The 72,089-nt window shown below is 37.8% G+C and overlaps 1 protein-coding gene across 4 annotated transcripts; it reads right to left on the reverse strand.

Annotated features, from left to right (window-relative positions):
* Nucleotides 1-1,582: 1,582 nt before the first annotated feature.
* On the reverse strand, nt 1,583-48,020 carry Ppm1a (protein phosphatase, Mg2+/Mn2+ dependent 1A). Of its 4 annotated transcripts, none has more exons than XM_063241115.1 (6): nt 47,819-48,020; nt 10,832-11,685; nt 9,579-9,696; nt 5,379-5,487; nt 3,604-3,661; nt 1,583-2,491 (listed from the first exon to the last, which is right to left on the reverse strand). In XM_063241115.1, the coding sequence occupies exons 1-6, from the start codon at nt 47,952-47,954 to the stop codon at nt 2,462-2,464; spliced, it is 1,305 nt and encodes a 434-aa protein (XP_063097185.1). In that variant the 5' UTR covers nt 47,955-48,020; the 3' UTR covers nt 1,583-2,461. The 4 variants fall into 4 exon arrangements, with proteins under 4 accessions (XP_063097185.1, XP_063097188.1, XP_063097186.1 ...); XM_063241118.1 differs by lacking the exon at nt 47,819-48,020 and adding an exon at nt 45,246-45,381; XM_063241116.1 differs by lacking the exon at nt 47,819-48,020 and adding an exon at nt 44,892-45,076.
* Between the last annotated feature and the right edge of the window lie 24,069 nt (nt 48,021-72,089).

Genomic DNA, 72,089 nt, shown 5'->3' on the forward strand with positions numbered 1-72,089 from the left:
GGGTTTGTTTTCCACCATGATCACTGCCCCTGCAGACTAGGCACTTGCACAGTCTGCTGTTACAATGTGTGCCTCCTGTTTTTCTAATAAAAAATATATTTCATATGGCAGTGCCGACACATGGGAAAGATTTAATTTTGTTAGGTCACAGTTTTTTTTCACTTCCATTCTTAATTTTAGTACTAACAATTATAACAGTAATGTTTTAATTTCCTCTTTGTTTAAAGATTCTCCAAAAAGTGCTCTAACTAATGCTGTTGATGTTTTGAAATATAGCTTTCCATCACATATTTCACTTAAGAATATATTTTGCATCCCAAAAGCTACCACAATTCAGCTCAAGGTTTCGCAATTTCTGGAACTAAATTAAAAAGGTAAGGAAACACCTTGTTGTGACACAGACTTAGCTTCAGTACTAGCACGTCTGGTAATCAATTTATACTAGAAGCACTAGTATTCGCTAAATGCATATTTAAATGCTTGTAAAGCTGTAACTTAGAACATTATATTTTGCACTCTACCACAGATTTAAGACATTAAGCATTTATTGTAAATTAAGTATGGAATTGGTTCTGTAATTCCCAACTGTTATGAATTTCTAAATATAAATAGCACTTCAGTTTTTCTTCATGCTGAATTAAAATATAAATTAAATACAGTAAGTTACATTTAATCACCTCACAAATAAGAGGGATAATGTATGTAATTATTTAAATTCAAGACATTTCACATTAGTTCTCCTACAATTCCCCTAAATTTACATTAGTTTTAAGGCTATATATGTACAAATATGTGTATTTCTAAGTTAGGGAGAAAACAAATGTAACAAAATGGATTATACTAGCTTTTATACAAGTTTTAATTTTGTATCTAATATTGTATTTTAATGTTACATTTTAGTAGTTTCGAGTGGGAAATCAGTCTATTAACTGATTTAATTACACAGTGATAAATACAATAGTCAACCTAAAGAGACAAAAACACAAAAGCGCACAGAACAGTAGTCTTTTCAGTGTGACAGTTTGTAAAACTTACTTTCACATGCTTCATCAGAGGAATTTAAGCCTAAATTAAATTAGGTATTTTTATATCTACAATTCCTTAAGTTCTGAAATTTATTTTTAAAGGCCAACAGCTAAATAGTATCAACATGCTATGTTTCAAATCACAAATACATCTTAATCACTTGGATTATAAAGACACGGGCCAATTAAAAGTCACACACACACACACACACACACACACACACACTCACAAACATACATACATACCTACCATAGTGTTAGACTGTCAAACTCCGACAAATGTTTTAATTAAACACTAGGCAAATTCAAGCTGATGCACATCTTTATGAAAAGTAAGCAGCCTGAAAGAAACTTATTTAAAAACAAACAAACAAATTCAAGAACAACAGAGACATCAATCTTAGAGTCTAATGGAAACAGTTCCATCCATGTCTTCAGAAACAATACTGTCCAATTAGAGAGACTGGCATCTTTCTCTATGAGAAAATATCTCATTTACAATGGCATGGTGTTTTAAAAGGCCGGGGTAAAAGAGGAATTACACATACATAATTAAATTTCTTGTTTGTTAAATCAAGCTTTATTGATAAAATGGAATTCAGAATATTTTACTAGGAACAGCAGCAGGCCCAGCCAATCATGATAGCAAAAACGTGGCAGTTTCCTACTTTATATAGGAAAGCTGCTGCTTATCAATTAGTAATTAAATGTAAGGACTTGTAAAAGAAGTGCAAAGAATCAGGCATTTTAGCCCCAAGATCGCTCTTCATATGAATATACTGTATTACCTGCAATACTCGTGGCAACATGGAGACAACATCCTGAAAGACAGTGAAGTGAGGTGACGTGAAGCGAAGCCAATGGCTGGACCAACCGTGCCAATCCTCTAACAAGAACACGAAGGCAGCTTTCCACAGCTCCTTGAAGGTTCAGCTTTGTAAGGTTTTGAAATTATTCTCCGTCATCACAAGTATGTTTGAGCATCTAGCTGAAGTGGCTGCTGCTCTCCCTGTCCCAACCTCAAGTCCAAATACAACATGACTTGGAAGGTCTATATATCTGTTGCATCACACAAGTCAAACATTTCTTGTATCTGTGATAGTGATTTTAAAGCAGTTCATAATTAAATATGAGCATTTTGTACAAGGACAAGTACACTTTACAAAAAAAAAATCATACAACAAAAGTTGCTGGAGTCTGATTTACAACATGAATTATGGTTTGAAATCATGTTTATATAAGTCTCAAATTTACAAAAAGAAAACAAAAATCAGTTCTGGGCTAGCTGTTGCACTGCTGAAGTTCTCTGGTTGATCACTCTCACCCAAGTCATATCCCCTTCCTTAAAGTTGAGGGTGGATGTTAAAAGGTTCAACAAAGTTGAGCTGTACTCTCCTTTGGAGGTGAAGGTAAACTCCACGGTTAGATGAGCAGTTTTACCACATATCATCAGTTGATGTAGAGTCCTTTATAAAAGGGAACAAAAAACAATGAACTAAATTGAAGCTTAAAGATGCTGAGATATGCTACTTTCTGGATAATACAAAGAAAGATGAAGCTTGTGCAGATGAAATATCAGTACTGAATTTGTTTAAATAATTATTAACCACTTGTTCTTGAAAAGTATTTGGAATGCGTTTACTGGGAGGTTGACTAAATGTAAATATGACACTGCATTCACAAAGTTACTAAAAGCTTTTTGCTTTGACAAAAACCAACCTGTTTTGGTTTTGGTTGATTGGTTGGTTACCATTTCTAGAAAATTACTGCATATGAAATTATAACCTTAAATGAGTTTTCAGCAAGCTTCATAAGGCAATATATAAACTATTTTAGAGCTATACCCAAGTGATTTTTAGTTACCATAGCTTTTCTATAAATATATCACACTATAACTGAAATCCAAGAGGAAATATAATTGATAAATATGGCATTGCAATGTTTTAATTTTAGTTTTTTTTTAAGACAGGGTCTCACTATGTAGTTCAGGCTGGCCTTGAACTCACTATGTTTCCCAGGCTGGTCTTGAATTTGCAATGATCCTCCTGTCTGAGCTTCCCAAGTGCTGGATTACAGATATGTGCCAACATGCCTGGCTACTGATGTTTAATTATAGAAATAGAATTCCTTAATATTTAAATGAAGTATACATTTCAAGATTCCTGACAAAGGTACTTCCAGTCCTAGAAACTTATTAGTGAAGATGAACATTCTGAAGTTCTGTTGTGACTCTAAAAAACTCAGAATAATTCAAGACTATGAGCACACATGTCATTCCCAACTATAAAAAGTTTTGGTAGAGGCAAACCTTCTGAAGCTGACTGTAGAGGCTTAAAAACTCCAGAATAATCCAAAGAAACTTTCTTCTTTTTTGAAAGTGGCCAGTCACCACGATTATGTCCTCAAATCATTAGAATTGTGGAGCAGGCAGAGACCAGAGCAAGTCGAGTTTCAGAACAATTGAGCAGGAGTATGTGTAAGAGAGTGGGTACAATGACAGCTCTGCAAACCCAGATATGAAGGGTATGCATTTGGAGGAAAGGGAAGGGAAAGCAGGAGGAGATAAAATGCTACTTACAGTGTCATCATTTTTGTAAGGATTCAGTCTATTGTAAACAGCTTCAATTACATTCCGCCTAAATTTTAAAAAAATACAGAAAATTAATTCTTCAGTAACTACAAATTACTTAATAACTCATGGCCTGGTGTTTCATTAGTTTTAGGGATAATCTTACATTCAGAATCATTAGAATTGGTTAACAAATGAGCTTCACTTTAAGGTATATTTGTCCTAGTATTAAAGTAAAAGTGAATTTACTCTACTGGAGCACTCCATCAATGTAGTTAATCACAGACTGAAAGTTACAATTTAAATAACAAAATTACAAAAACCTATATGGTCTACAGAACCAGCTTAAGGACAACCGAAACATATTATCAGAAGTAACTTCAACATCTATTGTAATAAAATAATTTATATATTTATACTGTTTCTGCTTTAATGCCCCTTTTAAAATTACAGAAATAGAATTCTTTAATATTTAAATGAAATACACATTTCAAGATTCCTGACAATGGTATTTCCAGCCCTAAAAACTTACTAGTAAAGATAAACATTCTGAAGTTTTACTGTGGGTCCTTAAAAAACTCAGAATTGAAATATTACAATGTTTACAATCCCTATGGCAAGTCTAGGAAATAACTTTTTTTTTGGTACCAGGGATCAAACTCATGACCTTTTATTTGCCAGGCAGGCGCTTAGGCTACTGAGCTAAATCCCTGACCCTAGGAGACAACTACTGAATAAAATTTTGTTTAAAAATCTCTAGTGGTCTTTATAAGTATAGCCTACCAACTTCCAGAATTAATCTGAATAAACTTTGACAGTTATATGTCACATGGAAGAAGTTTCCAAAAACTAAATGCTAAATTTCTATAACCACTACTCAGTCAAAGAATTACAGAGTATGACGGTATCTGAAACAAAGACTCTGTCTACTGTGTAGAATCAAGGAATTAAATCAGAAATGTATTTGTAGCCAAGCATGGCAGTGACACCTGTAATCCCAGCCCTGTAGAAGGCTGAGGCAGAAAGATCACAAGTTGATGCCGAGTCTAAGCAATTATTAAGAACCTTTATCAAAACAAAAAGTAAACAAAGGCTGAGAATGTAACTTGGTGCAAAGGCCTGGACTCTATCTTTACTACTGTGTGTGCACACACATGTACATAGCTATATTACATATATAGTAAAACTGCTTGAATTCTCTAATCTACACTAGTAAGTACAGATGTATGTTTAATATTGACCACAAATTAGCCTCCTCTATCTACTAAGGTGCAAAGGTCACAGAGAAGATCTGGAAATTCATTCTCCTTTGTTCCCTGACACCAAAGACAAATCCAACCTGTAATCAACAACTAGAACACTGGGGAAATCAGAGACGGCAAAATACTCCAAATGCAGGTTGGCTGTTAAGTTATCCAGGGACTGACAAAATTAAATTAGAATCCTCCTACTAACAGACTTCGTAGTGCCATGTAATTTAGTTTTAAAAATTCTTTTACTCTTTCATCTCATTTATTCTACAAAGAAATCAACTTCACCTGAAACTTCTACTAAAGACAATCTTCAGTATAATTAGTTATACAATTGTATTCTGGTATCTAAACAAGTACTATATATCCCAATACTAAAAAGTAAAACACAAAAACCAGGGACACTGCAGGTTAAGTATTTTGAAAACAGGTAACTACAGTATCACTTTAGATATTAGGTAAGTAAATGTGGTGACTGGACACTTCACATTTCACATACTGACAGAAAGCCTTAGTGTGCAGAATGTAACTTACTTGCTTGCCAGTTCACCCCCTGGTGGGAGGCTGGGGATGTTCTCACTCGCTAACGTGCGCATCACATGGACTAAGTCTGGGACGCCTTCCCCCTGCTTCTTTATGATTTCTGGGAATCAGAAGTACTTTTTTTGTAAGTGTTATCCATATTTAATATTTTAAAAACTGAAACAAAGATAACTTAGGTTTTTAAAATGGCATTTACCACATCTGAGATTCCCTAAACTAGTAGCATTTAGAAAAAATATGACTACAATGAAAGTCCACAAAGGGTTGCGTGAAAAGACACAGAAGACTACAAGGAATGACAACAATCAAGATAAAAATGTGAACAGAAAAAATAGTTCATGTTAAATTGAGATGTTACATAATCAGGGACACGTATACAAATGAAGATATCCTTAAGAGGCCAACTAGTTACTTCTGAAGAGATTAACTACTCCCTTAGACTGGATACATGTGCCAAATACATTGCACAAGTTTTAAAAAATAATTTTTTTAAACCATCAGGACTTGGGGAAAAAAAGCTTCAATACATGGGAATTTACTGATTATATACTAACCCAAATAATTTTACATGTATATATTTATATTTGAAAATTGAATCTTAACTAGCATGCACAGAGTACATTATATACTTGGATATCATTCTTAGCTCATTTTTCTCTAAAATCTTTAAACAATATATAAACACCACCATTTCCTTCATTAATTATATGAGCAAAGTCTTAAATTTCATGATGAAAAATTTAAAAAGCAGAAAAATTTGATGAAGTCCTATAATATCTCAGTAAGAAATGAGTATAGTGATATGATCTGAAGTGTTATTATACAAATACACTGTTATTTACCTCACAGAATAGCAAACATGGCAAATAATGAACCTTACAAAGAGTCTTAAAACTAGCAGAAATCTTTGAAGTTGTATCACACATTATGCTACATTCAAATTGAAGCCAGGAGTATTTGTAAGTTATATTGTTTGTTTTGTTTAATTTTTCAAAGTTTATATAAGAAATTTTATTATCTTTGTCATCACGGGGGTAAGAAATTATAACTCTATCTCTCAATTTGCAAATACCTTAGAAAATATCAGTGCTGATTAGTATCTTTCATCTGTGGATTAAGCCTCAAGATACAAATTCATTATTAGAGGAACATATAAAAAGACAGACACTGCTACACACAAAGTATGTGGTTTTTTTTGGGGGGGGGTGACACTGGGGGTTGAACCCGGGTCCTTGCTCACGTGAAGTAAATGCTGTGCTACTAGGTTATGCCCCCAGCACTTTTAAAAATTTTAAATTGAGCCAGACTCTTGCTAAGTTGCCAGGCTGGCCTCAAACTTATAATCCTTCTGCTTCAGCTTTCCAAGTAGCTGGGACTTCAAGGGGGCACAACCACACCAGGCCTCATAAAGTTTCTTAAAATGACTAAAAAGTGTCCTTTTAAAATAAAGGCCAAATTTTGCCATTGATAATATTTTTCTTTTTAAAAACCAGTTTAAATCTGAACAAAAAGCAAGGATCTCAGATTTGGTTTGCCAAATTCCTTTATTGTATAATCTTTAACATCTAGTATATTTATTCTACATGACTCTAATGCTGGAAATCTACTATACAAAAATAAAGGGATTTGATATTTACCTAAACTACACAATTTCACAATCTAAAACTGTAATACACTTAACATACAGTCTCTACTAAGCCAATACAATTATTTGGATAGATAACTAGATACAATCAAAATGAACACTGATGATAAATTCAACCAATATGATTTTAGGTCTAAAAATACATTACCTTGGATCATCTATATTTGATGTGTTAAAATTTAAGTTATGATGTTTGAACTGTGAAGAAAATTATAGGAAAACAAATTCTTTTTTAAAAATAACGAAAGGTTTAAAAACAGTGATTTCCTATCCATCCAGGGGAATGCATTTAAACTATCTAAACATTAATGCTATGCTACCCTTGATTTTTTTTCCTTGAAAAGAAATAAAATTTAAGAAATATTTACTTGCATTTGGACTATACATTTAATTAGAATTGTAAAAAGACTGATTTTATAAAAAACTATATTTATAGAATTATCAGTGTTTAACAAACACATTCTGCATTTGTCTTTCCCAATCAAGTTTGAGGAATTCTATCAGTTATCTCCAAATCAGCAACTTTAAAGCTCTGGAAGTTCATAGCAAATACTTTTAAAATATGTATAATAGTCTTAAAATTGGCTTAGAAGAACCACTAATTTAACGGTAGTTTGGTTAAACAACCTGAATCTCTTCACACCCCAATCAAGGACATAAAAGGGCACACATGACAGGAGAAAGGAGAGCTCAGAAAGCTTTGTCTTTTTTTATGTTGTGGACAGAGAAACCCAAAACGTTGAAAGCAGACAAAAATAAGGTTTAGTAGGTCACATAAATTTAGTCAAGGCAAGTCCTTAATAGAATGAAAAAGGGATTTGGTTCCTGTTTTGGAAGTGGATGCAATTTTCCCCCCTTATGACATACAGCATGTTTACAATAGTTACATTCTTTAAATAGCAGCAGTTTTTAATTAATGTAATTATTTGCTCTCTAGCTGTAGTCTCACCACATCCAAGGAAAGAACAACATATTTAATTTATGACACATAATCTCCAACTGAATGGTACAAATATAACAGGTCAACATATCAGAAATACTGAGTATTATTAATGTAAACTCTATCCAGGCAGCAACTACTTGCTTGAGAAATAAAAATATTGTAACAAAAATATGTAAAATAAGTATTTCACAATCCCATCAAAAACTTAAGAGTGCACTCTTAAAAGCAGCAACACATTTCTAATATATGAGTCTGTTTGATAGTAAAAGCATTAATTATTTTCTTTAAGCTAATAAGAAAACATACTCAAGTTACTCTAAAGTGCAAAGGCATTAAATACCAACTTATCCCATACATATTATTCTTATGACTTCACATTACTACACTAGTGGTTTAAACCAATGACTTTGTAACATTCTAACCTTTTAACTATATTATCTATAAGTAGTTTATATTGAAATGATTAAAAATAAAAGTTTCAAGACCCTTAAGCAGTAAAAAATACACACTGCCTAGTACGACCAATGAAGGACAATACTTAACTAGTACAAACACATACTAGACATAACCCGATCAGGTGATAGAGGGCAATAAAAACAAAATAATTCTAAAATATGAAAACCAATCACAATTCTAATATTCTATTAATCAGGACTGATACCAAACAGTAAAAAAGGAGAAAACAAAGTTAAGATGCGTGCCTATTTTAATAATGCAGATACAGCGGAAAGTTATGTCAATGCTTGTATCTATTAAATGTTTTTAATGTGCACAGGAATGACATTAGGATCCCAGAGTGCAGTTTTTATATTGTGTGGCAAGTTTTTACTTAAAGTAACTATAGTCTATGTGCTTACTGTACATATATGCAGTGAACTGACATTCTCTGGGGAAAAAATGTTTATATCAAGTTAATAGCTGCATGAAAGATCACTTCAATTTTTTCAACTATTTACAGGCTACAAAGCACTTTTTGATTTATTTTAGAATAATCTGTAGAGGTACGAGAAATATACTCCTAGAATTCCAAATTTATTTCTTGATTTTATTGAGTAGTTATGGTTCTGCTAGTAGAGAACTACAGTACTATATCTTCCATTTACCTTGTTTAGTACTATATCTTCCATTTACCTTGTTTATGGCTTAGGCAAAAAGCTGTGCAAATTTTAAATTTTAAAATTTTAAAAGCTGTGGCATATGAAAACTGTTAATAACCAGATTGTGACCTCCAAATTAACAAGGAAAAAAAATCTGAAAATTAAATATACACACTTTTTCACAGAAAGATGGTATAATTAAACCATAAATTATTTTTTGGTACTCATGTCAGTGAATTTGTCACGAATTTTTGAGTCTTTTTTTTAAAACAAAAATACTCTGATTTAGCGGTCTGAACTAGCTGTTATTTCTTACATAACTATGATAGGACAACTGCATACTTATATCTACCTGGCCACTACAGAATGCCCTTCCCCACTTTTGTACCCTAAACACTAGACATTAAAGTCACATAAGCAACTAAAAGCTAAATAAAATGTGTAAATGTGGTTCTGTTGACGGTTTTTCCTTAACAAAGCTACTTATTTTTTGTTAAATGATCCACCTTCTACTCTGCATTCCAGGTACTTGTCCAGCTCTGCCTCCTTCTTCACTGCTTCTGGAGATACTTTGGGTGCATTAGGAAAACAGATCAAAATCACACTCATGTTGTCTCGACTTCCCTGGGAAGAAAAAAGTTTGAGAAAATATTTTGGTTTCCTTTGTGCTTTTCAACACCTTGAAAACATTTAAAGCTATGCCACACATATTTACAGGTGGCCTACTTAATTTGATGCCACACCTAATACAAGTATATACACATTTATACTCCATATGACATGGTAGAAAATACTAGTGGTATTCTTTATAATTAGAGTTTGTCATGTGGTTATAGCTGACAAATTTACATTTAAAATAAATTATAAATTGTAATATATCAATATATAAAATGTATAGAAATAACTATTTGCATAATAAACATAAATATTATATACAATGTGGCAAATGTTAAGGTAGTCACTGTTTAAAACACAATACAAGGCAGAAGAGATTAAATAGAACCCAAGTCATAGTTTACTAATATTTGAATCTCACAATTCTAAAAAAAATTTAACTGACACTTAATTTTCAAGTTTTTAGAATAATATGAACAAATAGATGCTATTTTCATGCACACTAAAAGACAAAGAACATACATGCTTTAAATCATCAATTTCCCAAAATTCAGACACTGACAGCGCGCATGCATTAGCAAGTCATTACTTGTGCTTTTTTGTCTTGTTCTTTGAGACATGGTCAGGCTATAGTGCAGGCTGGCCTTGAACTCACAGCATAGCCTCCTGCCTCAGCCTCGCAAGTGTTGGGATTACAGGAGTGTGCCACTAAGCCTAGATACTTGTGCCTTTTAAAAACATGTGTTTTAAATTGAACTGGCTATGCGCATATAGGCTATTGTATTGATTTTTACTTCTGCAAGGTAAAAAAAAAAAAAATCAAATATATACCCTCATATAGTTTTATAAAATCAGTATTTGTTTAAAAAGTTCCAAGTGAGTATACTGACAAAATATAGCAGAGTATGGTAAAACAAACAAGGAACCTAAGTCAAGGACTTGGATTTTCTAGTCTTAAGTGCTGCTGAAGTTGTATAATCCTATAGAAATCAGTTATAACTTCTCTAAAAAGGAAAGCAGCATGTATTGAGTATATATGACACATTAGACAAGGCTATATGTTACTTGCTTTAAGATGATTAAATGAGCAACAATTAATACGACACAAAAACCAGTTTATGTTTTTAAAAAAAAGTCTAGCTACCTTATACAAACAGGTGTCAACTACTTCATTGCAAACTTTCTCAAGATCATCAGTGACTTCAAGCCTGGATCTTACAAAATCACAGAGCTCTTCGTTTCCCATAACATCCCAGATACCATCACATGCAAGAATAATAAATTGATCGTCTTCTTCAGATCTCTCGATATCATGGACTTCAGGCTCTGGTGAGACAAGCTGCTCTGTAGGACCTTTTCCATGGACACATTTGTAATCAAAATCCCCAAGGGCCCTGGATACAGCTAGAGAGCCATTCACACGCTGAATCATTACAGAGCCACCTGCATTCTGAATTCTTTCTTTTTCCAGCGGATTACTTGGTTTGTGATCTTGTGTGAAGAAGTGAACTTTCCTGTTCCTACACAGCAGACCTCTTGAGTCTCCACAGTTAATGAAGTAAGTATGCTGAGGAGAAATCAGGACCCCCACAGCTGTTGACCCACTTCTGTCTGCACCGTGTTTCTTCTCTGACATAACTCTCATGTGTTCATCAATCTCCAGAAAACCTGTTCTGATTCCATTCTTTACATTTTCTACAGAAGGTGCTCCTGAAGACCCTTTAAAATCCTGGTTATTGGTGATGTGATCTAACAAATGCTCACAGCAGTATTTGGCAACCTGAGAACCAGCATGCCCATCGTACACAGCAAAGAAAGACCACGTTTCAAGTCCACTTGGTAAACCAATCACAGCCGTATGTGCATCCTCCATTTCAACTCGCCAGCCTTGCATGCTGCTTAGCCCATATCGCAACCCATTACCCTGCCCCTGGGCATTATGCTTTTCCATCTTTGGTTTGTCTAAAAATGCTCCCATTATGTCTTGATCCTCTAGGTCTGCAAAAAAAGAAAAGCAGGAAAAGTGTCAGTAATTGTCTTAAAAATGAAATTTTCAATAATCTTTTTAGAGTAAAGGAGATCAGAGGAGGTTTTAAATAAGAGTTTATAACTCTTACAAAGAATTTAACATTGATATGCTGCTGACTTGGAATCTGGAGATTAACAAACAACTGGTAGGAAAGACCAATCAAGCACAGCTCAAAATGGGCAACAGGCAGAGAACGACGGCAATGGGATCAAGAACTGACCTGACATTAAAGTACAATCGCTTACAGTGAACAAAGACCTAACAGTGGCCATCAACTTGTATGAGCCAAACAAAGCATTTAAGAACATGAACATGTGTAATCAGAACTCAGCTGTGTGTATTATCAACCAAGAAAAACTAAATGAATCTATAGGTTGCACAAAAGTCTATTATTTCAAGTATCTTAGGTAAACATTTAGGAATTTACAAAGTTTAATTCAAAACTATCTAGTTTCATTACTATTGTATCTACCCTCTTAAAGAGCAAAAAATGATGTACTCACAGTGGTCCAAATTTTCATGTGCCTTCCTTTAGGCCTTTGCTCATGTGTTTCCTTAACTGGAATTCCTTGTCTTTCCTCTCTACTTACAGAAAAAAAAAAAAACCAAAACAATCTATGCCCATCCTTAAAAGTCTAATTCAAATGCTACCTCTTCCATGAGATTTTCCAGTGTTTGATTAAAGTCAGTAAGTTATTAAATTATTGTAAGTGATTCTGCTTTAATTTTCAAGTTGCAAACAATTACACATACAAATGACAAAGCTTATTATTTACAGATATAACAAAACTAACCTGTTTATCTGTTAATCCAATGGTAACGACATGCACTATTATTATTATGCTCTGCGACCAGTAAGTGTAATAAATTATTATTATTATTATTATTATTATTATTATTATTATTATTTGGTACTGGGAATCCAACTTACGGTCTCATGCTTGCCAGGCAAGTACTGTGTCCTTGAACTATATCCTCAGCCTAGTAGGTGCAGTTATAAAGAAAACTGAAAGGTCTAGTGACAGTGTTCTGATAAGCCCGAAAACTCAGCTAAACATAATCCTTTTCTAATATTTCAGTTTACTCCCTTGTCTGGAATGGATCCAGAGAGACAAGATACTTGGTACTGAGGTATCATGCGTAGGTTATCATTGCATAACAGCTTAAGAATGTAGAGAACTGGGGTATAAGCAATCAAATGAGCCATACTAAATTAATGGCAATCTGAAAGGAGGACAGAATAATAAGCACAGAATGGAGGTAAAGAAGAGATGGACAGCAGGAGACAAGAGCAGGGAAAGTCCTTAGCTCAATCAGTAGGCAGTTTTTAAACCAGAAAGACTGAAGATGCTGGTAATGTTAAGCTCAGAAAGGAAAGGGAAGAAAACACCTTTATGAAGGAAAGAAAAATGTCTGTTTTCCCAGCAACCTTTCCCCCTTTTCTGCTGAGGGCCAAAATAATACACAGGCGAAGACAACCGTCTGACTGTTGTAGCAGGAGTTGCCTATTCCTCTGCCCCTCAACGTTCTCCAAATGGAAGGCAAATAATCAAACTAGCCATCAATCATCTGGTATGGTAGCATTTACCAGATTACTTTTCTGATACTGAGTTCATACATTAGTGGAAGAATATTCTAACTGGAGAAAGGATAATGTAATGATGGAATCCTATTAGCAGACATGCTTAAGAATTCTAAATCACTCTGGTATTTATAAACATTAACTCAAGTAATCTCATTGACAACTTTCTAAGGTGAATACTAATATTAATTAAAATGTATAAAGAACCTTAGCCAACATTAAAGCATTTAGTGTCAATTCAACCAGCAATTAAAAGGAATATCAGAACTCTATTACAAATCTGCTTAACTCTAAAGCACCATTAACCGCTTTGCCAATGGCTCTCAGCTCATGACCATGCCGTAGTATTATGTGAGAATGGAACCTACACATTGGTGCATTTAAATTTTCACATGTGACTAGAGGAGCAGCAAGGGTGCACAGCATGAGGGCAGTGAGATGAGAGATAAGGTCAAAGGTGCAAACAATAAGAAAGAGATGAAGGATAAAGGCCAAAGATAAAAGGAGCTCAAAGCTAGATCAATCAAGACCATTGTATTAGGCTATAGAATCACATCTTAGGCTAGAAATGACAAGGAGAAATTTCACAAGAATAAAGTTCCTTCTTAGGAAAAAAAAAAGTGGAACTCAGAAACAAATATATTTAACAAACCAACAAGCGAGAACAGGAATGACAAATCTTTCGCCTTTGACAATTTCTTACATCATGTCCTAAAGAATACAACTTATGTCATTAGACCAAGCTAGGTTTACCTTCTAGTTCTACTTAACAACGCTCCAGTTATAATTGTGCCACTGCTTCTCTGAATCTCTCCATCTGTAAGAAGCTGACAAGGTTGCAGGGTTCTTATAAGATTAAATGAATTCACTACATATAGTAGCAAGCACAGTGTAAATGTAATACGGATGTTATTACTACTTCTTATGCTATTTATTTTCTGCCACAAGAAGTTAATCATAATAATGTTTCTTCTTGGTTATCAGCTTTGACTACTCTAAGTTCAAAATTTCTAATTTTTTTTTTTTAAAGTACTGGGTGTTGAACCCAGAGACTCACATGTCCTAGACAAACACTCTACCACTGATCCACACCTCCAATCCTGCACAATACACTTTAAAACATTTTCAATATTTCACTAATAAATACTGGAAGGTGAATTTAAAACAAAATGCATGTCTTGTGCATGTGGCAAAATCAAGAGCTGGTAATAATAAAGAGAAAAGGAAATTCCCCTATACTGCTAAATACAGAAGCACAAGCAGTGACGTTGATGATGCACATCAGCAACAACTCAGCAGTTTCACTCATAATTATGCATCTCAGAGTAACTGCAGATGCTGAGGTGATGAAATCAACTTGGTAAGCTTTATGTGGACTTTTCTCCCCTAAAGATAGAATAAAATGCACTGCAGGTGGCAAAAGACAATGTTTAATGTGGTGTCTTTCAGAAACTTTTCCAGCTGGGTATAGTGACATTAACTGTAATATCACTTGGCACCTGGCAGGCTGAAGCAAGAAGACTGCAAGTCTGAAGCCAGCCTGAACTAGTGGGATCCTATCTCAAAGAACCAAACTAAAGCAAAATAAAAGTGCCATCTGCCCAAGGCGATGTGGGTAATGATCTTTTTGAAGAAGTGTAGTAACATTAACACTCTAACTGCTCATTAGAAAGTAGAATTGATAATGATAATAGATGATAAATATCAGAATATAACATATCAGAATATAACATAACAGATAAATAATGGGATACTATTTAGCAAAACAGACCTAACTATATCAACACAGACATTTTTCAAGAACAACACAAGGCAATATGCTGAATAATACAGCAAAATTAGAGTTAAAATACATAAAAACAAGGTCAGGCAGAATACCCATCAGGTTCAGAACAGCCACAACCTGCCTGAGGGCAGATATTTTGGTTTAATTCACTGGTATGTCCTCTACACTTAGATCAGAGCTTAGCCCATGGGAAGAAGCTTGGTTATGACTAGTTTCTCTCTGAGAACAGAACAGCTCAGGAAAAGGTACAAAAGAAGGACTTGACTTTATCTGTAACCAATGGCTTCTCGATTTAGAAGCAAAACACAAACTTTAGGAATCTGCCTTACAGTTTTTTCTGTGCTTCATCTAATTGAACTCCTTTAAGTTACTTTTACTAAAAAAATCACCAAAGTAAATAAAGTCAAAGAAGAAAAGGAAATTTAAAAAATTGTCTGAAAGCACATTAAGAGTCTCTTAAAGCATATTCATGTCTAGATGAGACACCCTGGATTCTTCATTTCTTCTAGAGCTCAATACCTTACCTCTGAGTAACTAGGGATAAAGTGCTTACAGGCTTAGTACTTATCACCTAACGTTTATGGGGTGACTACTACTGTCCAAACACTTTCTTAAATTTCATAGGTAGCATTCACTGTTTAATCTTCACATTAATCCCAGAAGACAGGTGCTACTATATTGGAATTCTTTTTCCCTAAATGAAGGAACAGAGCTGCAATAAGACTAAGCTCCATACTGAGGGTCAAGAGCAACTTGCTTCATTCGTGTAGAAACCCCCTTAGCTAGGATGGAGGGTAGGGAGTACTACGCTTAGATACCCGATGCCTCTACTCTAGCGTCCCTCATCTTCTGTATAATGGGCTGCTTGATGCTTACCTCTCAACATTGGTGTAAAGTATAAATGAGGTAATGACTGGAAAGTAGCCACACAGAACCCCGGAAAAATGAGGCACTCAGGAAATGGAAACTGATCAATTATATTTCTAATTCTGAACTCACCTAGTAGGGATCTTAATCTCCTTTTTATAAACAAGCCCAGGAAGTTATTTTCCAGATATGCATATGAAAGTACAGTGTGCCCAACTGTTTGAAGATAAAAAAGGCAATTAAGAAATCAATCTTCTTGGGTTCTGAGTAATTTGTAGGGTGCTGGTGAAGCAGCTGACTATAAGCTACATAAATACAGCAGCTGGTTATGTAAATATAATACCAGAAAGTTATTTACTTATTCTGAATACTATGTTTACACAGACCTCCTGCTTAAGTGGAGTACTATTAAGTGTCTTAGTCAAATTATCTAATTGGCACATCTCTATAAATAGCCCCAAAGGGATTCATCTGCACATGAGAATCTGTTAGCCTCAGGTGTCAAGCACTAGGCAAGCACTTTTACCAGTCCCTGCCCTAGTCTTACAGCTACTTCAGTACCTGCTGGGTCTCATCGCAATATAGTAAAAGTATTACCAGCTGAGCTGGTACTATAATAATAGGACTGAATTGATCTTAGCTATCATCAGAAAATTTATTGAACATTTTGTGTCATGTATTTATTGATTGATTCCCCTCCACACACAGGGTCTTTATGTATATGCAGTTCAAGTTGGTCTTGAACTCACTATATAGCCCAGGCTGGCCTCCCAATTTGCAGCAATCCTCCTGCCTCAGCTTCCCAAATGCTGGGATTACAAGGGAGCTACCACTGCCCAACCTTGTGTCTCTGAAGACCACACTAATCCCTAGCTGAAAAATTCTAAGACTGGGATAAAAAGTCAATCATTCAGATTTGTCTGCTGCCTTTTTTTTTTTTTAAAGACAGGGTTTCACTAGGCAATTTAGACTGACCTTAAACTTAGTTTGTAGCTCAGGGTGGCCTCAAATTCGATCCTCCTGCCTCAGCCTCCCAAGTGCTGGGATTACAGGCATAAAGAAAAGCATCTTTAACTGGTATGCTCCACTGCCTTTTTTTTTTTTTTTTTAAACAAAGCTGATTAACAATTGTAGCCATCTTAAAGATAGTCATTTGGTTTCATTCATTCTAAATTACCACACAATTTTTTTAAAAAACTCAAAACTGAACTCTACATTTTTCTTTTTAACTATGGACATATAATCTAATCAAGAACCTCTCCAGGATCCATAAACAGAATGAAGTATGGATACATGTAAGCAATATGGAGAAAATTGTATTCTCTTAGTAACTGATAGAATTACTGTTACAACAAGCCCTGCTTTTCTAAGACATACTTCTTTAACAGATACTTAATTAAGGTAAAAGACGGTAAGGTTCAAACAATACACTCCAATAATAAAAGATCACTGCCAAACAGTTAGTCCTACCAAAGCAAATGCTGGTAACCAGAGAACTGCTGACAGCACTGCAGTAGAGTTAATTATAAAGCATAGCGGAAGTAGACCTACAAAAGATAAGAACCTAAGCCTGAAGGGAAAGCCAAAGGGAAAAATACATAAAGCAAGAGAGACCTGAAGCACTGTGGTCTAAAAGCACAGGCAACACTGGAAGAAGCGGCTTGCAGTGGGATATGTAAACTGACTAGGGCACACTAGACACTGTTCACTCATGATTACATATGAGTGGATTTTGTTCTCCAAGTTGAGATCAGTTGACTTCTAGAATGTACATTAAGCAATTTTTGGGATTCAGTGAAGAAACACATACTGCTTGCAGGCATATCTTTGTAAAGGAGAATTTAGGCTTCCAAAGCACTTTTAACTTGCCAGGCCATGTGACACAGAAGTAAATTTATCTATTGTAATAGAAGACAACTATTTCAAGGTTATCTTATGATAATGAGAAAAAAGCATTAAAAAACTACAGCAAACTTTTTTAATAAGGCATAGTCCAAACTTTTTTAATACGGGATAGTCTTTGGATATTTTTTTCCCTGCTATTTGGAGTATGAAATTTTTCACTGACAATTGTTTTAAAATAATTATATATTATATTCATATATTTGATTTTGGTAACCTGTGTAGAAACGATCTACCTAAGCCTGTTTTACAAATGAGAAAATGCAGAAACGTAGAATTTCCCCAAGGTTACAAAGCTGGTTCAACTGAAAACAGGACCTGGAACTCTGAATTTGCGCTCCAGTTTTATGACACATGGTATCCTGTGTGCGAGCAAATGAAGTAACAACAGAAGCTTTTAAATGGGCTTTTAAAGACAACATACGAAGTCAGAAACACTGCCAAAGAAAAAAGCTGAGACTTTCTCCAAGATTTCCTTCCTCTGCTTTCCAAAGACAAATGGCCTAGGAGGGAGAGGGGAGAGGGGAGTAGAGATGGTAGAGGGTGAGGGGAAAGAGGGACAGAAAACTGTAATTTGTGGCAAAGCCAATTCAGGCATTAAGTATAAAAAATAGGAAAACATTAGATAGATAGATAGATAGATAGATAGATAGATAAACTTAAAAGTAAAAAAGATACTTTTTGCTCTAAAAAAGGATCTAAAGGGTGAGAATAATTCATGGTGCAACGCTAGGATTACACGTATGTAATTACTAAATCAGCCCACTGCTTGGTTGGGCATTGCCCGAATTCCAGTAGCCTAGACAGAGTATAAAAGGGGCATAAAGACTCTGTTAAGGTCTCTTGCTCCTTTGCTGCCTTCTGCCTGCTCTTAATGTTTTTCCTCGGCAATGCCTGCCTGCCTGCCACATCACCGTCTTGGAGCCAGTTGACTAGGGACTGAAACCTCTATAAACAGTGAGTCAAATAAATCCTTTTCCCCTTTAACTTTGAGTGTTGGTTATTTTGCTCAGCAATGAGAAAAGTAACTAAGACACTCACCAAGGAGAACAGAAATCAAAAACTTCTTTGACATCTTTCTGTGTCTTATTAGCCCTTTATCAAGTCCCATAGACTGTATTTCCTATTTTCACACCTGTCCACTTTTTTCCTGTTGCACTCTGGTCTCCAGAGGACCATTAATTCTCTGCAAAACACCACTGTATTTTGTTCCTTTACATGCATTTTGGCATCACTGCACACTGCTCCCATCTGAAAAGGTTTTGATGGCTTTCCATGTCTCAGCGAGAAAGAACTGCTTGATGACTCAAATGAAGGCCCTAAGGAGTCAGGAGCCTGTTTCCCTCCCTCAAGCCTCATCTCACTTCATTCCATCCTTCCACACTGTCTCTACACCAAATTATACAATACTCACCACCCTTCCTCAAAATATATACACAAATGCTCCTTCTACTTAAAAAGCGACTCCTTCATTTCCTAGCTAATTCCTATGCATTCTTCAGGTATCAAGCATCAGTTCTTCAGGAAAGCCTCCTTTCTCTGAATTGCCTAGGCCAATTCCCTTAGCACAGAGCACATCGTAGACATCTGCTGAATAAATGAACTGAAAGAACCAGGTAAAAATAATAAAAATTCAGCAAAAGGGAGAAGTTATATACATCTATATAAAAAACTTTCTAATGGCGAGAAAAGAGGCTACAATTTTTAAAAATCCCTCAGCTGAAATATTTTTAAGCCTATAAAGCTCACTGAATTGATTATTAAAAACCCATTCCTAGTTGTTTACAACTATAGAAATTCAAGGAATTAAAAATGTAACATTCTCTACAGAATTTTCACTAAGGAGTATCAAATTGGTATTTGACCCCTCAAATATAAAACTTAATCCTAAACAACAGAAAATAAACAAAGTTCTAAGAATAAGTTCATCAACCTAGAATTACATAATCCCCCAAACTATTTTCATGTGTGTGCAGGGAGTATTTTAAGGCACACAAGGACCCAAGGCATACACTTACACCTTACTTAAGACAAAAGCAGTCAAGCAAACATCTACTCATTATGTTCTAAAACTGTTTTATTTCTAAAAGACTTTATCAGTTTAATATTTATAGAAAAAGTAATAAGTTCTTAAAAAATAATACAACTGGAAAAAATTATAAAGAAATAACTTAAAAAAGTGCTCCAGTATCTAATTTAATAATAGGGAGACCAAAAACCAATCTCCATCCCAAGAAGTGAAGCTCCAGGAATAGCTAATTAGGTAATAGGTAAACACCATTAGTAAATTACTGTTTTCTAAAATCATGCTGATAAATTCTCTACTAAAGTCTTATTTCTTAATACCATGATGAAGGTTTTGAGGCAAGACTAATTTATTACAAAAAGATCAATTTAAAAACAATGCAACTACAAACTAGGGCTGTAAGCTAATGGAGTCTGGCCTCACACATGCTGTCACTCTCCCTAACCACCTGCATTCTCCAGAGTCCCGACACTCCAGCCCATTTCATCTATTGTTCCAACACAGCCTCTGAGTCTGCGTCATTGGGTATGGAGGACAACACCTGTGATCCTAAGAAATAGCATACAACCTACCAGGCTTTAATCCAGTTATTGCCTAATGTGGTTTACATTTGTGGTAGGCTAATAATGGCTTCCAAAGATCAGGTCTTAATCCTGTGTGTAAATGCTACCTCATTTGAAAAAAAAAAGTCTCTGTAGATGTAATTAAACTAAGAATTACGATAGAATCTTGGAATAATCAGAGGCCTATAAATGCAATCCTACTTCCTTAGAAGAAAGGCAGAGAAGACCTGATACATCACAGAGAGATGTGATGAAGTTGGTCTTGAAGGCTGGAAGGACATGACTGAAAACCACCAAGGGTGGAAAAAAGGAACAGATGCATTCTCTCCTAAAGCCTCTGGAGTGAGTACACTGCTGCTGACCTTTGGACTTTGGCCCAGTGAAACTGACTGTGGACTTACCCGGCCTCCAGAGCTGTAAGAGAAAACAGTTAACTCTCCATTGTTTTAAGTCACTAAATCTGTGGTCACATCATACCATGGAACTATATAATACTCAATAGTCAAGTATTCCCGCTTGGAAAGAAAAATCTCAAACTAGTACAGATGGAAATCTGCAGGACATTCAATAAGCATCAGGAGAAAAACTAATAGAAACAAACTTTCTTACCTATAACAAGCTAACAAGACCAGGTTCTCATCACCTCTCTCAATAAACTGAGTATCATAATTAAAATAATAATTCCACATAGTTCAGCCCAGCAGTTTAAATTTCAAGAGGAACATACAAATGGTATTCAGACACCTTGAGAGTCAACAAATAATCTTAGTCACACTATTTTTGGGCAAACAACAGAGAAAATTGGTACCCTTTAAATAGAAAACAGAAACAAAATTCACAAAACCCAAACAAGCTCTGAAATAAAAACTACTTTTAAGTTATAATCAAGACCATGTCAGTCTGATTTACCCTAGAGAAGAAAAGAAAATTAACAATTTACACAAAAGAAAAATTTTAAAACCTTGTTTGTGTAACAAAGATGAAAAATGAGAAACTGGAACATAACAAGTATTAACAGAGCTAAGAAAAGACATTTAAGAGATTTAAAAAATCAAGACAATTTTTTAAATGACATGAGATGCAACAATGAGTGAAGACTCTGTAGCCAACAGTCTACAGGAAGTCAAAACGAAGTCCTGGGTGCACCAAAGCACACAAACAAATGTGAGCTGACTGGAGAAAAGCATATGAATAATGCAGATTCACCAGCTTAACCAGTACACTGCCAAAAAAAAATCAAATAATGAAAGAGAAATTCGGAAGAAAGCAAAAAATTAACTGAAGGAAAGTAAGTATTAAATTTGAAGACCATAACATATTCCAGTAGACCAAATAAGAAAGAGAGACAGAAACCTAAATCAGGGTGGCCTCAGACTTAGTAACATCAGGTGATAGCCTATAATGAAGTAATGGCCTACAAATGTTGTGGGTAAAGAAATTTATTCGAAAAATTTTATTACTACTAAAGTTGCCACTTTTATATGAAAGTAACAGAAAGACAAACATGCTAACCCATGCCCCATTGCTGAAAAACCTAGACATATTCATGCAATCAAGAGAGCAGTCAAAACAAGAAACTAAAAGAAAAACTAAAGAAAATGAAATGATACAGATCACATTACCTGATGTTAATGCAAAAATGAAAGAAAAACCTCAAACATCTAGAACCTGCTTAAAGTATGCTCCTAAACTGCTTCACATTGAGTTTATTTCTATAATTGAAGAATATGTAAAAATAATGAGAAAAGGTTACTATCAGAGTTTGTGAGACATGATGAAATCATTTATGTGTGTGTGTATGTATATGTAAATCTATATACATATATTTTGGGGGGGAGTCATGGTCTCACTCTATACTTCAGGTTGGCCTTGAATTCACTCAGTAGCCAACTCTAGCCTCCAGCTCATGGTGATCTTCCTGCCTTCTCAGTGCTGGGATTAGAAGCATGTGCTACCACACCCAGCTCATATTTTGTTTTTTAAAAATAGTATGTTAGTAAAAAACAAAAACAAAACATGAAACACAAAAAACCCAAACATTGGTGCAGTGACACAAACCTGTAATCCTAGCCACTTGAAAAGCGGAGGCAAGGAGGATGGCAAGTTTGAGGCCAGCCTGGGCAACTTAGTGAAATTCTATCTCAAAGTGAAAAGTCAAAAGGAATGGGATGCAGCTCAGTGATACAGTGCACCTGTGTTCAATCCCCAGCACCATGGGGAAAAAGCAAAAGCAAAAACCAAGACACGAAATGTTCAACAAACGCACACACAAGAAATGCTATAGGATTAATGCTATAGGGTTATAATAGGTTAAGGCAAGAGAGTTATAGATGAAAAAATGAAAAGAAGAGGTAACCCACTGGCTAAAGTAGTTGAGGAAAAGATTACTCAAAATTAGAAACCAAACAGGGTATACACATATATCTCACCGGCAGAATTTATGTTAATGATACATACTATAGAATTGTACTAATAAATTTAAAAGCATGAAAGCTTAACACAGTTTTTGGAAAACACATTAATTCTTTTTTCCTCAAAGAAGTTCAGAACAAAGACCAGGAGCTGGAACAAGATAAGAAAATTATTAAAGAGCTGTCTTCTCAGAAAACTTCAGACTTCATAAAACACAAAAAAACTTTTAAAAAGGCTCAAGAACCATTCCAGGTTAAAAGACACTAAAGCCAAGTGGAATGTGCATCTGTGGACTGGCATGAGTGGGGTGTGCAGTGAAGGGGTAAAACAGAAAGCTGCAGTAAAGATCATTACTGGGACAGCTGATGAAAGCCAGCTGGGGACATGAGTTCATCATATTATTGGACAGATGTTAAATTTCCTAAACTGGATGAGAAAGTGTCCTAATTCTTAAAGGACACACATTTATATATTTGAGTCAAGGGCCATGACGTCCATAATCTTAAATGGTTCAGCAAAACTAAAAAGTTATAAAATGTGTGTATGTGCAGATGCCTGTGCTTGTGTACACTGAGAGGATCACATGCAGACACATGGAAGAAAAAAGTTAAGACAAATGTGGCAAATAGTGATAAACTGATCATTTAGTTAAGTATGGGGCTTTTTGTATTCTTTTTGAGAATTTTTTTATGTTCAATTGCTTTCAAAGTAAAACAATTAAAAATAAAACTACACTTAGGTAAGAAAATGTCAAAACTGAGATTTTCTAAACCCGAAAGGTACATACATACTGTGTAACTCTCATTACGTAAGAGTTCACAGAAAAACAAACTTCTCATTTCTTTTTACTTTAATCCTAATAAACTGACAAAGACAGCACAAAAAATAAAACTGTGGTCCAAATGTGCTCATTAACCCAAAAGCAAAAAAATCTTAAGTAAAATCTATATTACAAATCACCAAGTAGGGGTCTCTTTAGCAGCATTAACTATGAGCCAACATTAGGCAGCTTATTAATATATCATCTCTTTACAAGTCCAAAGAAAAGCTCATGATCATGTCACATGGTAAAAGAGATTGGTCAAATTCATTCTTTCCTTAATATGCTAATTCATGCCTCCTGGCAAAAAGGATGTATTGTGATTAGTGCAAGTCACAGTAAAAAAAGGACAAGGGTTTCTACTCTTTTCTCTGTAATTTAGCAATGTCTCAAAATAGTGAGTTTAAGATAAATAAATAGATGCAAAGTTATGAGAGAGATCAAATTACTATTGGGAGCTAAACACATGATGACAAACTCAAACATACCAACCACACTTACTTAAGCCCGTAATCACAAAACTTGGGAGACTGGGGCAGGAGGATCTTAAGTCTGAGGCCAGCCTGAGCTATGTAGTAAGTTCAAGGCTGGGGTAGACTCCATAGCACAATCTTGTCTCAAAAAACCCAACAAACCTAAACAAGCAACAACGCATAGGGAAAAAGGGGCAAAAAATTGTAAGACTACATAAAATCATGTGAGAAAACTATGAGTAAGCATTTAGAAAAGTAAAAGAATCACGCATGGCAGTGTGCAGCCTTAATCCCAGCCTTCTAATGGGCTGAGACAGGAGAACCATGAGTTCTAGATCAGCCTGGACAACTCAATGAGACCATCTCAACGGGAGGGACAGGGCGACTGGAAATGCAGCTCAGTGGAAGTGAGGGTCTTGGATCAATCTCCAGTGTCTCTTTAAATTTTTATTTTAGGAAAGAAAAACACAGATGAACAGATAGAAAAAAGACAGAGAAGGAAGAAAAGCAAGAGACAGAAGAGAGAAAATGAAGACAAAATAGCAATTAAAAGTAAATAAGTAACGAACATTCAGGATTTTTAAGAAGAGGGCTTTTAAATAAAAACTCCTTTCTGTGAAAGATTGACTATTATAAAGACAGTTATCATGCTCCCTTTAATATTAGATACATTTGAAAAACCCTCGATGAAATATTCCAAAGTACATATGAGAGACTACGTCAACAGATAAGGCAAACTTTATTTTAAATTGTCTCTTAAGGAGGCAAAGGCGATGTACAGGAAATTATTAGCAGAGCACGACTAAGGCTTCCAAAGCAGTAGTGCGAACAGAGATTCATCAACTGGTGTTGCTGATGAACTCTGCCTCACACCTTAAAAAAGATGCCACAAATTAAGGGTTTACGTTAGAAATACTAGTAATAAATCCATACCAGTATATCTGGGTAAGTATTCATGTGTTCTTAAGGCAGGGAAGAACTTTCTAAGGATGCCAGTAATGGTACAAGGCAAAAGACTGAATCCAGAGAAAGTGACTCAAGGTGAGTGAAAACTTCTACTCTGTAAAACAAAGTTTATAAAGCTGAAAGACAAGCATCTCTAAAGGTCTGCAATACAGAGCTCACTTTCCTAAGATGGTAAAAGATCCATAACAAAAATGAACACTTCAAAGGAAAAGGAATGTGCTAAGAACATTAAAAAGTAATTCAATGAATAAAATAATAAAGTGGCTAATAAATGGAGCAATGATCAACCTTACTAGCTGTAATAATTATTTTTTACCATTGTCTCAAAGGTAATTTATGACCACTGTTGGTACAGAAGTAAAGATACGCTTCCCATAAATAGAAGAGTTGTTATCTTTCTGAGGGATATGTGAGTAACAGGAACAGCAACCCACACAGGTTAGCTTTAAAGTAGTTTAAAAGACTTGGACATCTCTGAACAGTGTGACACTGTTGTGGGTCTGAGCACAGGGCCCATTAAATATGTAGCTGTCATGTCAATTTCCTGGCTAAGGTAGTAGCAGAGTGTTTATAATACACAATTTGTGGTCAATCTGTATTTAAATAATTGGACTAAGTGGTTAATATCAGTATTTCCAGTACTCAAGAGAATCAGAAAAGCAAAATAATGGTACCTGAATCTACACAGGAGAGCTTAATATTCTTTAACAAATGCTTCTCAGATCTCATGTTTTCTAAACACACATCAATCATAGCAAAATTTAAATTTCTAAATCTTATTTTAGTTAGAGATGGAAGTTTTCTTATAGCATCTATTACTCTTGCAGTTTACAGAAACAGTATCTCTAGACTGTCCCTTTAGGACTAGAAACATCTCCTAAATTCCTCTGATTCAATATATTTCAGCAAAACTCCATCCTGAAGGTTTCCTAATTACATCTACAAATTTTTCTCCATCTGTAATACAGATTCAGATATAAAAGTTATAAAGATTTATGTAGAGGAAATCTTTTATAAAGGAATTCTTATTAAAATGTTTTGTAAACAGTTTCATTACTAATAAACATTACAGCAGGTAACAATCTTATTAAATAATAAGTTTCAAAGGCAGCTATTTTAAAAACAACAAGAGGCATTATGGTAGCCATTGCTGATTTCTTATTATCTTGTTTTGAAATCATGTATCACACTTTTGTTTTGCTGTTTTATTCTCTTTAAAATAAAAATAAATAAATCTCAATTGTTCCAAAGAAAATATAACGTATACTTTGCTTCTTAAAAAATTATATACACAAGATTTTAGACATAAAAAACCAAACATAAGGCTTTTAAAAACACTAACAAGTCAAATACAGGTATTAACAGCTTCCAATAGTTAACAGCTTCCTTCCTCAAGATTTCATTTGTTTACTACAAGATTTTACTGACTTCTTGTGTGACTTTCTGACATTCTTGGGACATTTTTATTGCCTGCTCCTAAACATTCACTAAAAATAGCTACTTTGAAGAAAATGATGCGACTTTATGGTAGTCACTGTTGATTTTCTATTGGCTTTGTTTTGTTTTGAAGTCCTGTATTGCTTGTACTGTTCTGATTTGCTGTATTTTTTTGCTTTTACTGCCTTTAAAATTAAAAAAAAAAAAAAAGATGATCTAACCAGAAAGTCTTGTTATGGTTTGTATGTCAATGTCCCCTAACAGCTTCATGTGGTCAGGGGGTGGGGATGGGGTGGCTTTTGAAGGTGGCTGCATCTAATGTTTGTGATCGGTTCTTTTGTCTAGGACTGGGATTGGCAGTATGAATGCTGCATCCGCCCAGGGGCAGGGAGCCACCATGCAATACGAGGGAGGGAAGGAGGCACACTCTTCTCTTACTGTACCTGTCATGAACAGCTGCTCCTTAGCACACTACTCTGCCTTGAACCTGCTGAACATGGACTGAAACCTCCAAAACTCTAAGCTAAATAAACATTTCTTTCATTTTGGGCATCAAGTATTTTGTCCCAGTAACAAGAAAAAAGTAGCCTCTTATGTATGAAATGAAGCAGTTTTTCCATGAACTCCATCTCTCTACAGGAGAGACCTCTAGGGAAGCCTATGGGTAAGGATGGAACCGAGAATGGGACTCTCCCTATCTGGGAAAACCCAGGAAAATGGTGACACCTAGTCCTCTGGTGACTGACCTGAAAAATAATCCAAAGGCTCCATGTGTTTCCCAACCTGTGCTGACTCCCACCTTAAGACCTTGGGTCCTAAAGAGAACACATTACAGTTCAGCTCCAAAGCTTTTACACCAAGAAAGAAAGTATCTCAAGGGTGCTAAATCTCATCAAAAAAAGAGTTAGGTATCTTTCGTGTTTTATTGGATAAGTAATTAAAATTCAGAATTCACGGCTAAAATTTTAAATTTCAACTAACTATCTTATCTTCCATCATATACTGCCTTTGCCTTGTGTTTCTTTGCTTGAGGCTTTTTCTCTCTCAAACATCTTACAAGTTTTATTCAGTTGCCCACATTAGTATCCCGGAAATCCAAACACTCCTTATTACTCTTGTTCTTGCCAATATGTCCCTCCTCAGCCTGAGCAATTTTTTCTATTTTTCCTTCTTAATTTTAATTCTTTCTCATTCTTGGAATTGGTAGGAGAGTAAGATGGTAGGCTCTTTCAGCAAGGCAGTTGAAAAGGAAAATGTATTTCTACCAGTGTGAGTCTGAAAGGCTGAGGAGAAATGGTCACTACATGGCATGATGTATGTATGTATCTACATATATGTGTGTGTGTGCGCGTGTGCATGCGCACACACACACACCATTTTAGGGCAAGCTCACGGGCTGCAGTGAACCACAGGGAATGTACCAAGGGAGGATGAGGACCAGTGGAACTTACTCTTCATAGCTGTAACAGTAGTGACAAGTTGATTCTTGACTTAAATTTGGCTATAATTTCTCCATTACTGAATATTTTCCCTGGTTGACAAGAAGTCATTATTTAAACTGTAAAACACTAGCTGGGTGTGATAGCACATACCTGTAATTCCAGCACTCAGGAAACTGAGGGAGAAAGATTACAAACTAAAGATTGGCCAGGAATTCATTGCAACACTTCTTTAAAATTTTTATTTATCTATTTTTGAAGCAGAGTCTCACTATGTATAACCTGAGAGGGAGAAGAATAGGCTTTATCCTCGGGGTTGTTAAAATTCCTCAAGACTAAATTATGGTAAAGCTGGGTGTAATGGTGCATATTTGTAATACCAGCACTCTGGAGACTGAGGAAGGACTGCTGTGAGTTTGAGGCCAGTCTGAGCTACAAAGTGAGTTGAAGGCCAGCCTGCACTGTAATGTGAGACCCTGTCTCAAACTAAACTAATAAACTAAACTACTAAACAAATAAGTAAACTGTGGTAAAGCTAGGCATAGCACAGCACATCTGTGGATCCAGTTACTTAGGAGGCTGAGACAGGAAGATTTAAGTTTGATACCAGAACCTATCTCAAAAGAAAATTTAAGAAAGGATGGGGCTATAGCTCAGTGGTAGAGTGTTTGCCTCATATGCACAAGCCCTGGGTTTAATCTTGAGTACTGATAGAAACTAAAAGGGGAGAGGGTGACTTTTATGACATGTAAATTACAAAGCTTCATAAAATACTGGCGCAGGTTTTTTGTGGTTTTTCTATGAATTCATAGAATTGAATTACATAGAATATGAATTACAGAGAATTGAGACAAGAGACAGGGCCTGTCAAGGCAACTGGATAAGTGGACCCGTCAATTATAGAGACCTGGGGCTGGGGATTTAGCTCAGTGGCATAAGCGCCTGCCTTGCAAACAGGCAGTCGTGAGTTCAATCCCTGGTACCGATAGAAAGCAAAAAGACCAAAAAAAAAAAAATATATATATATATATAGAGACCTAAGACACGTGCACCAAACCCTACACCTGGGATCAATTAGAAAATGCTATCTTCAGTTCTTCTGGCAGGCAATCCAGCAGGTTTTTGACAGGACAGCAAAGATCTGAAATCAGAGTGGGTGATACAAAGGACAGCAGCCATCAACCTTTTTGTCACTGTGCTGCTGCTTTTCACAGTGGTCTGTTTTCATCCTGTGGAGACTACTTTTTTCCCCATCTAGTTAGCTCAAGCACATTTCTTTTCCTATCTTCAATCAATGTAAAATCTTGCTGTCATTTGCATGTATCTTTACCAATTCTTGAATTAGAACAGGAATCTGGAAAGACTCTCTAGAAGGGAGTCAATAGTACCTGGAACTCTGATAACACTAGTATTAAAAATGACTATGGAGGGCTGGGGATTTAGCTCAGCGACACAAGTGCCTGCCTGGCAAGCACAAGGTCCTGCGTTTGATCCTGGGCATCAAAAACAAAACAAACATTTGACTATGGAATCTAAATGTATATAGACTAATACAGAAAATATTTGTTAATGTCAAAGGTTAAAAAGTTACTTGGAAATTTTTCAGCTGCCAAATTTTCCTTCATCTTATAGCCTCAACTAAATATTTACTTTTTTGATTAAATATTTAACTTACCCTCTATCCAAGCAACTAAACTTCAGTGAAACAATTTTAATGTGAAACAGTCAAAACAAACAGGATATAGCTCTTCTGTGTAAGAGAGCACCTTTAGCCCAAAATTAAGAAAAATAGTCTTTACCATATCAGGTAAAAATTTACAAGTACAGAAACCATGGCTTGTACAAATACTAGTGACAATTTCAATTTTGCAAAGTGCACCTAAGACAGAATCTTGCTACTTGTGATGCTTCTTTCACTGTTTCATGATTTCTTATCGACATCATCTGTGTATGTTCTATGAGCTGAATTACTACTGCATAAGGTAACTGTTTCTAATTTCTACAAAGATGTATTCTGCATAATAAAGTAAATTCTGTAAGTATACTGTATCTGCATAATAAAGTTCTGTAAGTATACTGTTTAACTGCCTGAAAAATAAGCTAAATTTAGCTGGAGGGCTTTGGTGACTGTAAAAGAGACTGACCTATTTTCACAATTATAGTACAAGCAAAACTCTGAAGATTTCCATGGCATAGCACTATTTCATCTTTAAAGTTTTCCAAGAAAGTCCTACTATCTGCAATCTCAACTGCTAACTAATTCTAATTTATGGTTTTCAGTGACTTGTCCACAAATTCGGAACTAAATCCTTAGTTCACTATTTTTAATCTTTGTATATTTGGGGATTCAGATTAAGACTGACCCAGAAAACAACACAAACATCCTTAGCCAATCCATTCTTTTTTCTCTTCTTAAATAAACAAAACTACTTGTGCAGAACATTTTTGAGTATTTGCTGATAACCTTGCATTTGTATGCTGAAAAAAGGAGGAAAGTACTAACACGTCAGCCCATAAAGTGTGACTTAAGATGTTCTGTGCATTGGATGATGGATGCTGGGGAAGAGGGGAAAACAAAAAAATTTTAAAGTGTAATTTTTTTAAAAATTTAGTAGCTTAAAAATTATGTCCAGAGCTGGTGGTACACATCTGTAATGTCAACCCTTGGGAGGCCAAAGCAGGAGGACTGCTGAAAATTTGAGGCCAGCCTGGCCTACATAGCAAGTTCAAGTCTAGTCTAAATTACAAAGTGAGTCCCAGCCTCAAAACAAAACATAGCCAATACTTAAACAGTCTCATTTCAGGCCAAAGGGAACGTCTCAAGTTTCTACCACCACTTTCCTTGTCTCAGGAAACAATCTACCGTTAGCTGCAAGCCTATAGAATCATTTATTTTCCTTACAAATTACCTTTCACTTCAGATTTAAGATTTATATGGGACGAGACTACGTCTTTGATGCTTAGGAGTTAGCATGTGACAATGAATGTGTGGGACAAATGAATGACAATCATCATTCTGACTTCTTGCCCATCAACACTGAATCTTTTCTATACAAAAATAGGTATTCTCATAAAAACTAACTGCCAACTGCCAACAACTACCATTTCCATTTAGGTATTCTTTAGATACATAGTTTTGGTTTTTGTTTTATACCTTCAGAAACATTTGTGACAGGTTTTTAGTGAGAAAATATTGCAGACATCAGGCATGTTAACATATGCCTGTAACCCCACCACTAAAGGAAGCTGAGACAAGAGGATTCCAAATTCACACCTACTCTACGCCACTTACCAACCTAGCAAAACCCTGACTCAAAATTAATTATTTTTAAAATGGAGGTAGGGCTGGAGACACAGAACATGTAAAGGCCCTGGGTTCATTCCCCAGTAGCAGGGGGAAAGTGTGCACAGAAAAGCAAATCATCAGCTTATTCATCCAAGACTTCATAGTCAGATTTATGTTCATTAATAACTTCATTCTGTGTGGTGCTGGGGATTGAACATAGGGCCTCGTGCACAGTAGGCAATCTCCTTACCAACTCAGGTGTATCCCATCCTTCATTTATGACTTGAAACACTTTCTCAACATCGATACACACACATCTCCGTTAGGGAAAGATGCCATATAAAATACAATGTAAATGATAAAGAGAAAACATATATAGTCATGATCAGAGGTTAGATAACCATATTACTTTTATTCTTGTTAATGGTGTAACAGACAATTTCCCTGAGCTATTTATTTATTCATCTGTTCAGTTATTGAACATTCATGGATAGGTTAATTTTCTTAAGTTTCTTCTATGTGAAAAGCAATATTTAAGATAATTTAAGACAGAAAGAGGAGTTAACTTTTGGGAGCACAGGAATCTGTCTCTTACGTTACTAGACAAGAATGTCTAACCTAGTTTTGCAGTTCTGCTACAAAAAAAGAATCCCAATTGCACCGAGCTCTTTATTTTCCTGACTTTAGCATAGCAGTCAACATCACTAGGCAGCTGACTAGTTGCTGATGCACTTAAGATACCATGAAGCATTTTTCTAGACAGAGAAATGAAGGTGACAGAAAAGGAATACAACAGGGGAAGCTACAGGTTGACTGCAGAAAAAACGCTGCCACTTTTAACAGCCACTTGACATCCATAACAGTTTAAAGACTCTTAATAATAATATTCTATGGCTTTAAAAAAATGAAGATTTTATTTACTCTCAACATTCTGAAGCATGATGGCATATTGAAAGGTAAGTTTTGAGATTCTGTTTAAAAAACAAAACACACAGCATTGTTTAGCTTTTATCATTAATATTTCCACTGTTAAATTTTTGTACCAAAGGCAGGCAAGCTTTATTGTCTATAAATGGAACATCCAATGTAATAAAATTTCCTACCATTTACACTAAAGAGAAAGGAAGTAGGGGTAAGACTACAGGATAATAAGAGCTGGTAACAAATCATGCTTTTATTCTTGTTAATGGTGTAACAGACAATTCTTAAATCACCAGTCTTTTTTTTTTGATGCCAGGGTTGAACCCAGGTCTTTCTTATTGAGGTATATCATCAGCCCTCTTTATTTTTTTTATATTGGACAGGATGTCTCTAAGCTGCTAAAATGTCCAGGCTGGGCTTGAACTTGGGATCTTCTTGCCTCAGCTTCCCAGAGAACTGGGATTAAAGTGCACCACCATGTCTATCAAGTGACATATTCTTTAAATAAAGCATAACTCAAAAAAAAAGTTTATCTACATCCTTGCCTAAAACAAGTCCTGTAGAATAGTATCAAGTAACAGCCTAAATTTAAACTGGATTATATATACATAACATATGCCTTCCCATTGTTTGGTGAATTTCTGGTTTACATTCAATTTTTTCATGTGTTTGTCAGAAAATAAGGAGACATTACAAATATTAAACAGTCTTACATTGCATAGCTATTTAAAATGAATAAAAGGTCTTCAAGGAATTTATTTTCAATAAACTTAACATGGAGATTTTCACTTACAGTATAATCTCTAATGCAAGCCCAATTAGGAAGCTTGTGTTTAAAGGCTATTTTCTAGGGTTGGGAGAGTACAACTCAGCAGTGGAATGTGTTTATCATGAGCGCCAGCACCAAGAAATAAAATAAAAAAACCAAAACATATTTGCTTAAACTCATTAAAAAATTTCATGGACCAATCAATGAAATTAACTTGTAACAGTGGGTTCCAAAGTAGTGACCGTGCTGGCCAGGTGAGTGGTACATACCTCTAATCTCAGCCACTCAGGTAAAACAGGAAGATCCAAATTCAAAGTTGGGGCAGCATGGTGAGACCTCACCTTAGAGAATAAAAAGAGGGTGCTTACTTCAGCAGCACATGCACTACAACTGGAACAAAGCAGAGAAGATGGCCCAAGGTAATGATGACACACAAATTCACAAAGTGGTCCACTATTTTTTTCAACAAATAAACTGTCGTAGTATACAAAGAGAACCAACAAAAGGGGGAAGTATAACTTCAAGGACTATCATACAGAAGTATTGTAAGATTGAATTTGTGGATACTGTAATACCCAAAAGTAATTCTTTTGGCAAAACATAGACAAGATTCTCACAAGCTCTCCTCATTCTCTAGTCTCCAACCTGCAGTACTCTTCGCCCTAAAAAAGGGAGGAGAAAAAAGGAAACAAACCAAAAGTTCACAGCAATTATATTAAGTATCCCGCAGTGTATTTCAGAGAAATAGGTAAAATATTAGACAAACCAGAACAGTTCAAATTTTGAACAGCAGAATCAACAAGGATATGGAATCCTTGAAAAGATGTCAACAGAAATGCCTCAAATAAAAAACTATGGAATTCATACAATGCAGAAAGGATGAATATGAAAACAGAGTATATGGTACTTTAAGACAAAATAGTGAATTACGACAGAGTTCAAAGAAGCCAAAAAAGAAAGAGAACAAAAGAAGACTTTAGCTTCTAGATGATGACAAGGCGACCAATCCAAGGCTAACTGGAGTCAGAGAAAAACTAGACGATGGCACAGATGGATTCCCTAACATACCTACACTAATCATAGAAGAAAATTTTCCAAACAAAAGAGTTCATAGTACAAGTAAGTGATGTTTATAGGACACCAAACGATGATGAAAGGAGACGTTTGCCAAGGAACATCCTTATTAAACACACAAATATTCAGAAAGAAAAAATCCAGAATTTTAAAGGCAGCCAGAGAAAAACAAACAAGAAACAAATAACAAACAAAAAATCACATATACAAGTAAACCAATCAGAATTACAGCAGACTTTTCAGTACAAACTCTGAAGGCCAGAAGAGCTTGGAGTTTAAACCCTAAAGGCAAATAACTTCCAATATAGATTAATTTACCCAGCAAAGCTATCCTTCAAAATAGATGGAGAAACAAGCTATTTCCATGAAAAAGACCAGCTCAGAAGACTTATGAGTGCTAAAACAACTAAGAAAAAACATACTCAAGAATATTCTAGACAGAAGCAAGGAATTTGACACACCTAAAAAGAGGGGAAACTAGTGGGCTCAAAGAAGAATCTGCCAACAGATAAAGAAGGCAGTGATAGTAAATAACCAACAACTTTCGTAATATCTCTCAGTACTATCTCCACTGTAAACAGCCTCAACTCTGCAATCAAAGGACAAGACTGATAGACTATGTCAAAAACAAAACAAAAAAACAGAATCCAACAATCTGCTGCATTTAAGAAACAAATCTGATCCAAAAAGATATTCACAGATTAAAAATTAAAGGATGGAAAAGAGCATTTCATGTACCAGCACTCTAAAAGCAAATGGGTAGCAATTCTACTATATGTCGAACTTCAGGTTAAAATTGGTTACAGCCAGGCGTGGTGATGTATTTGTATAATTCCAGCAGTTGGGAGGCTGAGGCAGGAGGATCACTGCCAAGTTCAAGGCCAGCTTGGGCTACATAATAAGTTCAAGATTTGCCTAAACTAAATGGGGAGACTGTCTCAAAAAACAAAAGAAATATACAAACAAAAAACTTCAACCTAATTGAAGAGACAGCGGTCACTGCATAGGAACAATCCAACAAGAAAAGAGAACACTTAAACAGTAAGTACTGGAGCATCTATCATCATAAAACAAAAACTGCTGAAATTAAAAGATCAAATAAACACAACCACAGTAGGGGACTTTAAAACTCCACTCTCTCAGACTGACTAACTGAACAAACAAATCCATAAAGAAATCGCAGATCTTTCTGACACATCTCCTTGAACACATAGATTTAATATATGCAGAGTATTCCATCCCTCTGCAACAGTGTATATTCTTTTCAGCAGCACATGGTACTTTCTCCAAAACGGACCACATACTATGCCACAAAGCCTGTTTCTATAAATCTAAAAGAACTGAAATTACTCCATGAATCAGACACTGCAATGAAAATAAAAATCAACAAAAGAAATTTCAGAAAAATATTAAAGAATAATTTTTAAAATTTCTGGAAATTAGTGACAATAACAAAACCTCTGGGACACCATGAAAGCAGTCCTAAAAGGAAAATTCACCACTCAGTACTCATATTAGGAAAACAGAGCAAGTCTAAATAAGTAACCCTATGAGAAATCTTAAGATACTTGAAAAATAACAAAAGATCCAGGTTCAAACTGAAATTGAGAAGAAAATTATAAAGATGACTGCAGAAATCAATTAAATTGAGATAAAAATACTGCTAAAAAATTGACAAATTAAAGAACTGGTTCTTTGAAAGAATATATAAAATAGGTAGGTCCTTAGCCAAATACATAGAGAGAGAGAGAAAAATACATCAGTGGAATTAGAAATGAAAGAGGTTAAATCATAACAGACATGGTTAAAATTCTGAAGATAATAACTACTTTGAAAAATTACATTTCAACAAGTTAACAAATTTTGAAGAAACTGACAATTTCTAGGCACATGTAAGCTACCGAAACTAACCTAAAAAGACATAAATATGCTTAACAACCCAATAACAAACACTTACGTTGATACAGTAATAATCTACCAAATTAGAAAAAGCCTAGGACCTGATGAATTCACTGCTAAATTCTACAAAACCTTTACAAGCTCTTTAAAGAAAACTGAAAGGATGCAGCCCTCCCAAACTCATTTATGGAAGCCAGTTATCACCCTGATTCCCAAAACCTGACAAAGACCTAACTTAAAATACAAAATGATAGACCGATCTCTTCAATGAACATAGATGCAAGAATCTTCAACAAGATACCAGCAAAGAGAATGCAGCATATTATCAATAAGATAATATAACATAATCAAGAAGGTTTTATGCAAGGATGGTTCAACATACATAAGTCAATAAATGTAATATATCACATGAACAGGTACAAGACAAAAAACCCACCATACCAATAAATGAAGAAAAGGCTTTCAACAAAATCCAACAAGAAAAGAGAACACTGATAACCATATAAACACTAAGTACTGGAGCATCTATCATCATAAAACAAAAACTGCTGAAATTAAAAGATTAAATAAACACAACCACAGTAGGGGACTTTAAAACTCCACTTTCTCCGACAGACCAACTAAACAAACAAATCCATACTGCAGACCTTTCTGACACACCCCTTGAACACATGGATTTAATATAAGCAGAGTGTTCCACCCCTCTGCACAGTGTCTATCAGCAGCACATGGGACTTTCTCCATGCCCTTTCATGACTAAAATCCTGAGGAAAACAGGTATAGAAAGACATACCTGAGTATCATAAAGACTATTGACGACAAACCAATATCCAGGATCATACTAAATGGAGAAAAAAAGAAAAGCACTGCCCCTGAAATCAGGAACAAGACAAGGATGTCCACTATGGCTGCTTCTTCCATCATAGTACGTAAAACACTAGCCTGAGCAAAAGAAAGTAACAAAAGGGATACATATAAGAAAGGAACAATTCAAATTGTCATTATTTGCAGATGATGTGATACTCTACATAGAAGACCTTCAGAGAACTCCACCAAAAAACTCCACCAATAGCACACTTCAGCAAAGTAGCAGTATGCAAACTCAACACATAAAAATCACTAGTATTTGTACACTAATACTGAATAGGAAAGGAAATTAGGAAAATGCCATTCACAGAAGTTTAAAGAAAAATGAAATATTTAGGAATTAACCTAATCAAGGAAGTGAAAGACCTCCACAAAGAAAACTATGGCACTCTGGAGGACACTGAAGACGACATCAGAAAATGGAAAGATGTCCCTTGCTCCTGGAAAGGTAGAATCAATAGTCAAAACGGCCATATTTCCAAAAATACTATACAGATTCAATGCAGTCCCAATCAAAGTACCAACAACGAACTTTACAGATGTACAGAAAACAATCTTAAAACTCATTATCGAGTCAGAACAGCAAAAGTAATTTTGAGTATCAAGAGGAAAGCAAGCAGCATAGCAATACTTGACTTCAAGCTATACTACAAAGCAACAGTAATTAAAAATGGTACCGGATACATGGATCAATGGAACAGAACTGAGAATATAGAAACCGCCCCAGACTTATTCAACTATTTGATTTTTGACAAAGGAACCAAAAACATATTGGAGGAAAGTCTATTTAACAGTTTGTGTGTTGGGAAAACTGGTTACGTGTTTGTGGAAGAGTGAAAATGGACCCTTGTTTCTCCCCATATACTAAACTAAAATCAAAATAGATCAAAGATCTAAACAGTAACAAGAAAATTAAACCTACTGAAACATTTGAAGACACAGGTGCAGGAAAGGATATCCTAAAAAGAACATTAATCACATTAAGAAGTAACAACAAAAATACAGACTAAAAACTTGTATAGCCAAAAAAAAAAAAAAAAAAAAAAAACCATCAATCAGTAGAGAGAAGGGACAACCTACAGAATGGTAGTAAATTTTGCCTGCTACTCCTCAGAAAACTAATATCCTCTATATACAAAGAACACAAAAAAATTAAGCTTCTAAAATTAAAGACCAGTCAAGAAATGAAGACACTTCACAGAGGAATACTGATGGTCAACAAATATATGAAGAAGCCTTCAGCATTCCATCTTACTCCAGAAAGAATGGCAATCACCAGGAAAGTAAGTGACAAATGCTGGCAGGCTGGGATGAAAAAGGAACTTTCCCCTCCCTTGCTGGTGGGAACACAAGCCAGAACCATTATGGAACTCAAGATTTCTCCAAGAACTGAATTTAGAAATTCTGTATGACCCAGCTATCCCTCTTCTAAGTATCTTCCCCAAAAAGTTTAAGTCATCATACTATAGGATACGTGCATGCTAGTGTTCATAGTAGCACAAGTCATGACAGCCAAAACCTGGAAGCAGCCTGTACACCCATCAACACATGACTAGATAAAGAAAATATGGTATTTCTATATAATGGAATACTACTTGGATATAAAGAATGATAAATTTGTAGGAAAATGAATGCACCTGGAAAATATAATGTTGAGTGAAACCAGACACACAAGCTTAAATGCTACCTAGTATTTCTCATTTGAGTGGGGGCAAAGTATAAACAAAGAAAATGATTAAAGGATGGATAGAAAGGGACATATGAACAGATCTCTTGCAACAAAGAAGTGGCCTAAGGGAAGAGTGTAAAGGGTGAGGTGGAGGGAGAGGAGAAACAAGAATAAAAGTGTGCTATCTATGTACAAAAACCTAATAGCCCCAGTTAATATACACTATATACCATAATGTGAGCTTAGACAAATAATATCAGCGAGTATGGAGAAGGGGCTAGGGAAGCCACAGGGGGAGGAGCAGGAAGCCGGAGCAAAGGGGAAGGGAATTTAAAAAAGAAACAAGCTGCAATATACACATGTAATCACTCCCCAAAATGACTGAAACTGCATGAACTACAAATATGTACTAATTTAAAAAAATTGGAAGAGGGAGGTACTTCATGGTAAGCACACTACACACACACACACACAAATCAGCCGTTAAGACAAAACTGTATAGCTTGCAAAACTAATGTAGCATAGCCACATCTTAGATAATTCTGTAGTATAACTGCAGGGAAAACTTTTAAAGTTTATATGACATGGTAATGTACTTTTTAAACCTGGTATATGGTGCCACCTCAGATCCCTACTTCATCACAAGATTTGCTCTCTGGATAACAGAACTGCAGTCAAATCCTTTGTACTTTTCTGAACCATTACAACTACTGATAGATTTGTAGTGATAGCAGTACAACTATGACCCATGTATGTAATTATTTTGGAAAGTCCAAGGACATGTATTTAGTTTCTGTTTTCAACTTAAAACTTCGGGCAAATAACTGCTGTCTCTATTTCGTTTGGTAAGATGCAAGTAACAATATTACAATATTTAACTCACAGGGGAGTGAACATTTAATAAGATAACTGAAAATTTCTAACAATAGTTCCTGGCATATATATGCTGGCTGTTACTAGCTAATGTCAAGGCTAGAAAAACATGAGGGGCTCACAAAGAATCAAATATAAACAGATCTAAACAGTCACTGACTGACCATAAGAATTTACTTATTAAAAAATCTAATGAAGGAAATTTTATCATGTATTCCAAAAAGAGTACCAAAATACTTTAATATTTTGATAAGCTTTTAAGTTTAGCTTAAAAGTTTATATGAACAGACAATTCATACTCTGGTTGATAGTTACCTTTTTTAAAAAAAAAAAAAAAAGATTTAACACCATACACTGTAGTTCCTGCAATCCCACAATTCTTTTCTAGTTAAAACAATACCTACTTCATAATAGTATCTGCAAATGTAAAATATTCTGGAAAGAGCTACATGATTGTAAGAGTCCTATTGACCCTCAAAGTAAAAATGTTGAAAGTTAAAATGAACCCTATAGGTCCACATTCACTCAACCTAGTCTTCTGCATCAACAATAAAAACGGTTACATTTCAGATCTGTACTACTTCCCCCTAAAATTCCCACTCCCAGGTGATTTTGCTGAATACTCAACCAAATATCTGAAAGTCTGCTATCCCGAAAGCATTGTGTTAGGCTGTGAGTATAACAAATCACTGTGTTTTGTCCTTCAGAATTGAACACAATTAAAATTGAGACACAAATATTTAGTGTAAAAGGTATCGGTAAAGCTAAATAATACACAAACAACTGTTATTAATGTATAGGGAAAGGAGAGCTAAACACTGGTGGGAAGGGTAGACTTTTAATGGAGTCGAAAACACTAAAAATTAGTCAATTAAAAAATAAAATCTGGAAAAGAAAAAGAAATAATCCCAGACTACAAAATTAGCACGAGCAAAGATCCACAGAAAGAAAAGTAATGGATATGTTTTGAAGCTGGCAAGTGTTCCAGTTTAAATAGATTATGCCTGAAATCTAATCACAGAAAATGTCAAAGCAAAACCAAAAATCTGAACTTTATTTTAAATGCAAAAGGGAGTCCCTGAAGTACATAGAAACAAAATAATAAGCAGTATTTTTACGAAAAGGTGTGTGATGGTTCGTAGAATGGGGTGGGCAGGGGTGCAGTACAGGGTTGCTGGAGGGAAGAGTGGAGTGTAACAGCTTGGTTTGGGTTCAACCTTAAATCACCTTGAACCCACACACAAAGCTAAAACAAAACACAGCAGCGGGTAGAACTGAGTTAACAGAACACTTCCTTTACTCTCTTCTACCTTTTCCTGTAGCAATGCTATCTTCTTGCACCTTTCTAACCATGAAATTTGACGTCTCTTCAAAATGCTAACCTTATTCTCTCCTATTTACTGATCATTCTAGTCTAAACATTTACCTTTGCTTTATTACTGTTATTCTTCACCCACAATTTAACCATCTCCTCCCACACAATCATTAACTCTGAGGCCCCAAATTCCTTCCAACTTCAGATAGCCAAATAATCTATTCATACTCAAATTTTTCTTTACTCCCTTTTAACTTTTAGTCTACTCATATGTGAGCTCTATATACCCAAGTTTTTATAACCTGTTGTAAATTCTCAGTCACTTCTAGTTAAGCTTCAAGGGTTACTGCTAAAACTATACTCAAAGACAACCTCATACCCAGGCAGTCTCTATTCCCAAGAATCTCAAGATTTCATATACTTAGGAACAACAGCTAGCATTTATTTGGCACTTGCTTCATTGTAGAAAATATATCAAGTACTTTATGTAATTCAATGAAACTTCAAGGCAATTTTACGAAAAAATTTCCACTTGATAATGAAAACAGTGACTTAGAGAAATCAAAACACACAAGAACACCTCACTAGAAAGCTGTAGAACAGAGATTCAAGCCTCAATTCTTTGTGCTTTTCAAGGCTACCTTGACTATCCACTTCATGGGGCCTTTGACCTGGCTCTACTGATAACATACATTCAGAAACACTTCCCCAAGTCCTTCATTAAAGGATACCAATAGTTTGAAAATTAATATTGATTCCAGTCCTCAAACTGGACTAAAATTTTTTTGGCTCCTTTAACTTCTGAAAATTTGGAGATGAGAATATGAACTTAAAAGCTTACATCTTTTCTGAATATTTTAGATGAGATTCTTGCATAGGAAGACAACTATATACACTTAAAAGCCACATTTTTAACTGTAGAAACCTATGAACAGAGAGAAATGTTGGCATTTAGCTTTTAAAATTTTGGTTCGTAGAGGCAAGACAGCTCATATAATTACAACAAATCTACTAAGAAAAATTTTAAAACCATTTACATATATACAGACCCTATCCTAGCATGTCACTTGGACTCTATGCCTATTCAGTCATTCCTTGTTACCCTGGTGTATTCATTCCAAGACTATAGGGATATAAAAGTGGATCCTCAAATTCCTCACATATAACCTAACCCACCCTTGCATATACTTTAAATCATCTCTAGATTACCTATAATAACACAATGTAAATGCTATGTAAATAGTTACACTGTATTATTTAAAGAATAATGATAAAGTCCACACATGGTCAGCACAGTTTTCTTCCAATTTTCAGTCTAAGGTTAGTTGAATTCATGGATGTGAACGCACAGAGAGCAGCTAACAGTATTTATTTGTAAAGTGAAAACAGCATGTATCTTAGAAGGCTGTGAAAATTAAAGTTTGACATAAACAAATGATCAATAAAGTATAGTTTTTATTATTTATGATTTTAATTCAAATCTTACCAATCACAAAAAGTAATGAATTTCATTCAAATCCCTAAAAATAAACACTATATATGCTTAGGCCCAAGGATTCCAAATAAATACATAAATAATTGCAAAAACTTTCTGTGTATAAGGCTCATGCCTCTAATTTCAGCAACCCTGGACAAGAGGATCACAAGTCTGTAGCCAGCCTGGGCAATTTACAATTCACTCTGTGTCAAAAATAAAGGCGGCTGGAGAAGTAGTAAAGTGGTAAAACCCTTGTGTAGCATGCATGAGGCCCTGGGTTCAACCCCCATCTCTGCAACACAACAAACGCAAGCTCCCTTTTAAAACATTTACTAAAGGAATGCTTAAAACATCTCTGTTACTACAAACACAGTAAGTCTAATCTACGATAGACATCATTTATATTTTCCAGTTTTTAAAAGTATTTGTCATAGGTGGGCATGGTAGCTCTTACTAGTAATCCTACCACCCTGGGAGGCTGAGGCAGGAGGACTGAAATTTTAGGACTAGCTGGAGCATCTCAGAAGATCCTGACTCAAAATGAAAAATAATGAGCTGGGGATACAGCTCAGGGTAATCAAAAGCTCTACCTTCGATTTCCAGTACGGAAAACACACAAACGAACAAACATGTATTGAGGGGAGACAGGACATACTGTAAACAACAACTGATACCCAAGGTATACGAAGAGGGCTATTCCCTGACTCCTCATATGACCTTCTCCCCACTTCCAAGGTCCATACATTTTACAGAGCCACACCTTGTTCTGCCTCCTTTTATTTTCTTGGGTAATGCTTACAAAACTCTGCTTACCAGCAGGCTGATTTTATTACAACGCTGTCTCAGTTTGATTTGATTAAGAATGAAAATACTTAAATACTTCAAGAGTACTATTCGCAAGCAACATATAATCATTTGAAACAAACATCACCCTATCACCTGAAAAAGTAATTGCATGACACACTAACACCTCAGAAAAATCACTCCACTTCTAGCAGACGAACATTAATTTCAGTAACAAGCTTCCTGGAAACAGTCTCTGTTTAAAATTATAAAATAGGTGTTCAGAATCACTGTAATTCTATTAGCCATTGTAATAAGCAAACAGTCTAGGGATATTTTTAACAAATTTAGACTGTAGGTATTTGCTAACTGCTCAACAATGTTTACTACATGATGCTGCAATAGTTTTCTTTTTTGAAGATATGAGATTTAAAGAAAATTTTAAAAAAGTTTAACACAACCAATTATTAAAATGGAGCTTCCAACAACCTGCATGTGTTCTTACAATGCTCTTAACATCCTAAGGGCTGTATGCTCATTCAAACCCACGTCAAAACCACACTTGTCTTTAGTGGAATTGCCACCTACCTTCCTCCCTCCTAAGAGCTTCTCTAACTTCCCAAGCCAACAGAAAAATCAGTGAAGGCAACATACAGGAACAGCTTTCCCAAAACACAATCACTAACTTAAATTGCCTTTTAATAAAACAACTCAAAAAAGAAAAATCACTTTTAGAATGCTAAAACATTGCGGTAAAACACTGAGGTGTGGGGCACATGTCAGGCATTTATTTGTTAAAGGTACACTGAATAGATACACAACAGTAAAAAAGGAAAAATTAATAAATCGGACGGTATATCCTTTGGCTTTACTGATATGAAACCGAGACTCAAGAGGTTAAAAGCCTTGTCTGTGGACACACATTCTGGAGCACAGCCCATGACTAAACAATTCTTGCTCCCAGTGCAGTGTTCCCTTCAACAGGTTATACTCTGTCACCACTCCTGTCCTTTATACTAAAATGTAAAATGAAACCATCCCTGTTAAAAAAAATAAATGATACAAGCTACGTAAAAAGCATCTTGAAGACTTCAGTAATCAACCTATTCTCAAATATATACCAATAGAGCTAATGCCAAACCTTATCGATCTTAATAATACCGATTCTATAATGATTCCAGATATAAAAGTATTTAATAGTACCAAATAAAATCCCTTAACTTTCACATGCAACTGTTTCAATAAACTTCCAGGTTAAAAGTAGTCTTACATGACTAAATGTTTAATCATGGTACACGTAAGAAAACAACTGCAACATCAGGAAAGAAATGTTACTGTTTGGAATTATCTACTGGCAAAGGAAATATTAAGTCAATAAAGGTAAACTAAGATTAGAAAAAAGGGGGTGGCCTGTCTCCCTTGTCTCCTCTCATCTGTAAAACAGGGAATTACAAAACACAACCTGTGAGAAAGGTGCAATATATAGAAAGATAAAAGCATAAAACCTATGTTAAAGGAGTTGGGATCTGTTGGATTCCACAGGGCTCTGGAAGCCCTTAGGCTGAGCACAGGACTGCTTAAAGTCTCTAGAATGCTTGGCACCTAAAAAAGTGACCGTTTAAAATTCCAACATGCAAGTTTGAAGAGATGATATCTTTTCCTCAGAACAAATTTTAAAATTTTCTAGTTTCCACTTATTCTATGGGACAGTATCTGTATCCCACTCTTCTAATCCCTTGTTAAAACACGGCTGACTCTTTTTTCCAATCAGCAGCGAACTCGAGATGGGGATGCTACATAGATTCCTTAGCTTGGACAGACAACCTTTGTGAATTTTTTAAAGTGGCACTTGAGAAGAGAGAAGAAAAATGTATCAAGGGGCGAAATTTTCAAAACGTGTCAAAAGCCACGGCCGGGACAGAAAAGGCTCCAAGTTTATTTAACATCTATGAGCCAAACAGAACCATACCTCAACCAAACTCTCAACAAGAACTTCTGGCCCATTGACGAGGCCGAAAGGATGCGAAGTCAGAGAATTCGCTTCGCCGGTCCCGAACGGACCTCACGGCTGCACTCGGGCCCTGCCCCTAGCCCGGCCGGGTCAAAGGTCGCCGGTCGCCAGTCGCCGGTCGCCCGCGCCTCTGGAAGTTCCGGCCGCCCGCGCCCGCGCAGAGGAGGCCGGCCGGGGGCGGAGCCGCAGCGTCCCTGCCGGGAGCGCCCGGCCGCGCCGCTTGTTTACAGGCCCCAGGCCTGCGCCGCCCTCCCGCCGCCGCCGCCGCCGCCGCACAGGCCCGCCCGCGCCCTCGCCCCGCGCCGCGCTTACCCGGAGCAGCCGCAGGCGGGCGGGCCCCTGGTCGGCCCAGGCGGCGACGGCGGCCCCGGAGGGGGCGCGGAGCGGGGCACCGCGGCGGCGGCGGCGAGGAGGAGGAGCCGGGTTGCGTCCGGGCCCCGGCTCTGGGCGCCCTCGCGACTCAGATCATCCGGGCGCCGGGGCGGGCGGCAGAGATCGGGTCCCGGAGGAGGAGGAGGAAGAACCGAGGACGCATCGCTTTTGCGCCCCACCTGCCTGGTGTCCCCCCTCCCCCCCTCCCCAGCCGCCCGTTTCCGAGCCGCAACCGCCGGGCACCCGAAGCCGCCGACCCGGCCGGCGCGGAGACCACTGCTCTCCAGCTCCTGAGCGCGCTCCCGTCTCCAGCGCCGCCGCCGCCGCCTGTAGCGCGGCCCCGCGCAGGCGCGCTCACGACTGCCCCGCCCCGCCCCGCCGGCTGGGCCGTGGTTACAGCTGCGGTGCGGCGAAGCAGCTGGAGAGACCCGGATGTCGCGGGGCAGGAACTGCGGCGAGAGCTGGCGGCGGGGGAGGGGCGGCCCCAGATGACGTCACTGCCCAACCCTGCCTCTCTGGAGGCCTCGGGAAGCGACCAGAGGGAGCGTCAGGATCCCGGATTGGAGCCAGGATCGGAGCTTTCACGCTCTGACGCCGGGGCCTGGGCACGGCCGTATGGAGACCCACGGGTGGACAGCTGCCCCGAACCTGGCGATGAGAGGGCGGGATCGGGGCCCCCTGCTTGCGCACATTCCGCGCCCAGGAACGTGGATCGGTGCCCAGGAGGCTGCTACACTTCCCCAGGGGTGATCCACGCGGGTGCAGCCGTACACCTAGGTCGCGCACTCCGCTACGTGGGAGGACACTGGCCGGAGCCCCCGAACTCCCGACGGGTTTGCCTATGGGGCGCGTGGGATCCCACAGTGTATTTATTTGGACGTTAAACAGTCACGTGATTCTGTCATGGGGACTCTCCAGCGATCTCCAGAGGTTAATGGAACCGAGGATATTTTCAACGTCTGGAGGACGAGTGGAGACGTAACCGCCGCTTCTACTAAGAACCGCGGACGACGAGCTGAACTTCACAAAACTGCACGCGCGGCCACGGGGATACAGTTCAGCTCACTAGACTGCAGCACGCCCCGCCCCCGCGGACGCGGGGGCTGAAGGACGGAGCCTGCGCGGCCAATGAATGGGGGCCGGGAAGCAGTGCGTCACCAACTCGGCTTCCCATTGGCCGCAGCGCGCTTTCCTCCAGCAGCTTTAACCCTCCTCGCGCCGCGCCCACAGGCACTGGAATTTAGAAAAGAAAAATCTGCCCTTTTATAAGATGTTCTGGTGTGTACAAAGAATAAAACAAACACGGTATTTCGTTGTAGGGGGCAGGTGCTTTAAAAGGAACCCCTAAAGATACAGCTAAATTGAGTTCTGGCCAGGAAATAAGTGAATGTGTGAGGAGGCCTCCCCAGGATTTCGCAGGAGCTTAACTGTAGCTATTTGTACCTTGTTACTTTTACCTCAGAAGACCACCTTGTAGCTCTCTTACATTTAAAAAAAGAATTTTTTTTTCTTTTTGTCATCAAACAATACTTAGCTGCTTTTAAAGATCTAAGAGCTATCTCCACAAATTTTCAACTTGATTTTGGGGAAGGTTCTGTACTTTTCAGAGAGAACCTAACAGGATCAAATAGCCACTGAAGAAATCAAGGAATCCCCAAAACCCCTGAGCCAGTATTTTGGAGGTTAGAATGTCTTAGGGAAATATGAAAATACTTTGTGCATTTTGGTGCCAGTATCAATTTGAGGATGTATTTCCTAATATTCTATCCACACCTGCCCTTCCCCCAAGAAAATTACATCAGAGATCTTTGAAACTCTGCCTTATTGGAGTCCTTAGTACTTCAGACAAGTAACAGCATGATTAGCATGCTACTGAACGCGAATTGGTGTGCTCTGAAAAAGCACATTTCCTTGTTCAGCAGGCACCAGGGGCAGTTACAGACTAGAAAACGAAAAGTTTTGCCTGATTCGGTTTCCTTGAGGCTTTTCATGCCTGGAGCTTTTCTGTTCTACGCTTGCAGGAGAATCTGGGTCAATTGTAACAGAAGAGGAAGACAAATAGAAAATATGAACAAAAAGATTTGTAAGGTGTCAATGTGCACAGACTGCCCATCAAGCTGCACCTTCCTATGGTTTCCTATTTCTGCAGACTGTTTTCAAAGACATTTCGGTACGAACTAGGAAGCTCATGGATTGGGATTAGTATTTTAAAATTTGGAACAAATTGTAGTCTATTTGTGACTCCCTCTTCCTTTCCTCCATAATTCTGATTTAAAGAAAAGATTTACATTCCTCGTTTCTAAGTTACTATTGTTAACATATTTAGGACAGTCACCCTTAAGATGACTTTACTAGAGCTCCCAAAATACTTTTCAGGAATTTAAGTGAATTGCCTCCCAGAGCCACCCATCTTTCCGCACAGCTGGTCAGTGCTTAGGAGGTACAAAGCCAAGGAGGACACAGATCCTGCTTCCTTCCCTCCCTCCCCTCCTCTTCATCACCCCTTTTTCTACCTGGTTTTTTTCTCTCCCACAGCCACTTCGTGTGTCTTCCTCTCTTTTCTTTGTTTTTCTTTCTTCTCCCTTTCCTCGGTTTTGTTTTTATCTCTTTTGCCTTTCTTTTCCTCATTCCTCTCTTTCTTGTTTTCATTAGCTTATTCCAAATTGCAGCTGCTGCTCCTATCCATTGGCCTCTGAAATTAAATATGTGAGTACATAGTATCCCTAAACTTACTTCATCCTGGGGCCAGGGGTACCCCCAGCCCTTTCCTCCTCCTTCCCCTCCATAGCGCATTAGCTGTTTACAAGACTGTTACCAAAGGAGATGGGGCAGAGAACCCTGCCCCTGTGACATCACAGAGCCAGGCCAGCAAGGTAGGCAGAATGTTCCCACCGGGTGCCTTGGAGAAGGGCGGGCAGCCATGAGCGTGACAGGCCAGATCACGGCTGGGCTTCAAGGTAGTGCCTCTGACACTGAATCTTGTCAGAAAAGTTCCTGTGTCCAATAGGCAGTTACTACTGTGTATCAGGCCCTGTGCTGGATGCCAAGGGAAGGTCCCCTGTGCCCAAGCAACTGATTTGTAATGAGGGACATGGTCAAAGAAATAAACAATGGGAAGTCACAGATTTTAATCAGTGCAGTAAAGGGAGTAAATAGGGAGGAGATGACTTGGAACAGGTGTTCAGGAGAAAACTCTCCAAAAAGGCAGAATTTGAGATTTGAGATAAAAGAACTTCAGGCATTTCTTCCTCTGTCTGTCTGTCTGTCTGTCTGTCTCTCCTTCTCCTCCTCCTCCTCCTCTTCCTCCTCCTCCTCCTCCTCCTCCTCCTCCTCCTCCTCCTCCTTCTCTCTCTGCTCTCTCCTCACCCCTCTTCCCTCCTCTCTCTCTCCTCTCTCTTTTTGAACTCTTAAAGTAGTTCTCCTGGATCAACCTCCTCAGTGCTGGAATTACAGGCATGTGCCACCACCATCCAGTTTACATTTTACTACTGTCTGTACGCTTGAAGCAGTTGACATATATTGTGTCTACAGAGTGAAAATTCTCTGTAAAGTGTTGCTACACTTCTCCCAATGCCACACTGAGGATTTTGCTTTGGTAAATTCAAGTCAAGCCCAGAGGTACTTTTTACACCATAGAAATTAGCAGATACCATGAATCAGAGCCTTAGTGCTCACTGGTTTGTTGATTTTCTAGATTTAAGAAAGTAATGGAAAAAATCTTTTAAGCAAATTAAATTTAAAATGCATGCTGTGTCTCTGTTACAGGTCAAACAGCACAAAAATCACCAGTTCATCAGAGGTCACGAAGACAGTTGGTGCTGATGTACATGTTTGTTGTTTTGTCTTCAAAGAACATGTTAACCGAAAAGCATGTCAGCATTGTGTTTGGAGAGCAGCTTGATAAAACATCTGCACACCACCACCCTGCAACTGCTGTGTCAAACAAGCCCCTTGTTGGCTGTGTACCTTAAGGAAGTCATTTATACTGGTTGTATGAACTCAAGCCACTTAAATTATTAGCCTCGGTCCTATCTTACACAAAATGCTTTCCTGCAGGATGTACTGTGAGAATTAGAATAGAGCAGGCAGCTTGGAAAATATGACTGAATGATCAGCTGCCCCAGGTGCTATCTATCCTTTCTTCCTCACTGGCAGGTCTTGTAGTCACTAGACTTTGAATAGTTAGGCACTTGTGCCCTCTGAAGCTCCCTTGTAGCTTAGAGAAGAGTAAAGTCATGCATTGCTTCCTGATACAAAATGTCCTCTGAACTGTATTCTTAGGCAGTTTGTTATGCAGACATCAGAGTGTACTTATACAAACTGAGAAGCTATAGGTCCGTCACTGTACATGGCCTTTCAGTGCCATCAAGACATGGTAAACACAAAGTGTACAACGCTATTGCCAGAGTACCATGACATGCTATTTCATTGGAGAATATTCTAAAATATGATAAAAGTACATAAGCCAGTAACAGTTGTTTATGATCAGTATCAAATGTTTTCCACTGTACATAATTGTACGTGCTATTCTTTGTGGCTGGAAGGGTGATAGGTTTGTGCATACCAGTATCACCATAAACAGGAGTAATGTATGCACTAGGATTTTATCACAGTGATATCACTAGGTGATTGGAATTTTCAGCTCTATTACAATCTTATGTAAAAAACAGCAGATACGCAGTCCTTCACCAGCTGAAATGTCATTATGTGGTGCATAACTATGCAAAACTCCTAATAGCATATGCTGGTATATCTCAAATGGGTCTCAGTGTAACAGGTATTGATTGATTCATGAAGTCCTTGGGACAGTAGAGTGAAGCTAAGCTGCTGAAGTCCTGGGATGGTCCCATCTAGCCACTAACACCCTCATCGAGGTAACTCTCCATGTCATAAAAACATGATATTTCCATTTGTATTATGATGTGAAAAAAGACAGGAAAATGCCGGGAAAAATTTACTCCCTAATAAAAAGACTCATGAGAACAAAATGTCTCCTTCAGCCGTACGTTATCACATCCATATGGGAGCCTGGAATTCTCAGGCCATTTTGTGAACCAAAGTGGTGGAGGGAAGAGGGGCGATTACAAAAGGCTGGGTCTTTCACTCTGCTGAGCCGCTGGGCCTTCCTACAATCACCTACCTCGGGAACTTCTACTCAGGAGGATCACAAGTGCTCTTCATTGCTAAAACCACTTTTGGTTTTGTATTTGGTTATTGGTAGCCCGAAGCACCCAAATAGCCAAACACTTTCAGTATTATTTGTAGCTAAAACCTCTGGAGAGTCACACTTACAGTGAGTGCTCATTGAGGTAAATCAGCCACCAAATTAGATCCTTTCCTTATAGAAAAACTGCCATAGTCAGATGTGTACAGATCTTATTCCTTAAATATTTAAGACATTTATTTAGTAATTAGCTTCACTTTAAATCTTCATTGTGTCCTGAAAATTTTTAAATTGTATCCTGTACTAATTAGGGGTCACTAGAGGAACAGATTTAATATGAAATACTGTATATATATGAAATAAACTTACAGTGGCTGCCTGCAGGATCAGATGGGAAGAATGCAAAAGGACTGTCTACATAGTGCAGAGAGGAGGATCCTGTCAAAGGTGGAAGGCCTGGAGTTCACTGAAGGATCTTGTGCAAGTTCTACTGGGGAGGCTGGAGGCTCTGAACTGGAAGACTGAAGCCTCATGCTGGAAGGCTGGAAAGTGAGCTGGAAGCCTGAAGCAGACATTGAAATATGGTGGCCAATCCTAGAGCTTCTCTGAAGAAGTGCAAATGAGACTTCTTTCCCTTTTTATTGCATCCAAGCTATAGACCTATTGGTTGGTGCCACTCATATTCCCTTCCCTCTTCAGGAGTCAACCAGATGCACCCAAAACTGCACTAAGCCAAGCAGCTAGGCATATCTGATTCAAAGTGACACCACACTTTAACTATTTTGCAGATTACAATAGCAATTATTAAAACACAAAGTCATTTTATGTTTGAAATCAAATGCAAACTTTTTTTTTTTTTTTGTCTTTTTGAGATAGGGTCTCACTATGCAGTTCAGGCTGGCCTTGAGCTCACTTTGTAGCCTAAGCTGGTCTCAAACTCACAACAATCTTCCTGCCTCAGCCTCCTGAGTGCTGGGATTACAGTTGTGAGCCACCACACCTGGCTCAAATGCAAACTTATTAATAGGCATTTTTCCCTTGAAAAGTCTAGACAAAGTGTCCAGTTCAATGAAAAAAAAATAGCTTAAGTAGATCTATAATCAATTCATAAGAACTGCAGAAAAGCTAATTTAATCATTCTCAGGAGAGGAAAAAAAACTTAGCCTCGACTGTGCCGAGTTCCACATCAGGCTCCTTGTGGGTATTATTTTTTAGTTTTTTTTTTTTTTTGAGACAGTGTCACAATAATAGTCCACACAGGCCTTGAACTCACTATATAGTCCAGGCTGGCCTCCTACCTCACAGTGTAGCCTAGGTGATCCTCCTGCTTCAGCCTCCTGAGTCCTAGAATTATAGGTGTGTGTCATCATGCCTGGCCTAGTTGTTATTCAATTAATGCAGCAATTCTGTTAAGAAGATAGTATCCTTGCACTTCTATTTTACAAAGGAAGAAGCTAAGACTGGGAAAGAGAACCCTTTTTGAGACTTAGGACCATTTGACTCCCAAATACCTGCTATTTCTGGTACTGAAACCGACTGAGCATTCTTGGGATGACTTGCTCTCTCCTTGAGATCCTTTTCGGTGCAATGTCCCACCAAAAACAAGAAATGCAAAACCAAAAAAGAACAATTCTAGCAGCACTGTCTTTACTATAGACGTCTTGGAAAGATGAGAGAGGAGTAATACAGTATATTACACAACAAAATCAAGAATCTTATACTTAATGTAGATACGTTGTAACATTTCCTAGAGCTTTGCATCAGCTGTCTATTCTCCTATTCTCCCCCTTTGCCTTCTGATTCAATCTCCTTTCTTCCCCCTACATTTCTTTAAAACTTTTACTTAACAAAAAGCTAACATAATGCTTGTGAACATTTTCATCCTCAACCCATGTCCATGGAGAGCCTTGTCTACTGCTGCCACTGACAGGAACATAGCAGGGTGTCCTTGTAGAGAAGCACAGGCAGTGTGACGAATTCAGGTTAACACTAAAAACTGAAAATCAAGTGCCAAGCTGGTAACAGGGGTAAGATGGGAACTGTGGGGAGGGAGAGTATACTTGTTCCACTAAAAACAACAATAATTTTACAACACTTTAAATGTGTCAAAATCAAAGAGTATATCTTTTGACCATTGCAATGGAGATGAGTTCAGAGGTATCTCTGCTTTCTACAGGCTGAAGACAAGTTATTTAACATCTCTCAGGCTTGGTTTCCCCATCCAGAACAGAGAATAATCACCTATCTTGCAAAACAAAAATGAAATAGAGATCTTGCTTAGGATGTGCCTACACATTGTCCCTGAAATAATTTCATGAGGAAATGCAAGCAAAAATAATGTAATATTTACTGTTAAATCACAGTGTTTGGTTTTTAATAATGTAATTTAATAATGGTAAATGTATAGATATCACCCATTCAATGTTTCAAACAGACTTAGTTACAAGTTTATCATAGAATTGCCACATGCTGGGTTCAAGTCATTCTTTCCAAGATATCTTTTAACTGCCAGGGCTTCACCTTGGTGGGGCCTGTGGGAAGGTTGATCCGACCTTCAGGAACCTAGGGAAGACAAAGCTCCTCTACAAGACAACTGACCCTTTCTATGTGTTGTCTCCTTCTTGGTGTCAGCATCAAAAGTGATCAGTTGGTTTTGAATCTAAACTCTGGGTGATATTTCTTTTAGTAAGTCAAAAGAAAGGCCTCAAACTCTGTATGTCTTTAGGTTATGGTATTTATAATTGCACATCACAGAATTCTAGTCACCATACATTTTACGCAGCAGTGGTTGAACCCCTGAAATATGCCAGGTTGAACCCCTGAAATATGGGAAAGTTAAATTCCCATAGGTAGTGTCCAGTTTACCTGTGATTAACTGAAAGCAAGCAAGGTCACTGCAGAGAGGGTTCAGTCCTGGAAAGGAAGTGGGTGGTTGGGGTGGGAGAGGGGCCTGAGGCAGGCTCCTTTATATGCGCTTGTCAGAGTCAATACGTTAGCAGTGGTGGCAGCTGGACAGGCCTGGGTGACAAGAAGAAACTGTCATGCAAAGCTTTCTGAGAGAGTCCCAGGCAAGGGCACAGGCACAACCTTGGGATGAAAGTAAGTTTGGCTTATCCAGGCATGGGCAGAACTCAGGGGCGCAGAGCATGATAAGGGAGGAGAAAAGGTAGACAGGAGCACACGGGCCATAGTGAGGATTGTTTGTTTTTAATTTATTCTAAATGTGATAGAAAACCAGTGGATATTTTTAAGCAGATCATATGATCTGATTTGTGTTTTACTCTTGGTTAAGTATAAGGGAGAGATTTTAGGAACGTAAAAGTGGAAGCAGAATAATCCTTTCATGTCAGCTGAAGTGTCTTTAAAGAGAAAGCGAAATTAGCTTTCAGTTTAAAGTGATTGCGTTTTGGTGGTAAAATGTGGCCTTTTGAAAAGTCTTCTTACTGGATTCCCCCCCCCTCCTTTTTTTTCTAGGAGCTATATTATTTTTGCCAATGACTCATCAAAGTTAACCTTTTCTAGGAGCTATAGTAAAATATTGCAGGGAGTACCTTATGGAAAAGGCCAGGTTAAATGCAAGTAAATGAAAGCCCACACAGGGGGTGTGGTTTCAGGCAAATGCCTGTTGTCTTAAAACATATTCTCTAAGAACCTTATTCTTTTCTCCTTTTTCACTGTTTTCTCCCAATATTCATCTGAAGGCTAATATTTGGCCAATTAATTTATATTAATTTAGTTAAGATGTCCTTATTCAAGACAGACATTTACATCTTGATGTGAAAGTCTTGAGATGAGCTGCAGATACCCAAGAAGCAAGCTGCCTTGATATGTGGCGGCGATATGAAGCCGAAGAGCTGAAGAGGGGAGCCAGGGAAAGCCGCAGTAACACCGAAGAGGGCTTGCGTTTCCTCCACAATTGGCTTCAGAATCGTCAGACGACTTATTGTCATCATCAAAATCCTCATCCATTGAAGTTCTGCCTGAATTCAGCATCAAAAACTGAAATACAGTAACATAGAATCAGCAATTTAGAAATTTTCTGCTGTCCTCCAGTTAAATTCCCATAGGTAATGTCCAGTCCTTGCAATTTTACCTAATTTGGACAGACCCTTCTTGGGCATTTAATATAATTTTGAAGCTTGTTAATGGAAAAATTTTTAACGAACTAAATAAAGTGTTCTAGATGACATAAATCATAATTTCTTGCCTATGAAAAGAATTAGTTAAGCGCCATGTATGCAGTAAAAATATGGTACATACCAAACCCATTAAATATGGCATATAAACAAGAAATATGTATCTTCTATTGATTAATTCCTGTTTGTTAGAATCTTTACTTTTACAATATCTAATCTTGCCACAGTATCTTCAAGGTAGTTGTTATTACCTGTGTCAGATACGGAGGCTCAGATAAGTTAATCCATTTACCCAAATCTGCAGAGCAAGTAAATGGAGAGAATTTAAACTTTTGCCAACATTATTATTTTGCTGTTTTGTTTTTAGTAATGTAAAACTGAGGTTTACAATATATTCTTGCTGACATTAGGCAATGAAAGAGTCTCCAATATGAAGTGTTAAGACGCAGTTTCACTTTTGGTTATAACTTAAATACCAGGGCACTATGTGGGATTCAGGAAATTCAGCTCAGCTTTTCCTTTTTCCTTCTGTCTCTGGGGATAAAACTTAGAGCCTTCATACTGAACTATCTCTGCAGCCCTTTGTATTTTTTGTTTGAGACAGGATCTCACTAAGTTGCCCAGGCTGGCTTTGAATTTGTAGTCTTCCTGCCTCAGCCCCCTGAGTAGCTGAGATTACGGCATGTGCTACGTGCCCCAACCATTTTCACAGATATAAAATAAATGCATTGGATCAGTTGGTCATTTTTTGTTTGTTTATTTTTGTTAGACGGAATCTCACTATGAAGTCCGGGCTGGCCTCAAACTTAAAGCAATCCTTCCAAGTGCTGGTATTACAAGCATGCACCACTGCATCTGGTTTGGGTCATCTGGTCTTTATGGTTTCTTCCACTTGCAAGATTGCACTATAGCACAGTGCAGCAATCCTGATTCTCAAATGGAGTATCTGTTTTCCTAGTACTCTAGTAATAGTAATTCACATTCCTTTAGGGAGAATCACCCCTTCCTATCTCTCAGTATAGTCCCTTCCTCTCAGATCATTGTAGGACTGGGCACAGGACCTAAGTGGGTCAGAGTAACTCCCAGGAATTGTTTGGAAGAGAAAAAAATACCTTGTACCTCATGCCTTGTTGGAGATTAGGATGATGAGTCTTGGAAGCTCCTAAGGGCTTACACTGAGTCATGGAGTGACAAATTCTATTTTGATAGGTCTGTTTCTGTTAGGGTTTCCAGCTACCTGTTTATAGACATCACAAGAGAGGTAATTCTTTTTTTTTTTTTTTGTCTTTTTCCTTTTTATCGGTACCGGGGATCGAACTCACGACTGCCTGCTTGCAAGGCAGGTGCTTATGCCGCTGAGCTAAATCCCCAGCCCCAAAAGAGGCAGTTCTTAAGGGAGGGGATCAATTTACATTAGGAAGGGATTTTCCAAAATGGGGAAGCTTGTTCTCAGAATCCTTGGGATAGGAATTACTTTCTTCAACCAGACTGGAAAGAAAAAGGGGCACATCAGAAAGGAGAAATGATCTGCAACCTCACTGTCAAAGATTTTGAAAACCTATAGGATATCGTCAGTATGTCAGATTTTATTTTTCCAAAACAATGCTCAAATTTCTAGTTCTACCTCTCCTCTTCCGGACATTCTCCTATCACGAAGCAGAATTTTGATCTTTCACTCCTTGATCTTTGGTACGCCTTTGGAACTGACTCAACAAATAAAAGAGTGCCACTGAAGCAGAAGCAGCTGGTCGTGGTGACACACAACTGTGGTCTCAGCCATCTGGGAGGCTGAGGCAGGAGGATCACAAGTTCAGCGCAGCCCAGGCAATTTAGTGGCTGAGTAAAACCTTGCCAAAAGAAAAAAAAAGAAAGAAAGAAACAAGTCTGGGAATGTCAAGAAAAGAACATCTGGCTGGCCTTTGTTCCCAGTTCTTGGGAGAAACTGTTGAAGTGTCCTGGGTGGCTGAGTGATCAGGGTATCTTTATTATTCTTTCTGGTCCCTGATGGTATATGCTAATCACATGACAAAGGTGGGCCCCTAGATAGTTTAAACAAACATGATAGCCCAAGATGGAGGTTGATGGCACCAAAAAATCCAACCCTGTGATTAACAGGTTGACGTTTTTAGTTGGGTGTCATGTGTGAAGGGAAAGAATGCTAGAGATTGAGTCACACAGCAAGTGATTCCACTAATCATGCCTGTGTGATGTAACCTTAACAGAGAAATTCTGGACACATGGATGTGCCGAAAGAGTGGCGTACATTAACTCCATGGTGGGATGGGCAATGGAAGCTTCACCTTGGAACACTCAATCTTACCCCATGTATTTTTCTCTTCAGTCACTTATGATTTGTATCCTTGAACTGCAGTCACAACTATAACACCTTCCCGAATTTTGAGGCATACTAGGAAATTTTCCAGCTTGAAGGGGTAGTGAAAATCCCTCAGTTTGTAGGTAGCTAATAAGAATTGAGGGTGGCGCGAGGACTTTCAAACTTGAGGGTGGTGACTGAAATGAGGAAAGTCTTATGGATGAATTTAACCTATGAAGTCTGGTCTTGCTCTGAGAGCCAGAAGTCATTGTTTGGCTCTAGCTAAGGTCCAAGCTGACAGTGCAGTGGGTCAACCATCAGACATGTAAGTGAATAAGCCTTCAGCTGACTCTATCATTTAGCTGTCAAGTTACACCTAGCCTTTGGGTCTTTCAACTGATGTCCTAGGTAACACGCAAGACAGATAAATCATCTGCAATGAATCCTGTACAAATTTCTGACTCAGAATCTAGTAATACAAAGTTTTTTTGCCACAGCATGTTAGGGAAGTTTGTTACAGACCAAAAGATAACTGGATGTTTTTGTGCCTGTAAGTTGTATATGGTTGTATACAAATTTAAATGTGAAACAATGGCTTTGAGAGCAGATATTATACAGAAGTGAAAGGGTCTTCAGGAAGGTTAGCCAAGGATATTGAGGAGATTTTTAGTGGAAGTCATGTGGCCCTCAAGAGAACTTAGCAGTTGAAACGGTGCAGGGTTCTGAGTCTCATCACAGAGAGAGACAGAGTGAGACAAAGAGACAGAGACAGAGCAAAAGAGAGAGACAGAGAGAGACAGAGACAGAGACAGAGAGAGACAGAGACAGAGACAGAGAGAGACAGAGACAGAGAGAGACAGAGACAGAGACAGAGACAGAGAATTTGAAATTAGAGAGACATAGACCAAAAGTTCCCATACACCGTTGATTATGGTACAGTAGAACAGAGGAAATGCATAAATGAACTGGATAATCTAGCTAAGCAAACTTCTGAGAAGAGTGTTAAATATGTCCCAGGGATTATTCTAGCTGCTTTAATAAATATGAAGAGAGACAAACAAAAGAAAGATCCGTCAGTCAGAGTGGTGGTGCCCATCTGTAATCTTAGCACTTTAAAAGCTAAGGCAGGAGGATCAAAAGTTGGGCAATTTGCCAACTTAGCAAGATCCTTTATCAAAATAGAAACCAAAAAGGCCCTTGGTTCAATGCCTACTACTGCAATCAATCAATGAATAGATCAATCAAAAATAAAAGATCTGTAGGATATGCTGTGTTCAGAAATCAAAAACTTCATATTCACCATTTTCCAGAAAGCAAACAGTGCTAAAAGTAAAAAAAAGACCAAACTGAGGGTTTGGTCAGGAAAATATAATCTAAAAAAATTTTTAAAATTTGATTGTAAACCTCTAATTAAGGCTTCAGAACTATTTAACATGAAAAGTCAGAAGCCTCTCTAAAGATCCTAGATTTCTCGTAGAAACTCTGTATTAAAACAAAGGGCTTTCCAAGACCCTAAGGAAATTGTTTATAGTAGCCTTATAGTGACCTCAAAGTAATGAAGGGCTTAGCTTAATGACATTCAGTGGAGCATAAACTGATGTAGAAGAAACATCCACATTTTCAGTGGAATTTTATCAGCTTTTGCTGCCCACCATGAAAAGAAGTCTCCATATCCCTGAAATTTTATGGGCAGGAAGCAGGCTGAGAAGACTGTTAATCTGCAAACACAAAATAACTCAGAAAAAGGAAGGATAATTCAGAGGGCGGGTTTAAGAGCTTAGGGGACAGAGTTAGGAGTTACAGAAAAATCATTCCTAGATAAATAGACTAAGCCACAACCAAATAACTGACAAACCCACTTGGATTTTTGAATTGCTGCCGATCACCTGAGCACCCTGTGCCTCCATACCACCTTTGAAAGAAGAGGTTATTAAGCCGGACATGGTGGCTCATGCTTGTAATCCCAGTGCTCCGGAGGCTGAGGCAGGAGGATTGTTGCAAGTTCGACACCAGCCTAGGCTACAACGTGAGCTCAAGCCCAGCCTGAACTGCAAAGAGAGTTTTTCTTTTTCTCAAAAAGACAAAAAAAAAAAAAAAAAAAGGTTATAGAACTTATTGTAGCTCTGTATTTTTAGTTTACAAATCTTCAGATTAAAGGCTCAAAGACACTCAGGGAACTATGCTGAAGGAACTATACCCAAGAAACCTCATCTATACCTGAATGTGGCTTAACTGAGGAAATTTTCAATGTAAGCCTCTTTATGATATCATGATGCTTCGGTAGGATAAGGAGTTTTTCACTAAGATATGACAGGTACACCAATTACCCTAATCTGAGCACACATTGTATATACTCCCGAAATGTGTCCAATTACTATTTGTCAATTAAAAATAAGAATATATTAAAACAAAGATTTGAGAAATTGTTATTGTTGTTGGTGGTACCAGGGATCTAATCCAGGGCCTTGCACCTGTTAGGCATATCACTGTTATATTTGTATCCCCCAATTTCTGCTTAAAATTTTTATCTTAAAATACTGAGGTAGAGTCCTGATAAGCAACTTTAAGCTTGTGATCTTGCTGCCTTGGTTCCTGAACAGCTGGGATAATGGGTGTGAGCCACCATCTATGGCTTGAGGGGTTTTAGAGGAAGTTAGCAGGCTTTGCACATGGTGGGTTGTGTGTTATTACACATCAAGGGCAGACTGGAGCAGGTTGTATGTTGCCCGAAGAGTCACAGAAACATTTGTACTTTCATAGACATGCTGTTCTAGAACCTCACATTCCCTCTTCAGGAGCTGAAATCTATGTCCCTTTCCCTTGAAATTAGGAAGCTCTTCCACCTCGCTAAGCGATACTGTGTGGCCGAAGTGCTGCCATCAGACATCTGCAGCTGAGTCTCTGAAGCTGTTGCAGGACAGTGGTGAAAACAGCACACAAAGGGCTTCTGAAAAAAAATCATCTCCGCCATAAAAGAAATGGACACACTGGAGAAATTGTCCAAATCATACTTGTCTCCAGAACTCTAGAACTTAAAGGCTCTTGTCAGTCTCAGGAAATTTTGGCCAAGAAAAATAATTCAATCTTGCTAAGAAAAGTGAGCTTTTGGTGTTTTAATTTATCGTATTCCTGAAGCTTTTCCCTAGCTACACAATATCCTTAAAAATGAGCAGCCCACAACCATGGTGCAAACCAGCAGTGGACAAACTGTGGAAGGGCAAAAGAGCCCCGGAGCACCCTCAGACCCCATGTCCAGAGAACCATCATTATTTTTACCTTTGTGGTGGGCACATGCTATATAAAGCTATGTGCATTCCAAGGAGCACACACATATTTGCGAAAGACCTGAAGGAGTCCCAAATGAACAATTGCTTCTGCTAACTCGGAGGCTTTACAAGGGTGCCAGCAAAACCACAAGCCCACTGTTTACTGCAGTGCATGGTGTGCACCAGTATACATGTAGAGCCCCTTGACAAACACTAGGAGCTCTATTTCAGGCATTTAAGGAAATTTATGTCTACTAATTCACTGACTACTAAGCTAACTAAACTAACACGTCACTGATCAACACATGACAAAGAATACAGAGTTTATACAACTTGTTAAAATAAATTACCAGAGAGAGGAAAAGAAGAAACTGTTAGAAAGAGAAGAATATGTGTTTATATTATTCTAAGACTCACATGTCTATATGTGTGTGTGCCTCTGTGTGTGTGTGTGTGTGTGTGTGTATTACTAGAGATTGAATGTAGGGCTTTTGCCCTGAGCTACTTATCTGGTCCTTTTTATTTTTTTATTTCAAGGCCAGATCTTGCTAAGTTGCTAATTGGCCCAACCTGGGCTTAAACTTGTTCTTCTCCTGCTCAGCCTTGCAGAGTGCTGGTTACTGATGTGCCACCATAACCAGACAGGCTTGCATTATTATGCAGGCTAAAATCCCACAATCTGCTGTCAGGGAGTAGCATGAAATTGGCAGTATAAGTTCAGTCTAAGTCTACAGGCCCAAGAACCAGTAATTCTGAGGGAATAAGTCCAAGTCTGAGGGCAAGAGAAGAAGAACAACTCAGCTCAAGCAGTCAGACAGAGAGCAGATTTTTCTCCATCAGCCTCTTTGGTCTCTTCAAGCCCTTGACAAATTGATGATGCCCATATGCATCAAGGAGGCAATCTGCTTTATTAATAAACTGTTTTAGACGCTAGTCTCTTCCAGAAACTCTCTCACAGACATACCAGAAATCAAATTGGAAGCCAGAAAGCAATACGGTGGCATTTTCACGTGCTGGAAAAAAAGATTGTCAAACAAAAGTTCTTGTGGAAGAGATAGGTCACTGGGAGTGTGGTCTTGAAGGGTTTGTATGCCTCCCTGGGCCTTGAACTCTCCCTGCTTCCTGCCTGCCATGCCATAAGCAGCTCTTTGCTGCTATGCCATCCTGCCTTGGAGCTAGCTGACTATGGACTGAAATGCGAACCAAAATAAATCTCTCTTCCTTTACGGGTATAAGGTATTGTCTCAGTAACAAGAGAGTGACTAAAATAGAGTTTGGTACTGCAAAAGTGAAATTGTTGTTAGGAATGTACTTGACTGTGTGGTTCAGAAGCCTCTGGATCTGGTTTGTGGGAGAAATCTGGGAAGATTTGGAGAAATCAGATGGAGAAGCAGCCCTCGAATGCTGAGCTTGATGGGAGATTATGATCAGAACTCAGAAGACCATAATGCTGGGATAGAATTGTAGCTGGTAAAGTCCAGGTTGAAAATGTTTATGTTGGGGACAAGGGCCCCATTGGAATTTGGAAACCCAGTCATGTGTGTTATGCTCTGACAGAAAATTTGTCTGCATTCTGTTCATATCCTGAGATTTCATGGGAAACTTGAATTAAGGATAGTGGAATAACTAATCTAGAGGCAGAAATGTCAAGACAGCCAAACCTTGAAGCTGTGGCATGGGTATTGTTGGTGACTTGTAGCTAGCTCAACACCAAGAATAAAGAGGTGAGGGATTTAAAGTCTTCAGTTTCTACAAAAAGGAAGCTTTTGTCAGGACCTGTAAAGGAGATCTTGGTTGCTGAAAATATTAGCATTGAAAATAAGGTAGATACTTTACAACAGGACAATGGAAAAGATATTTTAAGTGCATCATAGGAATCAGCAAGACCCCACCCTTTGCAGGTTCAAAATCACAAAAAACAAAAGAATTTGCTTTGTGAAGAAAGCACTAGGGTACTCTGCCTGTGAAGGCAAGTGGCCACTTAGGGAAATGATTCCCTGGGATTCAGTCCACAGTGATCAACCACTGAGGCATGCAGAGGCCAGTGCAATTCAAGGAGGTGTGGCTGCAGTTCAAACTGGAGGCAAACCTTGGTGTCATCTACACTGGTTCTACAGGCATGCAGAATGTAAAATTTGTGGAATCAGGAAAACTTCCACTCAGATGTAAGAAGGCGGCCTGAGAGGCCACACTGAGAAGTAAGTACATGAAAATGAAATCACAATGGAGACCCCAGAAAGTTGATCATCTGAGGAAAACTACAAGGACTAAGAGGCCACAAGGGCTGCAACCACCAACAGCACCATAGAAGTGGGGCCACCCAAACCCTTTGGAGTTAATATTTCATCGCTCTGACTTGCCAGGGTGCTGGACATGGCAGCCGTGGGAGTCAGTGTATGTCCTGCTGGGTTTGAATCTCACTTTGGCCTCCATTGTTTTACCTTCTTATTTATTCTTTTGGAATAGGAATGTTTATTCTCTACCATTGTATGTTGGCAATGTTTACCTTGCTTTTGTTTTTTACAGGAACTCACAGCTAATTTGTCTTAAATCACAGAGGAGATTTTGGACTTTGACTTTCAGAAATGTTGAAACTGTTAGGGCTTTGGCAACTCCTAGAAATGAACTAAATGCATTTGCATAAAGGGATGCACGTGAGTCCTTTGGAAAGTCAGGGGCAGAATGTTATGATTGATAACCAGATGCCCACCCTCCTTGCTTACAGGTTGAGCTTTTGAGAGGTGATTGGGCTGTAGGGGTGTGAAACTCATCCACTGATGAGTTTGTAGCTAAATGTGATGTTAGAAGATAGAGCCTGGTCATCATAGGAGATGGTTGGGGGTGGCTCTTGAAGGTTTTTTCTTTCGCCTCCTTTTGTGTTTTTCACCCTCTCTGCTTTCCCACTGTTTTCCCACAAGAAGTTTTTCTCTCCTATGCAGCTTTTCCATGCTATCTTGCCTGGAAGCCAGCCAACCAGGGGCCATAAATGTTAGCCAAAATAAACGTTTCTTTCTTTACTTTGTGGGTTTCAGGGATACTTTGTCCTAGCCATGAAAAAAGTGACTAAGACAAGGGACAAAGAAGAAAATTTCATAATAATAAAAAGGTCAACTCACTGAAAAGTTATAGTTATAAACATATGTACATTTAACAACAGATCCCAAAGTGTGTAAAGAAAAAACAGAATTTGAGGTAAAAACAAAAGTTCAGCATTAATAGTTTGAGATTCCAATATTTTACTTCCAATAATGCACAAAACAGATGGAAAGAGAGGGAGAGAAGACTCAATAACATCAGGAATAAAATAGACACTATTAGCCATTTTGCAGAAATGAAGAGGATTATAAAGGAATAGTATGCACAATTACATGCCAAAAAATTACATTATTTGTTTACACAAAATGATCAAATTCCTAGAAAAACATAAGCCACTAAAGCTGATTTAAGAAGTAGAAAAATCGGAGTTGGGCAGTTTAACATAGATCTGTAATCCCAGTAGTAAAGGAGGCTGAAGCAAGTGGATTGTATCACTGAGTCCCACCTGGAGAATTTAGCAAAACTTGTCTCAAAATAAAAAATAAAATGGTCTAAGGATGTAGCTCAGTGGTAGAGAGCCGTTAAATTCAATCCCAGCTGCCACAAAAAAATAAAACCCTGATTTGAGCAGACTTAGATCAACTATAAGATTGATTTAGTAATCAAAAGTAGTCTACAAAGAAAGTCCCTGGAACAAATATTTATTTGTTGAATTCTACCAAATATTTATTTATTTATTATGGAGAGAAAAAATAAAGTAGAGTTTCAAAGAACAGGTTAGTAGGAGAGTTACAATAATCATTACATTGCATATTGTTGTCTTTGTAGTAGTTATTCAGGGTACAATATCTTCTTGCAAACAATACTAGCAAAAACCTTTCTTTTCAATGAACTAAGAGAAACTAGCTGTATTAACTATCTTCTGCATAAATATATGTTTTCTTTTTCCCTCTTTTTCCCCTTTTCTCATCACAATTTGTCTTTTCTTTTGAAGAGTTTCTTTGCAAGTCACAATATCTATATGTTTTGGATCTTATTTACTCTTTCAGTCTCTCACACTAGTGAGACAACAGGATGTTTTCACCTATGGGTCTGAGTTTTCACTTATGAGTACGCTCTTGAGCTGTATCCATTTACCTATACGAATCTCCAGTTTATCCTTCTTTGTACTGAGATATCTATCTATCTATCTATCTATCTAGATATCTATATATCTATATTTATATCTATATCCATATCTATATATATCCATTCCTCAGTTAATGGGCATTTGAATTATTTCTGAGATTTAGCTATTACAAACTATGCTGCTATGAACATGGGTGCACATATATCACCATGGTATGACTTTTCCTTCTGGGAAGATGCTCAGAGGAGAATAGCTGGGTTCAATGGAACCTCTAATCCTAGCTTTCTGGGGAATCTCCACACTGATTTCCACATGGTTGCATCAGTTTACACTCCCACCAACAGTGGAGAAGGGTTCCTTTTTTCTCATAGCCCTGCCAGCATTTGTTATTTGTTGATTTTTTGATGATAATCATCCTTTCTGGGGTGAGATGGAATCTTGGTGTTATTTTAGTTTGCATTTCTTGAACATTTTCATATATTTATTTACCATTTGTACTTCATTTGAGAAGTGTATATTCATCTCAGATGCCCATTTTTGGATTGAATCTTTGAATGGGGGGTTGTCCCTCAGACAAAGGACTAGATATAGTCCTTTGTCTGAGGGACAACTAGCTATAATTCTTTTCCCACTCTGTGAATTGTCTTTTCACTCTGTTGATGATTTCTTTTATTGTACAAAAGCTTTTTAATAAGGTGAGATCCCATTTGTTGATTCTTTGTAATATTCCCCTTGCAGTCTGGGATTTGTTCATGAAGTGTCTGTCTACACCTATGTCTTTGAGATTTCTATCTATTTTCTCCTCCAGTAAATTTAGTGTTTCTAATTTAATATTTAGATTTTTGTTTGGTACTGAGGATTGAATTCATGACCTTATCTTTGCCAGACAGGCATTTGTGCCATTGAGCTACATCCTTAGCCCCTGATATTTAGATCTTTGATTCATTTTCACTTTAGTTTAGTGCATGGTGATAGACATAGGTCTAGTTTTAGTTTTTGGCACTCTGCCAAATATTTAAAGAGGAATTAACAACAAGCTCTTATGAACTCATCCAAGCAGATGAATGTTTGGGACATGTCCCAGCTCACTATATGAAACCAGTTTCTATGAAACCAAAACCAGACAAATTGTGACAGGGAAAGAAAACTACAACTCTGTATTTTTTTTATGAAAATGGATACAAATATCCTCAACAAAATACTAGCAAAATAAACTCTTACAAACTGTTTATAGTCAAAAGTATGGCCATATTCCTTTGAAATTTGTTGCAGGAATGCAAATTTGTTTTAACATATAAAAATCAATCAATTACACCAAGTTAATATAGAACTGGGAACCACTCTATCATTTCAATAGACACACAGAAAAGGCATTTGATAAAATAATACCCTTTCATGATGCACTTAACAAAGTAGGAATTGAAGGGAATTTCCTATACCAAATAAAAGTGTCCTGGTTTACGTCAGTGGCCCCTAAGCCTCATGCAATTATGGACTCAACCAAATCTAGCATTTATAATTGGTTCATTGTCTAGTGCTCCAATTGGTGATGCAAGTGCTACACTCACTTAGGTATGGAGCCAGCATATGGTGTAACGGTGGGAAGAAGGTGTCTGTCTCTCTTGCTGGTTTGTGCCTTGCTGTTTGCAGCCGGTCATGAATGGCTGCCCTGCCATGCCACTCTGCCTTGAAGCCAACTGAGTATGGGCTAAAACCTGAGTACTGTAAGAAGTAAACCTTTCCTTCCCTAACTTTTTGCATCAGGTATTTTGTCTCAACAACAAGTAAAAAGTAACTAAGATAAAAAGGCATCTACAAATACCCACAATTGATATTATATTTAATGGTCAGAGAGTTCTCCCTAAAATTGAAAACAAGACAAGGGTAAATGCTATTGCTACTTCTATTCAGCATTATACTGGAAGTTCTAATCAGAGCAATTAGTGAAGAAAAGGACATAAAAATATCCAGATTGGAAAGGAAGAGCTAAAATTTTCGTGTTCACAGACAACTTGATGTTCTTTAAAAATGCCCCCAGGTGCTCACAATAAAGCTGCAAGAGCTAATAAATGAATGTATGGAAATCACAAGGTACAAGATCAACATGAAAAAATCAGTTATGATTCTGTACACCAGCAGAGAATAGTAGAGCATTAAGAAAAGAATTGAATTTATAATAGCACTTTCTGTCTGTATTTGGCTTCTATTCTGAGGCATCTTCCTTTCGTATGGTCTTGGTAGGAATCAGAACTCACCTCTTGTCACAGAAGTTGAAGGAGCCAGGTTTTTCTTGGAAATGCAGTTCACATTGATTGGGTTATTCTGATACATGTTGTAACACTCTAAATCTGGAACCACTAATAAATACTAGTTCTGATCCAGAGTATTTCCTCATTGTTGTGCCTTGTATTTTCCATCCGTAGATGAAGAAAACCTATCTTTCCGCGGCTTGACAATCTATTTCATAGACATGCTTTTTCATTTTTGTTTGAGAAAGGGTCTTGCTATGTACCCCAGAATGCCTTCAAACTTGTGGTTCTCCTACTCTAGGCTCTCAAGTGCCAGAATTACCAGCTTGGGTTGCTACAGCTGGCTGACATGATTTATTAAGAGGAAATTTACAGCAGTAAGGTATTTTGATGTTTTTGATTGAAATGCTTTATAGTAAAACACAAGCTATCATTGCTTTTAGAGTCCCAAGTTACTTTTTTTTAAAGCAGTTTTTAGCTCTAGGTACTTTTATTTCTCACAGTTCTGGATGTTGAGAAGTCCAAGATGAAGACTAGCAGATCTGTCTTGTTCCTGTTTTGTAGTTCTCAGATGGTACCTTCTCTCAGTGTCCTTTCGTGGTGGAGTGGGTAAGGCAAATCTTATAAGGACATCAATCCCATTCATTAGGCCTCTGTCCTCCTGAGCTAAACACCTTCCACAGATACTATGGTATCACCTAACACCTTCCTCCCTCCCTCCCTCTCTCTCTCTCTTCCCTCCTTCCTCTCTCTGTCTCTTTCTTCCTTACTTCATTTCTTCCTCTCTCTCCCCCCTAGTTTTGGTATTATTGGGGATTGAACTGAAGGAATATTGAACTACACCTCCATTTCTTTCTTTTATTAAAATTATTGTGAGACATGATCTTGCTAATTACTCAGATGGGACTTGAATTTGTGATCCCCCTGTCTCTACCTCCTTAGTAGCTGGGGTCACAGATATGTACCACCCATGTCTGGTCTCAGGATTTTAAAATATAGATTATGGGGTGATGGCATAAACATTTGCTTCACTGAGTACCCTGATCAAATTTTTTTTTTTTTTTGGTACTGGAGATCAAACTCACAACCTCACGCTTGCCAGGCAGGTGCTGTGCAATGAGGTATATCTCCGGCCATCCTGATCAAATTTATTATCTTTGCTTAGAGAAATCCTTTCCAGGAAGTTGTGCAATGGGGCTGGTGTCATGGCATGTGATCCGTGCAACCACATATGCCAAAGGCCTTCTGCATGATTCTTTTGTCCTGTCCTAGGCTTGCAATTCTTAATTGTTTTTTAACAAGGGTTCCAAATTTTTATTTTCTCTTGGACCTGGGAAATTATATAGTTAATCCTGCATAAAAGACCTATAAATAATTTTGAAAATCATATGGGAATACAAAATTCTAAAGATGACTTTTTTGTACATGGTTTTTATTAATTTTTTCATTCAATCAGTGGATCACAAACAGCCAACCATATTGCCAGAGCTGGGCAATAATCAAGAATAAGACAGATGTAGTCCCAGCCCAGTGAAGCTGTAATTTAAGTGTTCTTCAAACATTTTTTGACCATGACCTAGTATTAAACCAATGTGTGTATGTAGATACAGAAACATTGCTTTATTTTACATCTAAGTATATAATATCTTATATATATATATATATTTATTAAAGAAAAATGAAACAAATAGTATCCTCATTACATGGAAAACATTCTGCTGTTATGTATTATTTTTCTCTTTTAAAAGTGTTTAGTCATGATTTATGGATTTGACTTCTTCAAGTTCACATTTAGTGGCTGAGCTGGTGCAGATCCAGGTCTGCTGGGCTCCAAAGCCCAAGGTTTCAACCACTTTCCTCTGTTACCTTCAGAAGTAGTCAACAGAACAGAAGATTTGGCCTCTAAGACCCAGCCCTGCCACAAAATAAACTTGAGACATTTCACAGACCATTTTAGGTTCTCTAGGGCTTAATTTCTTTCTAGTAGAGTGAGCCTAATGATAATGTATGAGGAAGTACAAGTGCCTCAGATACTGTAAAGTGCTTTGGCAATGTGAAGAATGTTGTTAAGGGTTACAGCTGCTAAGGCAAAAACAACATACTCATTGGAGAATGATGTGTTTGTGTCCCTTAGGTTTTGGAGAGTTTGCTTCCCTCCATTTTGCTTGAGTGGATCTATCAGTTTGTACCTCTATCTTTGAATTTTTCCCCTATTCAAACCTCTTTCCTTGGGTGAATAAATGAGTTCAAGTCTAATTTTAAAAAACTAATTTCCTAAGCAAAACCTATTGTTTTACTAAGCTAGCTCTTTGGAAGGCAGCTAGGCTCACCGTTGTGTCCCTAATGTCATATCAAGCAGTTCTTCGTGTAGCTGTAAAAAAATACAGGAAATAGGGTAATAGATCTCTTCAGAAACTTGCTAACCTTTTCATTTCTTTTGCCAGTTGATGATCTATTACCAAGCTGCAAAAAGCAAACACAAATAAGTAAGAAACTAATCAGTCCTCTTGACAATTTCAGATAAATCTACTTTTTCTAATATAACGTTATTTTGCATTTTAACATAGGTAAAAAAACACATGTTTGTTGTAGATAAATGGGAGGTATACGTTTACAAAGAGCATAAAACTCACCAGTACAATATAAGTCCATATCCAAGAGAAAACAACTATTCACACTGTGCTTTTGTGTGAGAAATTGGATTCTTACTGATAATTTGAAAATATAACATACATTGTGAATATTTTTGTGTCTACAAATATTCTTTAAGAACATGATTTTTAATCGCCATGTAATATTGCACATTATAAGTCATTTAGTCAATTCCCTATGGTAGAACAGTCATACTATTTCCAATATTACTTTTACCAGAGCTTGGAAGAATATCTTTATACTTAAATGTGCATATTTGTAATTATTTATGCAGAGTATGTCCCAAGAAGTGAAATTACTGGATTGGGGCGCCTTTTCTTTTTGTGCTTTATTGATCAAGTAATAGAAATCGCAAGCATTTATTTCAAGGTGTTGGGCAGCTCAAAGATACCCCAGGAAAGGCTGAGCCTTAGGGTTGGAAAGTGAATGGGAATGGGAAAGCTGCACAGTCTGAGCCCCAGCCAGATCCATTGTGGATCTTGCCAAGCCAGGACACCTCCACCATCGAGGCTGAACGAGCATCAGGCACCATACTGGCAGCTCTGCGCTGCTGGCACCTAGAAACTGCTATGGCCGGAGGAGTTGTGCTCTGTCCCAGCTTCTGGGCCTGACTGGCTTCAGACACACAGTCTCAGTCTTCTCATCTGAGGGCCTCCGTGCAGGGCCAGGAAGGAGCGCATCTGGTGTTTATCCCTCCCAGGGGAGGGAATGAACCCTGCACGGTGCCAACACTCAGGGGAGGGAAAGTCTACCCATAGTCACTAGGCAGGAAATAGTGCCATGGTCTTGCTTCAGTTTGCACTATTTGTTTGCTAGAGAGGAGGAACATCTTGCAGAGCTCTATTGTTAATTTGTGATTTCTCTTTTGTTTGTAAGAGATATTTTAACTATGAATGTTTTCACAGCCATATACATTTCATATTTTCTCCAATATGACCTATAATTTTATTTAGGACATTTTAACATCAGCTTGCAGAAGTTAGCTATTTTACCAAAATAAGTCTATTACTTTTTCCTTGCGATAGCCTCAAATTTTGCTTTTAAACTTAGACTTTCTGTAATCTGAAGGAAGATAAATAATCATCTATATTTCTCTAATCTGGAATAAGATTGAAAAACTCACTTGTATTTCATGGCTAATTTATGTAAATTTAATTTTCTAACCTTCAGATAAACTGGTCATGATTATGAAATTGTAGAAGAAAGCTCTACATCTTGAAGCGTGGGAGGGATATTTCCACCCAGTTCAGCAGAGATAACACAAGAGATAACATTCTCTTGGATGGCTCCAGAGACCATGTCGAGGCCCCCTGGAGAAACTGCAGGCTGTAGATCAGCCAGGTATTAACGTATCCTACTGTGATGCACTTTAGGCAGCTGACTGTTGCAAGAAAGTGAAACAATAGAGAAGTGGATTTTTAGAAAAGATTTGTCACTATCATTCTTCGTGACAGGCAGTTGAATCTCCACAGTAAAACCGACCTGTCCTCTCAGAATGTATGTGGACAATCACCAGGATAGGGGGGTGAACCAGGATATTGTTGCCGGAAAATGAATGTTTAGGTGCTTCTTACTGACTTGGAAGTCAGAAAGTCTTAGGACTTTCCTATGTTGTTGTAAGGACTGAGAACGGGTAGGTGGCTGAATGTGAGGCCCCGGGGTGGAAAGGTGTGGGAAATGCCCATGGTAGTACCCAGAGGGGCAGCGACAGCAACAGCTAGTGATCTGCAGGGAACAGGTGCAGGTTAGGACCATCAGGAAAGAGGCACAGAACTGATAGCCGCAGGACGAACTTCAGGGCCAGTGCCGGCATAGCTGTCCTCTATCCTGTTGGTGAGGGAAAGAGATTTTCCCTCACCAACACTCTGGGGTTTGAAGATGGCTGAATACCTGACACCTGACCTGGATAGATGAGGCCAACAGTATTTTTTCTGCCAACAGTGGTTTATTAGTCACATATGTTTACAGCCTGGGGGAGGAGGACTCGCCTGCCATGCAGGGCCCCCTGGGGCTGTACTTGGTGAACAGAGTGAACAAGCAGGGGCTGTGGGAACAGGCTATGGAGCATGAAAAGGATGTGGTGCCCCCACCCCAGCCACAGAAGGATGTGATAGGCTTGTCTGAACGTTTCTGCAGCTGGCAGGGAACTGAAACCCACTACTGAGGGATAAGCAGGAACCGTGCCTGGTCCTGTTGATAAGGAGGGCTGTTTGGCCAGGAGAGCTTATCCACAAGAGCAGAGGAGGGAGGGGACCTTGCAGTTAGGCCACTAATATATCAAGACACACAGAATACTGAGCCTTAACTTCAGTTCCTACACCCACGAGAACCCTTAAGGTTATGGTTGGTGCTGCCTTCTAGTCTTTAAAAGGACAGAAAATTCCAAGAGAGAAACTAAGCTCTTGAGAAGAAATTTAGGGATGTCAAAAAAAAAATGTCAGAAATATAAATTCTCAAAATAAGTTGGGTTGCAAAGGATTCAGCCAAGCATTTTCTCATCCAATGACAGTCAGTTTATTGTCCCCAACCTGGCCCTGTGGGCTAAGTAATAGGGACAGCGGCCACAGGTAACTTAAATTGCCCTAAACAACAAGTGTTCACCTTTCAGCTGACGTTGTGCTGTGCTGCAGGGAGGGAAAAGAGAAGAGAAAGCGAGTCCCATGTACTTGGCCTCTGTTGACACACATATTTGTCACTCAGGTGATGGCACTGGGAATTTACCTCAGCAAGCAGCTTTGGGAGGCAGCCAGAGAAATTCTGGGGGCTTCCCGGGGATGTTTTGTTATAAGCTAACAAAAGTTGCTGGCATGGTACTTTCCAAACTAACCATACCTATCT

This window comes from Cavia porcellus, unplaced genomic scaffold, assembly GCF_034190915.1.
Source record: "Cavia porcellus strain 051 isolate PalLab524CR breed Dunkin Hartley unplaced genomic scaffold, mCavPor4.1 scaffold_31, whole genome shotgun sequence".
NCBI lineage: Eukaryota > Metazoa > Chordata > Mammalia > Rodentia > Caviidae > Cavia > Cavia porcellus.

Bases quoted from the DNA above. Each gene is read 5' to 3' on its own strand.
- Ppm1a (XM_063241115.1), bottom strand. From the start codon at position 47,954: ATGAAAACAAGAAAGAGAGGAATGAGGAAAAGAAAGGCAAAAGAGATA. The intron at 11,686-47,818 runs GTAGAAAAAGGG...CTTTTTTTGCAG, and splicing joins GTGGGAGAGAAAAAAACCAG to ACCTAGAGGATCAAGACATA. The intron at 5,488-9,578 runs GTGGATCATTTA...TCTGATTCCCAG, and splicing joins CCTGGAATGCAGAGTAGAAG to AAATCATAAAGAAGCAGGGG.